This window comes from Vitis vinifera, chromosome 5 (assembly GCF_030704535.1).
Source record: "Vitis vinifera cultivar Pinot Noir 40024 chromosome 5, ASM3070453v1".
NCBI lineage: Eukaryota > Viridiplantae > Streptophyta > Magnoliopsida > Vitales > Vitaceae > Vitis > Vitis vinifera.
This window is the reverse complement of record NC_081809.1, coordinates 18701973-18774061: the sequence shown is the minus strand read 5'-3', so window position 1 is coordinate 18774061 and position 72089 is coordinate 18701973. Positions and strand designations below refer to the sequence as shown.

The 72089-nt window shown below is 35.8% G+C and overlaps 1 protein-coding gene and 1 pseudogene across 2 annotated transcripts; one reads left to right on the top strand and one right to left on the bottom strand.

Annotated features, from left to right (window-relative positions):
- Positions 1-27615: 27615 nt before the first annotated feature.
- LOC100853753 (calcium uniporter protein 4, mitochondrial-like) lies at positions 27616-28636 on the top strand (annotated as a pseudogene).
- Positions 28555-57713, bottom strand: LOC100241888 (WD repeat-containing protein 55). 2 transcript variants are annotated; one of them, XM_059737008.1, is made up of 16 exons: positions 57601-57703; positions 56770-57341; positions 56648-56680; positions 56483-56550; positions 56244-56331; positions 56004-56076; positions 38392-38498; positions 33890-33932; positions 33691-33747; positions 30726-30802; positions 30512-30560; positions 30374-30420; positions 30186-30259; positions 30002-30057; positions 28938-29040; positions 28555-28791 (listed from the first exon to the last, which is right to left on the bottom strand). In XM_059737008.1, the coding sequence occupies exons 2-16, from the start codon at positions 56862-56864 to the stop codon at positions 28721-28723; spliced, it is 1041 nt and encodes a 346-aa protein (XP_059592991.1). In that variant the 5' UTR covers positions 56865-57341; positions 57601-57703; the 3' UTR covers positions 28555-28720. The 2 variants fall into 2 exon arrangements, with proteins under 2 accessions (XP_059592991.1, XP_002269842.1); XM_002269806.5 differs by having other exon boundaries at positions 56770-57713.
- Positions 57714-72089: the final 14376 nt, after the last annotated feature.

The following is a 72089-nucleotide window of genomic DNA, read 5'->3' as shown; positions in this document are numbered from 1 at the left end:
CAGTTGGCAAGCGAACGACAACTGAAAGCTCTCCTCCAAGAGACAGAAAGATTGAGAGAAGAAAACGTTGTATTACGCATCCAGGCTTCAACATCAGGGCCTCCTCGACGTCAGCATTCAAGAGGCCAGGTAGCAAACTCAAGGCCTCAGCAAGAACCAGAATCAATATATCCTGGGACAACAGGAGCCATCCCAAGAGCATGCAACGTGAGGCCTCATGAGCCACACACGTCTATGCCTCGAGCTCCCTGCGAGGAAAGCTCAGACTCTACTCACTTTTCAGCAAAAAGACAACGCGATAGAAGACCTCAGTTGTCAAATTCAATGCACGCAAGACTAAGCCCACAAGAGCCTGGAAGATCAAGGCCACCAGTAGCCACAACCTAGGCACCACGCCCTGACCCCATGGCCACCCCCATGGTGCAGAACGTACACCCGCATCGTGACCCCATAATCACCCCCGTGATGCGGAACGTTCATTCGCACCCAGCGGTACAGCAGGCTGGGGGAAACCTCCCAAACGAGCCACCCATCGGCTCCATCAGCAGAAAGCTGGATGACATGCTCTCCACGCCCTTCTGCTCTCATATCATTCATTACGAGCCCCCAAGGGGATTCCTCGTGCCAAAATTTTCCACATACGATGGGACCAGCGATCCCTTCGATCACATCATGCATTATTGATAGCTCATGACGCTCGATATTGGCAACGATGCACTACTATGCAAAGTATTTCCCGCCAGCCTACAAGGACAGGCCCTCTCATGGTTTCATCGCCTACCTCCCAACTCTGTTGGCAATTTCAGGGACCTGTCCGAAGCTTTTGTGGGATAATACTTGTGCTCCGCTCGACACAAGCAAAATATCAGCACCCTGCAGAACATAAAAATGCAAGATAACGAATCCTTGAGGGAATTTGTTAAGCGGTTCGGCCAAGCCGTACTTCAAGTAGAGGCTTGCAGTATGGATGCTGTCCTACAGATCTTCAAGCGAAGCATCTGTCCAGGCACTCCATTTTTCGAATCACTAGTTAAAAAGCCTCCTACAACGATGGATCACTTATTCAGACGAGCCAACAGATATTCAATGCTCGAAGATGACGTGCGTGCAGCCACCCAACAAGTTTTGGTTGTCGGACGACCATCTAAAGGTGACGCGGAGAGAAATACTAAACCTCCGGACCGGCCAAGGCCGTCCGATCGGAGGCAGGAGGGACCGAGTCACCCGGATAGGCCGCCCCCCACGCCTCTTTCCATATCATATGAAAAACTTCTCCCTATGATCCAAGGTTTGTCTGACTTCAGGTGGCCAAGACCCCAAGGAATAGACCCATCCACAAGGGATCATAGCAAGAAATGTGTCTTCCACAAAGAACACGGTCACACGACAGAAACATGCAGGAGCCTCCAGTATCTGGTCGAGAAGCTCATCAAGGCAGGCATCTAAAGCAATATCTCCGCTCAGATACTGAAAGAAAAATCACTTCCCAACATCACAATCCTGGAGCCTCCAGGGCCCCAGCCGCCCCCAAGACCGTTATAAACTATATTAACGGGGGTCCATCTGACGAGGAATACGACTCTAGGCGAAAAAGACAGAAGTTGTTGCGTGCCGCATCAATACGCGAACGCATCAATTCCATCCGGCCTGGACTAACCGGAGGGGCCCTCGCCCCATAGATGGGACAATCATTTTCCCACCGGTAGATCCCACCCGGACACTACAGCCACATCGCGACGCCCTCATCTTGTCCCTAGAAATAGGGGACTTCGATGTGCGGCGTATCTTGGTTGACCCAGGCAGCTTGGCCGACCTTGTACAAGCATCGGTCGTTAGCCACATGGGACACAGTCTCGCAGGCCTCGAAAACCTTGGACGAATCTTGTCCGGATTTAATGGATCATCAACTACGTCCTTAGGAGACATTATACTGCCGGTCCAAGCTGGCCCAATCACTCTCAACGTACAATTCTCGGTGGTACAAGAGTTATCACCCTTCAATATCATCTTCGGGCGCACATGGCTACACTACATGAAAGCCATCCCCTCTACATATCATCAAATGGTGAGTTTCCTCACCAACGAAGGGCAAATTGACCTATATGGCAGCCAGTTGGCCGCTCGCCAATGCTATCAGATAGCACGAGAAGCAGGGGCCAACCAGGAGGATGCACCTTCCCCTGAACCCATCCATACACATGACCAATAACAATTATTGGGTCCGGCGGACAAGGATCCCCCGACAGCAGATCCCTTACAAACGATCCAAATTTCGGAGGAAAACACTCACCTCACGAATATCAGTTCCCTCATGACAATCGGAGAAACTCAGAGCATGCAAAATATTCTCAAACAGAACCATGACATCTTCGCATGGGCACATTCTGATATGAAGGGAATTCATCCCTCTATTGCATCTCATAGGCTTAACGTCTTTTCAACTGTCAGACCCGTCCAGCAGAAAATTAGGCATTTTCATCCGGATAGACAAAAAGTCATCCGGAATGAGATTGACAAATTGCTGGAATCTAGATTCATCAGAGAAGTAGCTTATCCGGATTAGTTAGCCAACGTGGTGGTGATACCCAAAAAAGAAGGAAAATGGCGGGTTTGCGTAGATTACACCAACCTTAATAATGCATGTCCAAAAGACAGTTTCCCTTTGCCACGAATAGATCAAATTGTGGATTCCACTGTCGGGCAAGGGATGCTCTCTTTCTTGGATGCCTTCTCCGGATATCACCAAATTCTCATATCCTCAGCTGACGAGGAAAAGACAGCATTCATAACGCCACACGACCTCTATTGCTACAAAGTCATGTCGTTCAGACTCAAAAACGCTGGCGCCACTTATCAGAGACTGATGACAAAGATCTTCAAACCTTTGATAGGCCACACAGTAGAGGTATATATTGATGATATCGTGGTTAAAAGCAAAACCTAAGAGGAGCATGTTCTTCATTTACAAGAAGTTTTTCACCTCTTGAGGAAGTATGGCATGAAGCTGAATCCTTCCAAATGCGCCTTTGCCGTAAGTGCTGGCAAATTTCTGGGTTCTATGGTCAGCCAAAAAGGGATAGAGGTGAGCCCAGACCAAATCAAGGCAGTCATGGAAACACCTCCCCCTAGGAACAAGAAGAAGTTGCAACGCCTCACGGGCAAGCTCGTGGCATTAGGGCGTTTCATAGCCCGCTTCACTGATGAGTTGCGGCCCTTCTTCTTAGCAATACGAAATGCTGGAACACACGGATGGACGGACAGTTGTCAAAACGCTTTTGAAAAAATTAAACACTGTCTCATGCATCCACCCATCCTAAGCAGTCACATCCCAAAAGAGAAATTATACATGTATCTGGCTGTATCAAAATGGGCAATCAGCGCCGTTTTATTCCGCTGCCCCTCACCCAAGGAGCAGAAACCTATCTACTACGTCAGCAGGGCATTGGCAGACGTAGAAACCAGATATTCAAAAATGGAGCTAACAGCCTTAGCCCTTCAAAGCGCTACCCAGAAGCTCCGCCCTTATTTCCAAGCTCATCCAGTGATCGTACTAACTGACCAGCCCCTTCGCAACATTCTGCACAAGCCAGATTTAACCGGGAGAATGCTACAATGGGCCATTGAATTGAGCGAGTTTGGAATCGAATTCCAACCCAGATTGTCCATGAAAGGCCAAGTAATGGCTGACTTCGTGCTAGAATATTCCTGAAGACCCAGCTAACACCACGAATCAAGTAAACAAGAATGGTGGACTCTGCGAGTTGACGGAGCCTCACGCTCATCAGGCTCTGGAGTTGGGCTCCTACTACAGTCCCCAATCGGGGAACATTTGGAGCAAGCCATCATGCTGGGATTCTCTACCTCTAACAATGAAGCAGAATATGAGGCCATCTTGTCCGGATTGGACCTCGCCTTTGCTCTATCCGTCTCCAGACTCCGGATCTACAACGACTCACAACTCGTGGTAAGGCATGTCCAGAAGGAATATGACGCTAAGGACGCACGCATGGCGCGATACTTAGCTAAAGTAAGAAACACCCTGCAGCAATTCACCGAATGGACAATCGAAAAAATCAAGAGAGCTGACAATAGGCGCTGACGTCTTGGCCGGCATAGCTGCCTCCCTCCCTATCAAAGAAGTCATTCTATTGCCTATACATGTGCAACCCAACCCCTCTGTCACAGAAATTTCCACCTGCAATACCATTAAGGCAAACCAAGCAGACGGCCAAGAATGGACGTATGACATCGCAGAATATCTCCAGACAGGCACTCTACCCGGAGATCTCAAACAGGCACATAAAGTCCTGGTGCAAGCTGCCCGTTTCACCCTGATTGGGGGGCACCTGTACAAGCGATCCTTCACAGGACCTTACCTTCGGTGCCTAGGGCATTCAGAGGCTCAGTATGTGTTAGCTGAGTTGCATGAAGGAATATGCGGGAATCATTCGAGAGGACGATCTCTGGCACATAGAGCTCATTCGCAAGGATACTATTGGCCAACAATGAAGAAAGACGCGGCAGCATATGTCAAAAGATGTGATAAATGTCAAAGGTATGCCCCCATTCCACATATGTCATCAACAACGTTGAAGTCAGTCTCAGGCCCATGGCCTTTTGCGCAGTGGGGCATGGATATAGTGGGACCCCTCCCAGCAGCGCCCGCCTAGAAAAAGTTCCTCCTTGTCGCCACTGATTACTTTAGTAAATGGGTGGAAGCTGAAGCATATGCTAGCATCAAAGACAAAGATGTCTGTGGACCCGCATTTTTCACGTGCGTCCCCACTCGATCGGCGAGACTCGCTTTTTATTTGTGAAAAATTAATTTTAGAAAAGTTGGAGTCGCCACTTATTTTATTTTTATTTTTGAAGGGAAAATAAAACAAGAAATAAAACCCTAAAAAAATGACTCCATAATTTTTGGAAAAGCGTGTCTTTGAAAAACCCGAGTCTAAGTTCGGGGATCAGGTTACCTATTGGGAAGGTACCTTTAAAAGGTAGCACCCCTCTAAGCCCTATAAAGGTCTCTACTAATTAAGTTAAGGGGAATATGGCAATTAATCGGTTAATTATGGATACCTAAGTAGGCTAGGTGATTTCAAAAGATTTGCATGCTAAACAAGATCAAATTGCCATAAAAGAAAGGTTAGGATGCGTACCCGGACCGCTTCTCAAGCGCTATCATAAAACATCAGAGTTAGTATAGAAGTATAACACACAACATGTATTTAATCATAGTGAATCAAGTATACATCTAAACACCTAAGGATTATCAAACATATGCATACTTCACAGTGACATGATTGTTTACAAAATTTAGAAAGTAGGTGATAGGGGGCATACCTGGATAGCATAGATAACTTACAATGCGCTTCCATAAGACATGAGAGATTAGATAATAATAAAATAAAGAAACCCTAGCATGCTTGTTATCTAATTAGCATAACAAAAATTATCAAAGTATATGAAAACATTAATTATTACACACATCTTGTATACAGTTCCTAAAAAAGATAGACATAATTTCAACAAGTGACAAAAATGGCAACAAAAATAATTTTTGAAAAGATTTTCTAATGTAGGGATTTCACCAATTCCCCAATTGATATACACGAATTTAGCCCAGAATTATCCCATTATTTGGGACCACAAGCTTTGATTCGTGTTTTTGTTCAAAACCAAACCTTTTGTTAGAAACTGAGAAGGATGCAAACCGAGCAAAATATGGTTGCATATTATTTTTTTAAAATAAAAAAAAAAAAAGATTTTGATCCTGAGGACTCTAAATGAGTTTTTGAAATAGATTTTTAAAATGATTTTTTTTTTTTAGAAAAGTATTTTATTTTAAAATAAAAGGAATTAATTTGGAAAAAATAAAATATAAGAAATAAATTACCAAACAAAGCAAAAATGAAACCTCAAAGTAAACTTTTTTAGTAATTAACAAAAATGATAATGGTGATGGTAGAGGCCAATCTTCATGATTTTCCAATGGCCTTTGAACAAAAAGGAAACTATCAAAGCAATAAATTATTAATATTTAGATCAAATAAGCTAATGAAATATCCATCAAGAATTAGCAACAAGGATTCAAGAAGCGCATAAATTGAGAATAACAATCCAGAATTAACATAAGATTAACTAAACACATAAATGCCTCTAGACTAAAAAAATAAATTAAATCAAGATTAAACTTTATCTAACGGGATTAATTAAACTAATGTATCCAAATCACAAACACATACAAGTGAAGAACAAATTAAAACTAAATTAAATTGTAATTAAAAACATGAACTTTATTTAATAAGATTAATTAAACTACTAAATTACAATTACAAACACATCCAAATTAAAAATAAATAAAAGCTAAACTAAATCGGAATTTCAAATATGAACTTTATCTAACAAGATTATTTAAACTAATGAATTAAAATCACAAATATACTTAAACTAAAAGATAGGTTAAAACTGAACTAATTTAGAATTAAAAAAAATATAAACTTTATCTAACATGATTATTTAAACTAATAAATTAAAATCACATACATATTTAAACTAACAAATAAATTAAAAATAAACTATTTTGGGATTAAAAACATGAACTTTATCTAACATAATTATTTAAACTTAAGAATTAAGATCAACTAATGCATTTAAACTAAAAACGAATTGAAATCAAACTAATTGAGATTAAAAACACAAACTTTATTTAACGTGATTATTTAAAGTAAAGAATTAAAATCAACAAAATACATTTAAACTAAAAACAAATTAAAATCAAATTAATTGGGATTAAAAATACAAAATTTATTCGATATGATTATTTAAACTTAAGAATTAAGATCAACAAAATGTATTTAAACTAAAAACGAATTGAAATCAAACTAATTGAGATTAAAAACACAAACTTTATTTAACGTGATTATTAAAAGTCAAGAATTAAGATCAACAAAATATATTTAAACTAAAAAACGAATTGAAATCAAATTAATTGGGATTAAAAATACAAGCTTTATTTAACGTGATTATTTAAAACAAAGAATTAAGATCAACTAATGCATTTAAATTAAAAATGAATTGAAATCAAACTAATTGGGATTAAAAATACAAACTTTATTCAATACAATTATTTAAACTTAAGAATTAAAATCAACAAAATACATTTAAACTAAAAAACAAGTTAAAATCAAACTAATTGGGATTAAAAATACAAACTTTATTCGATATGATTATTTAAACTTAAGAATTAAGATCAATAAAATGTATTTAAACTAAAAACGAATTGGAATCAAACTAATTGAGATTAAAAACATAAACTTTATTTAACGTGATTATTTAAAGTAAAGAATTAAGATCAACAAAATACATTTAAACTAAAAAACAAATTAAAATCAAACTAATTGGGATTAAAAATACAAACTTTATTCGATATGATTATTTAAACTAAAGAATTAAGATCAGCAAAATGCATTTAAATTAAAAAACGAATTGAAATCAAATTAATTGGGATTAAAAATACAAACTTTATTTAACGTGATTATTTAAAACAAAGAATTAAGATCAACTAATGCATTTAAATTAAAAACGAATTGAAATCAAACTAATTGGGATTAAAAATACAAACTTTATTCAATATGATTATTTAAACTTAAGAATTAAAATTATTAACAAACTTAAACTAAAAGATAGATTAGAATTAAACTAATTGGGGATTTAAAAAGAAAATAATATAAACTTTAACACAAAGAATTAATCAAAAACTAAAATTTCCAAAAAAAAAAAAAAAAAAATCTAGGCTAAATAAAAGTACTATATAGAAAACTAACCTTTGAAGTGAAAGAGAAAATCCTCTCTTGATGATTAAATGACAGCCCGATCTCCGTTCGAAGTCCCTTGCTTTTTTTTTCCAAAATTCCGTGTGCTCTACCCCCAAGAAAAATCCCTCTATTCTTTTCCTTTTCTCACCTATATATATCACCCCTCAAGACCTAAATTTCTTTCCAAAAAGGAAAACTCTCCTATTTCCTTTCTTCTTTTCTTCTTTTTTTTTTTTAAATCTTCCAATCAAAAGCAATCCTCCCAATTTCAAATTCCCCTCCAAAACCTTCCAAGGAGAGTCCCACCTTCCTTAAACTCCAATGGTAAGTTTCCTTGCAAAAACATGAAATTCTTGAAGTTAAATAAATTGAATGAATAGATAAGCAAGTAAATAAATTAGGAAACGGTAAAAAATAAATAAATAAATAAACAAAAATAAATAATAAATAAATAAATAAGTTAATGAAAATAATATAAAGAGGAAGCAATAAAAAGTGAATGATAATCATAAAACTAAAACTAAAATAAAATAAAATAAAATAAAATAAAAATAAGCCAATAAACAAAAGCCGAGCCCAAAAGCCATGTAACCATGCAAGTCATACAAGTCACGCTAAAAATGTCCAAATGGGCCAAGTGTGCCTAAACGAGCCTATGATGAGACTAAGCGGGCCTAGGGTGGTGCCTAATGGGCCAAGTGTATCTAAAGGCTATCCTAAAAAAACAAGAAAAGCCTAAGTCTAAATTAGGGCTGCCAAGGGTCACAATAAGGGATCAAATAATCCCTCAACCAAAGTCTCCAAGGTGACTCAGAAAAAGGTAAGTGGTGAGTAGTACTGGGCCACCAAGGAACTACTGTGGAGCACTGAAAACGAACTTAAAGACATGTGTTAAAGGGACAAAATTGAGGGTCTACAAATATGCCCCTCTTCGATATAGATCACGAGTGTAGAGAATGTGAGTAGAAATACGAGTAATGAGCAGAATGAAGTGAACTATACCGAAGAATTAAAGAAGGACCAGAGATTTTGTCCTAGCACATGAAGAGGTAAGATCAAAAGATGGGGTCTCAACGACATGGATGGGACAACTCTATGTGGGGGGAAATGACAATAAAGAGAGAAGGCATGTGACGAGTAGCCCAAAGATGGAAAGAGATGAAAATGATGACTCAAAGTTATGGATGATATGAGTGTATATAGGTCATGGACAAGATGAACGACTCTGGGTCTAAAATAGGATGAACGACTCTAGGTCGAGAACCCTAGGCTCTAAATGGAAAAGAAATGACTCTGGGTCGTAAACGAAAAACAACTCTGGGTCGAGGGCTCCAGGCTCTAAATAGGAAAGAATGACTCTAGGTCAAAATGGAGAGTGACTCTGGGTCGAGAGCTCCAAGCTCTAAAATAGGAAAGAATGACTCTGGGTCAAAATGGAAAGTGACTCTGGGTCGAGAGCCTTAGGCTCTAAAATAGGAAAGAATGACTCTGGGTCGAAATGGAAAGTGACTCTGGGTCGAGAGCCTTAGGCTCTAAATGGAAAGGAAATGACTCTGGGTCGAAATGGAAAGTGACTCTGGGTCGAGAGCTCCAAGCTCTAAAATAGGAAAGAAATGACTCTGGGTCGTAATGGAAAGTGACTCTGGGTCGAGAGCTCCGGGCTCTAAAATAGGAAAAAAAAATGACTCTTGGTCGAAATGGAAAGTGACTCTGGGTCGAGAGCTCCGGGCTCTAAAATAGGAAACAATGACTCTGGGTCGAAATGGAAAGTGACTCTGGGTCGAGAGCTCCGGGCTCTAAAATAGGAAATAATGACTCTGGGTCGAAATGGAAAGTGACTCTGGGTCGAGAGCTCCGGGCTCTAAAATAGGAAATAATGACTCTGGGTCGAAATGGAAAGTGACTCTGGGTCGAGAGCTCCGGGCTCTAAATAGATAGCCGATTAGGATACTTTCCGACTCAAGATGTCGGGTCGAGGCCACTCACAAGTGGCTAGAATGATGAAAACGAAACATCTCAGGGATGTGAATGATGCAGATGACTCCGGGTCGTGAGCTCAAGGCTCGGGGTGCTATGAATGACTCTGGGTCAAGATGGAAAATGACTCTGGGTCGATGAATAGCTCTGGGCTATGAGCTCCGGGCTCTATGACTGATCGGCTAGAAGGAGAATGCGATACGCAAACTCCAGGTCAAACCACTCATGGGCGACCAAGTGATGAAAGCTCAGCTAAGAGCTGGAAAGACTCTGGGTCTATAGGAAATGATAGCTCAGGGCTAGCGGGCTCAGGGCCTAAGGGAAAAAAAATAGCTCAGGGCTACAAGACTCAGGGTCTAGAAGGAATGGATAACTCATGGTTACGAGGCTCAGGGCCTAAAAAAAAGGATAGCTCAGGGCTAGTGGGCTCAGGGCCTAAGGGAAAAAGGATGCTCAAGGCTATAAGACTCAGGGTCTAGAAGGAATGAATAACTCAAAGCTATGAGGCTCAGGGCCTAGAAGGGAATAATAGAGAAGACCAACTCGAAAGTGGACATGAAATAAATTGGCTCAAAGCCACATACTCAAAATGTCAAGGGTCGGACTACTGAAACCAAGAAGGGAAATATGCCCCAGTATCCAGGGTGCTCGCACTGCCGAAACAACCAGTAAATCAATCATCCGCTGAAATCAATAGGTCAGAAACTGATGCATCGTGACGAACCTCTGAAAAGTCTAAACTGAAGGAACCCTCTATGTCTGAAAAGCTGCTCTGTCGATGAATCTCAAAAGGTAAATCTCAAAGAATGTATATCATGGCTCATTTAAAAGTAAACCTCAAAGTGCGTAAAATGCTGCTCATCTGGATAATCCAATCTGCAAAGTAACAATGACGAAAACAAATCTGTCTCATGAACATCTGGCTAAAGGATCCACCCACACTCCTCGGGTGAAACCTGATGCGATCCGTCTCTATCTCAACAAATCCATGTAGGGAGGCCCTGATACAGTCGATCGTCGGAAGCTCTGGGCTAGTGCTCAATCTAAAACCAAAATGGCCATTGTCTCAATCTCAAGGATACTCAAAGAAAATGGGGGAAATATGCCCCAGTATAAGATCTGACGTCAAAGTCATAAGCTAAACAACCGACACCAATCATCCATCCTCATATCACTACCTAAATAAATCTCGTAATGGAGAGGGGAATATGCCCCAGTATGGATATCGGATGTCGAAGTCGTGAGGCAAACAAACTAACAATGATCATCCATCATCCATCCTTATATCACTGCCCAAATACAATCTCATCAAGGAGAGGGGAATATGCCCCAGTGTGGATGGTCTAATGTCGAAGTCATGAGGTGAACAAACTAACAATGATCATCCATCCTCGTACCGTATACAATAACAGATAAGAATCTCGGAAGAAGGGGGGAATATGCCCCAGTGTGAATATATGATGCACAACCAAAGGATGAATCCAGCATCATCAATCAACTGTCCTCAGCTCAACAATAATCTGCTAAGAAGTCAGAATGATGTATCGACCAATGCCTTAAGGAAGATACTCCAAACCTAATCTCAAATGAATAGCCAAAATGATGAGGAATGTGGTAATCTCAAAAGTAGAAACATGTCTCTGATGAATCCCTGACTGTATCCAACATGAATCTGGTAACCTCAAAATGGGGAAATATGTCCCAGTATGCCAGATCTATACACTGCACTGAAAACTGCCTCCAACTCAGTAATAATCCACTAGTCTATCTCAAAAATACTCCGCAAATGGAAACACTAGGGGCTCAACGATGCTCCACTAGAACTAATATAGTCTCAACATACCTCACTAGGGATCTCCGACCGGTGAAAATACCCAGACTCAAAGAAAGTGCTCCACTAGGGGCTCATCTCAACCAAATGAAAGGGGAATATGCCCCAGTATGAATATCTAACGCACAACCAAAGGATGAATCCAATATCCTCGATGAACTGTCTCCAAACCCGAAAATCCATCAAACATCAATATGCCAAGCAAGAGAGAGACCAAATGCTTCCAAAAGTATCTTCCATAAAAGAGAACATAGTAACGACCATACTTCAACCAATCTACCAAAAACCTGTCCAAGTGAAGACTGTCAAAGATAACGTCTGATCTCGTGGCCTCAGGGTGGTCTTAAGACACGGGACGTAACGTAGGCCAGGGTGATAGGGTGAAAGAAATGAAGGGAAACTAGGCTCAAATACCCAATGATCAAACCCGTAACCTCGTGTACAAGATGTAATGCATAGAAAAAATCTCATGAGTCGTGGACTTAGAAGTAACCAAAGGGAATGCCGATAACGAAATGAGAGAAAGGATGAATGGTCAAACCATCAATGAAATATGTGAATGATGTGAAGAAGGTATCAAATCAGTAATGGGTATCAATATGTAGGGAATGAATAAAAGGTGGAACAAAGATCTGGAAAGCGGTAATGGGATACAAAAGAAAGCAATGAGAAAGTGGAATGAGTGATGATCAACCCATGTTAGTACAATAAAGGAAAGTCATATCACCAATGATGGAATGGTGGGTATAAGACAATGATCCGGAGACCCTAGTAAAAAGGTCACTCATCTCTCATACCTAAAATATATCAATCATGATCCAGGAAGCATAGGATCTCATAGAACTCTCATATGAACCCTCGACACTCCAAATGCATAACAGGAGTGGCTCAAGGACTGAAAAACTCATAAAAACTCACAAAAACCCATAATGACAAATATACCCAATAAATGAACCTCAAAAGGTGGCATAAATACCCAATGGAATGAGATATCATACATGAGCATGTCCTTGCGCTTTTCTTTTCTTCTTTTTTTTTTTCTTTTTTTTTTTTTTTGATTTTTTTTTTTTTGATTTTTTTTTTTTTTTTTTTTTTGCGCATGTTCTGATCATCAATAAATCAAACTCCAATGGAAAAATATAAGGAATGAACAAACTCTCTCTGACCACTGATGGATACATGAACCCCAACCCCTGAGACAACCTCTCAAACTAAAATCTCCGAATCAATGTCAAATGATGGAATGAATAGAGTGATATGACAGCCTTCCTTGCACTAAGACGTGAAGAATCATCAACCCAAGGAAGAGAATAGATAAGATGAAGCAAATGATGATAGGGACAAGAAAGAGAATGAATATGTGGTGATAATAAAATAGAACAAATAGGGTGATAAGAGGATGGTAACAAAATGAGAAGATAGACCTATAAGTCTAAAGCTCATGAGACTTTCCTAGCAAAGCATGCATATACATCAAAGGGCCCCAACCCGGGTATAGAAATGGTAATCAAAGCTATAAGAAAGAAATAAGGCTATAACATACCACGCGAAGCTCAATGGGCTAGCAACAGTCTAATATATAGAGGTGATAAAGTATGAGGCTAACAGAAATGATGGCCACCCATCCTGCGACCACGGTCTCAAACATAATACTTCTTTAGTTGATCCACGTTGGTAGGCTCTGAAAATTGGTTTCCATCTAAGTCTGTCAACCATGCAGCCCCTTTTGGAGTCAACTCTCGGATAACATAAGACCCACTCCAACTATCATCCAACATGTCCATCTCAAGCCCATCATGAAGAAAACCATGTCAATCAAATCTCCCATCTGAGAAAAACTAATGTCCTCTATAAGAACTCTCATCTGATAAACTTTGACTCATAATCCACTAAACTCATCATATGTACGAAGTCACCCTCAACAATGTCACTGGCTAACTGGGTGGTGGGGGTGGGTGGTAATGAATCATACGACATCTCATCCTGAACTGGATACTATCTATCTCACTGTCCATCAATCCTCTGGCTCAAACCTGCTAATGTCTCTTGAATAGAGTCATGGTGACTGTAAGTCGATCAACTGTATCATACTGAGGATCCATACCTGACTTCTTTGAAACCTTGACCAATCTATCTCCAACTCTGATATAAAAAGTCGAATCCAAACTGAAGCGAGTAACATTCCTATAAGGTACAAAGACGCGGAAAGAGAAATGACATGAAGGAAGCTCAGAAGAGGTGGAAACACACTAATCACAATGCAGAAAGGTGGCCCAATTGAGACTCAAACATGTACCAATCTCTGAGCACACCAAAAGGAGACCATGAAGAGGATAACTGAACCCAATTGTGACCAAGGCAGCTCTGAAGGTCCACAAATGCACCCACGTGTAGGAATGAAATCTTAATTGGGTCTAGGCTAACCTACAAGGTTGAGGTGGCTCTATAAGATAAGATGGGTGGGTTAAAGGATCCCTAGCAGAAGCGATCGTACCCTCCGACGGTACGCAACCCTCTGCACGCCTCCAAGGAGACGGGGTGCTTCCATGCAAGGTGGTCATCACCTCCACACATGCACTTCCTCGCGTTCCCAGGGGGTTTCTTAATGGTGAAGGCTCTCCCATCTCTCAACACTCAAGGATAATCTAAAGTGCACAATGAAGGATGTGGGTGCATCCGAAAAACCTAAGGTCTAAAGTGAGATAGTGAATGAAGACAAGCAATCATACAAACATGCAAGAGAAAGGGTTGTCATGCAACAAGCAGTCATGTGAAGCAGATAAATATCAAACAATCAAAGTCCTATCTAGCATATGTGAGAGTGAATCATGCTAAAGTGAGCAAAACAATCAAGTGATCATCCAAGGAAAACACAACAAAGAGTCATGCTAAGCAGATAAATATCAAACAAACAAAGTCCTATCTAACATATGTGAGAGTGAATCATGCTAAAGTGAGCAAACAGTTAAGTGATCATCTAAGGCAATCAAACATGTTAAGATAGCAAACCAAACAAGCAAGCAAATCGAATCACCTTGCCTAAAAAAAGAGGTACCCACTAATCGACCAATTAAACGCCACATTTTCCTAACTAGTGTTCAAGCTTGATCCTCAAAATCCCCAGTGGAGTCGCCAATTTGTGGACCCGCATTTTTCACGTGCGTCCCCACTCGATCGGCGAGACTCGCTTTTTATTTGTGAAAAATTAATTTTAGAAAAGTTGGAGTCGCCACTTATTTTATTTTTATTTTTGAAGGGAAAATAAAACAAGAAATAAAACCCTAAAAAAATGACTCCATAATTTTTGGAAAAGCGTGTCTTTGAAAAACCCGAGTCTAAGTTCGGGGATCAGGTTACCTATTGGGAAGGTACCTTTAAAAGGTAGCACCCCTCTAAGCCCTATAAAGGTCTCTACTAATTAAGTTAAGGGGAATATGGCAATTAATCGGTTAATTATGGATACCTAAGTAGGCTAGGTGATTTCAAAAGATTTGCATGCTAAACAAGATCAAATTGCCATAAAAGAAAGGTTAGGATGCGTACCCGGACCGCTTCTCAAGCGCTATCATAAAACATCAGAGTTAGTATAGAAGTATAACACACAACATGTATTTAATCATAGTGAATCAAGTATACATCTAAACACCTAAGGATTATCAAACATATGCATACTTCACAGTGACATGATTGTTTACAAAATTTAGAAAGTAGGTGATAGGGGGCATACCTGGATAGCATAGATAACTTACAATGCGCTTCCATAAGACATGAGAGATTAGATAATAATAAAATAAAGAAACCCTAGCATGCTTGTTATCTAATTAGCATAACAAAAATTATCAAAGTATATGAAAACATTAATTATTACACACATCTTGTATACAGTTCCTAAAAAAGATAGACATAATTTCAACAAGTGACAAAAATGGCAACAAAAATAATTTTTGAAAAGATTTTCTAATGTAGGGATTTCACCAATTCCCCAATTGATATACACGAATTTAGCCCAGAATTATCCCATTATTTGGGACCACAAGCTTTGATTCGTGTTTTTGTTCAAAACCAAACCTTTTGTTAGAAACTGAGAAGGATGCAAACCGAGCAAAATATGGTTGCATATTATTTTTTTAAAATAAAAAAAAAAAAGATTTTGATCCTGAGGACTCTAAATGAGTTTTTGAAATAGATTTTTAAAATGATTTTTTTTTTTTAGAAAAGTATTTTATTTTAAAATAAAAGGAATTAATTTGGAAAAAATAAAATATAAGAAATAAATTACCAAACAAAGCAAAAATGAAACCTCAAAGTAAACTTTTTTAGTAATTAACAAAAATGATAATGGTGATGGTAGAGGCCAATCTTCATGATTTTCCAATGGCCTTTGAACAAAAAGGAAACTATCAAAGCAATAAATTATTAATATTTAGATCAAATAAGCTAATGAAATATCCATCAAGAATTAGCAACAAGGATTCAAGAAGCGCATAAATTGAGAATAACAATCCAGAATTAACATAAGATTAACTAAACACATAAATGCCTCTAGACTAAAAAAATAAATTAAATCAAGATTAAACTTTATCTAACGGGATTAATTAAACTAATGTATCCAAATCACAAACACATACAAGTGAAGAACAAATTAAAACTAAATTAAATTGTAATTAAAAACATGAACTTTATTTAATAAGATTAATTAAACTACTAAATTACAATTACAAACACATCCAAATTAAAAATAAATAAAAGCTAAACTAAATCGGAATTTCAAATATGAACTTTATCTAACAAGATTATTTAAACTAATGAATTAAAATCACAAATATACTTAAACTAAAAGATAGGTTAAAACTGAACTAATTTAGAATTAAAAAAAATATAAACTTTATCTAACATGATTATTTAAACTAATAAATTAAAATCACATACATATTTAAACTAACAAATAAATTAAAAATAAACTATTTTGGGATTAAAAACATGAACTTTATCTAACATAATTATTTAAACTTAAGAATTAAGATCAACTAATGCATTTAAACTAAAAACGAATTGAAATCAAACTAATTGAGATTAAAAACACAAACTTTATTTAACGTGATTATTTAAAGTAAAGAATTAAAATCAACAAAATACATTTAAACTAAAAACAAATTAAAATCAAATTAATTGGGATTAAAAATACAAAATTTATTCGATATGATTATTTAAACTTAAGAATTAAGATCAACAAAATGTATTTAAACTAAAAACGAATTGAAATCAAACTAATTGAGATTAAAAACACAAACTTTATTTAACGTGATTATTAAAAGTCAAGAATTAAGATCAACAAAATATATTTAAACTAAAAAACGAATTGAAATCAAATTAATTGGGATTAAAAATACAAGCTTTATTTAACGTGATTATTTAAAACAAAGAATTAAGATCAACTAATGCATTTAAATTAAAAATGAATTGAAATCAAACTAATTGGGATTAAAAATACAAACTTTATTCAATACAATTATTTAAACTTAAGAATTAAAATCAACAAAATACATTTAAACTAAAAAACAAGTTAAAATCAAACTAATTGGGATTAAAAATACAAACTTTATTCGATATGATTATTTAAACTTAAGAATTAAGATCAATAAAATGTATTTAAACTAAAAACGAATTGGAATCAAACTAATTGAGATTAAAAACATAAACTTTATTTAACGTGATTATTTAAAGTAAAGAATTAAGATCAACAAAATACATTTAAACTAAAAAACAAATTAAAATCAAACTAATTGGGATTAAAAATACAAACTTTATTCGATATGATTATTTAAACTAAAGAATTAAGATCAGCAAAATGCATTTAAATTAAAAAACGAATTGAAATCAAATTAATTGGGATTAAAAATACAAACTTTATTTAACGTGATTATTTAAAACAAAGAATTAAGATCAACTAATGCATTTAAATTAAAAACGAATTGAAATCAAACTAATTGGGATTAAAAATACAAACTTTATTCAATATGATTATTTAAACTTAAGAATTAAAATTATTAACAAACTTAAACTAAAAGATAGATTAGAATTAAACTAATTGGGGATTTAAAAAGAAAATAATATAAACTTTAACACAAAGAATTAATCAAAAACTAAAATTTCCAAAAAAAAAAAAAAAAAAATCTAGGCTAAATAAAAGTACTATATAGAAAACTAACCTTTGAAGTGAAAGAGAAAATCCTCTCTTGATGATTAAATGACAGCCCGATCTCCGTTCGAAGTCCCTTGCTTTTTTTTTCCAAAATTCCGTGTGCTCTACCCCCAAGAAAAATCCCTCTATTCTTTTCCTTTTCTCACCTATATATATCACCCCTCAAGACCTAAATTTCTTTCCAAAAAGGAAAACTCTCCTATTTCCTTTCTTCTTTTCTTCTTTTTTTTTTTTAAATCTTCCAATCAAAAGCAATCCTCCCAATTTCAAATTCCCCTCCAAAACCTTCCAAGGAGAGTCCCACCTTCCTTAAACTCCAATGGTAAGTTTCCTTGCAAAAACATGAAATTCTTGAAGTTAAATAAATTGAATGAATAGATAAGCAAGTAAATAAATTAGGAAACGGTAAAAAATAAATAAATAAATAAACAAAAATAAATAATAAATAAATAAATAAGTTAATGAAAATAATATAAAGAGGAAGCAATAAAAAGTGAATGATAATCATAAAACTAAAACTAAAATAAAATAAAATAAAATAAAATAAAAATAAGCCAATAAACAAAAGCCGAGCCCAAAAGCCATGTAACCATGCAAGTCATACAAGTCACGCTAAAAATGTCCAAATGGGCCAAGTGTGCCTAAACGAGCCTATGATGAGACTAAGCGGGCCTAGGGTGGTGCCTAATGGGCCAAGTGTATCTAAAGGCTATCCTAAAAAAACAAGAAAAGCCTAAGTCTAAATTAGGGCTGCCAAGGGTCACAATAAGGGATCAAATAATCCCTCAACCAAAGTCTCCAAGGTGACTCAGAAAAAGGTAAGTGGTGAGTAGTACTGGGCCACCAAGGAACTACTGTGGAGCACTGAAAACGAACTTAAAGACATGTGTTAAAGGGACAAAATTGAGGGTCTACAATGTCACCAAGTTCGTATGGAAAAACATTGTTTGCCGTTTTGGAATCCCCCAAACCATCATAGCTGACAATGGTCCACAATTTGACAGCATTACATTCAGCAATTTCTGTTCGGAGCTAAACATCCGGAATTCATACTCCACACCGCAATATCCTCAAAGTAATGGGCAAGCAGAAGCCACAAACAAGACTCTAATCACTGCCTTAAAGAAAAGGCTTGAACAAGCCAAAGGGAAGTGGGTGGAGGAGCTACCTGGCGTCCTATGGGCCTATCGAACCACACCCGGACGACCAATAGGAAACACTCCCTTCGCCCTCGCATATGGAATGGATGCAGTCATTCCTACTGAAATAGGTCTTCCTACTATCCAGACTGACGCAGCAAAGCAGAATGATGCAAACACGGAATTAGGAAGAAATTTGGATTGGGCAGATGAAGTGAGGGAGAGCGCAGCCATCCGGATGGCAGATTATCAACAAAGAGCATCCGCCCATTACAATCGCAAAGTAAAGCCCAGAAGCTTCAAAAATGGTACGCTGGTCCTTAGAAAAGTTTTTGAAAACACTGCTGAAATAGGCGCGAGGAAGTTCCAAGCTAACTAGGAAGGACCCTATATAGTGTCTAAAGCAAGTGAAAGTGGAGTCTATCATTTACAAAAGTTAGACGGAACTCCGTTACTTAGACCATGGAATGTGTCCAATTTAAAACAGTACTATCAATGAAAAAAACAAGACAAGTACAAATGGAAAAAAGAAGTGTTTTATTGATATATGTAAATGTATGTACAAGGAGGTCTCCGAACCACAAAAAAAAATACAGAAAAAAGATTACAGAAAAATTACAAAAAGAAAAGCTATCAGGGAGTAGGCTTGTCAAGAAGTTTCTTCTCTTCACCCGGAGGAATTGAAGGGACATCTCGCTTTATGCCATTCTTCTTCATACAGCGGCGATAGCCAAAGATGAAAGTATCATCCACTTGTTTTTGATAATCCGCTTCGAGTTCCTCCCTCTCTGCAGCAAACTCCCGCTCTAGCTCTTCTTTTTGCGCTATTAAGCGCAGCTGCAAATCTTCTTTCTGCTTCTTTTCGATTGAAGCCTCTGTCCGGAGTTGCCTCACCTCCCCCCTCAGCCGGGCCATCTCATCCTCTGCCTCATGCAGGCGGGCCTCCATCGATTCCTCCCGGCTCTTCGCTTCAGCCAAATCCGCCCGGAGGGCCTCATTCTCCCCCCGAGCGGTGGATAAGCTGGCTTCATCCTCCTCCAGTCTCAGGCGCAACTGGTTTTCACTATCTTTGCGCCGAGAGGCGAAGGTCTTCATGTAATCAATGGTCCACAGCAGGTCACTGAAAAGATCGTGTTGTTGGGCCATGCCGCAGAGACCACTCACCAGCTGCAGACAAACACACAAATGAGAAAAGCAAAGTTATAAATCACACCACAAACACATATCAGAATGACAAAGAATCTAGAAGCACAAAAACAGTATACCGTTTCCACCATCTCGAACATCTGGGCTAAAGGTATGATAGTAGTCAAGCCGAGTGGAATCTGTTTCAGCTTATCTTCCAACTCCGCGTAGCTAAAAGGGCTAGCGGAGGTGCAAGCCGCGTCATTAACAAGATTCCCACCTGATGAGGCGACAGAAGGCGACTCTTGTTCCGGATTCGAGGCCTCAACATTTACGGCCGGATGGGTCTCCCCGGGTGCAACCTCATCCGGGACCATCACAGGGGCGGCTTGAGTCTCAGTTTCCATCTCTACTTCGCCCCCTTCCGGATGAGCGTCGTGGGCGGATGAGCAACTAACTTCAATCTCTTGTTGACGATCTTGAAGCCGCCCGATGAGTCTGGAACTCAGATTGCGCGCCGAACGCAGCCTCTTTGAAGGTGGCCCCGTCACCAGAACAAGAGCCAGACGGTCCGGATTGTCAGAGGGGCTGACTCTGGCTTTCTGCCCCTGCTTCCTCCATTGGGGTCGCACAAACGGCTTCAGTTGCATCGACATCCGGATTAGGGGAGCCCGGATGGTTTATGGACACAGCTTCCTCAGCCAAATTAGCCAGACGGGCAACCACTGCCAAGGAGGTACTCGAGTGGTTCAACCCCGCGACGTGTCCGGGTCCGCTTGAGATAGAATAAGGAGCAGGGTTCACTGGCTCCTCTATTGTTACCTCCGCATCGTGAGTAATTGGCGGAAGAACAAATTCCTTGGGAGGAGTGCGCTCCTTCACTCCCTTCCCATTCTTCACTAGCTTCCTCTTTTTCGCTGGAGCTTTCTTTGGAGGAGAGGCTGCGCCGCGTTTCTGTCCGGGAGCCTTCCGAAGGGTTCCTTCGTTTTTTCTCTTCTCCCGATCATCCAAGAGTGCTCGGCGTTTTTCAGCGTCAGCCTCTTTAAACTCCTGGTAGATCGGGAGATCCTTCACAGTATAATGCTCCCCAGGCATTACCTCCTTTGGCAGCTTCCTAGGGAGAATATTGACGACATAATCCTGGGACTCCCGGACGACCGCCATTAGATTCCGCGCAGAAAGCAGCGTCTTATAGTGCCTCTCCTTGGCGTCTATCTCAAATAATTTATTGAGACAGGCAAAAGACGCCTTTTCCACCCAGTCCACGATGTGGCCCCTCCTTTCCGGACCTGCGTTATCAGCAATCAAAGATAAGAATATCATCCGGAAAAATCAACAAACAGACAAAAAGTTAAAAACCGGACGAAACCCGCAAGTTGACTTACCCGGAAGCACTGTGGAGTAGTTTGGAGAAAAAGGCCTTCCCGGACGCTGTAGTAACCTCGCCCATGCACCCCAGACAACCACGTGTCCCTTTGCCCCTCCCTTGGTCGAGTCTGGCAGCTCCGTCACCAGTTGAAGGGAGGGCAGGTGAGCGGACATGCTAAAAATGTCATTTTTTTCCTTCTTCAGGGAGTAGACGAATAGAACCTCCAGCAGCGTGAGGTCGAGATTGAACAACATGTTTATAATGTTGCATCCCATCAGCACCCGAACGATGTTTGGATGGATGAAGGCTGGTGGAATCTGGGAGAAATGGAGAAATTCCTTGAACAACGCCGGAAGAGGGAACCGAAGCCCAGCGTTAAAGTGTTCTTTTGAGAAGGTGATGGCGCGTCCTTCGGCTTTCTCAGTAGACACGACATCCTCCCCCTCGTTCAAAAATTCCACAATCACGCCATTGGGGATGCAGAATCGATCCCGAAACTCCTTTACACTCAGCTTGTCTATAGGCTTCTCGTGAACATCGCCGGCCCGGACAGATGAGGTAGATTTGTTCTTTGAAGACATTTTTTAGCCCAAGGCTGAACCGAAACCTACATGCAAGAAGTGCAACGGTCAAACACAGCCAACCAACCCCACAAACCCTAAACGATAACAACACTCAGAAAACCTCGCACCACCAGTGTACCCATTCCAAAATCCTTGACTCTACCCCAACAAGAAACCCCCAACCCACAAAAAACACAGGGAGGCAACGGAAACCCTTAAAACACCCAGTCACAAACAACACTCACCCAAACAAACCAGCAACAAACCAACAACACCAAAGCGCATAAAAGAAAAGAACAAGGCACAAGGAATACGTACCGAATATAAGAGAAAAGCAAGGGTTGCAAATCGCAAGGCAAACACCGTCAAAACGCAACAAATCACCGTCAGGAAATTCTAGGGTTTCACTCAGAAGAAACGAAGGTACGCACAAGGTTGAAGAAGAAGGCAATCTCAGAAAAAACGCAGTAGGAAAAAAACAACAGTGGGCACAGTATGCCATTTATAGGGGGACAGCCCCTCGGAAAGCCAAACGCCCAACAAAGCCATCATTGAAACGACATGCTGCCTGAGAATACCCAGAGTCGGTGGCTCATCATAAATGCCTTTTTGGCTCCCGCACCCCCATTCGCCACGTGGCCCAACCAGACAAAAAGTCGACTTCGGTTTCAAAAACCAATTATTTTTTAACCCGCTCATTTTTGCTCGGGCAAAATAGGCAAGTTAAAAGGGGGGGCATTGTAGGGACCCCTCCCTCCGAGAACACGTGGCACGCATCTTACAGTGACACATGACACGCATTGTCATCCAAGTCACCCTCATCCGGATCTTCCTATAAAGCACACATGGCACGCTTTTCCGGACTACCTCAAGGAAGATCAAACGACACTTATAAACATATCATCCGGACGGCTTACACAATACATCCAGATGATCAGCATATGTCATCCGAATACAATGGTCCGGATCATTGACTATAGTAAGCAAGTCTCACACGTCACCACAACAGCCTGTCATGGCCCACGTTCTGCCGCCTGCAGGGTGAGAGGACAGGATGAAGTGACAACAAGTCACTTCCTACGATCATTCCACATGATCACTTCCCACGATCTCTGACAGCCGTATCACCTACCACGATCCCTGTCAGCCGCCCGTAGGGTGATGATGGCCATGCTGCCACCTAATGTCATCATGACAACATAAAATATCTCCCCACCATTAATGAGAGGAACAGTGCTCCTGGAACTATATATATCAACCTTCACACAAAGAGGAAGGTAAGCTTGCTATACCTAGTAAAAGGTCAATTGATTTGTCTTTCTCCCAAAACCATGGCTAACAAAACCATCGGAGGATGCATCCGAACACCCCGTCCGGATGCCCTTTTTGCAAGTATAACGATTGAATCAAGAACCTATTTTGGTTGAGGTCGCGCATCCATCCATTTGGCAGCTACGTGGAACACCAAGAGCGCGAGGTATCAACATATATGTTATGTGACTGAAATTCTCTATTGTACCAAAATATTTAACATTTTTTACGTGGTAACTTTGATCAAGAAAAACTAGGGAAAGAGTCACTATGACTTTTGTACTATTCCAGGTATCGTCCTCAAGGACTAGCTTATGAAAATTTTCAATACTATAATAAATTAATTATTTTTGTTTAAATCCTAAAGTAAAAAACAATATGTGAATAATGCGAAACTAAGTAAAAGAAATTAAATTAATAAAAAAATGAATATTGATTTTAAATTCAATTGATTCAAGTTTGGGGTTTTCCATAATCCAATCTAGGGTATAGAAATTAGGGAAAACGAGGGTCTTTTAAGTAATATGATCTTAGGGTTTTGGGATCCTTGGCCACTCGCGATCAAGTTGAGTTCTATAACTCAAAATTGCATCCAAAATCTAATTTTTCATTTTTAAAACAGATTCCTAAAACCATCAAATGAATGAGATTGATTATCAATTTAAGATTTGGCTTTTTAACCCTTCATACTCCTTATAGCTTTGTTTAGGGGCAAATAACGATAGGAAAGACGGGGATAACTAATGATCAAGAATTACCAAGAATCACTAGTATCAAGTAATAACCTACCATATCATTCCCTAAACGAACTCACAAGGATATGATAAATTGTCACTCAACCAATAATTAATCTCATTGTATAATAATTTACCCATTGTCCCTATAGGTTTCCTAGCCCTTAGGTTTTCATGCTTCAAGCCCCAAGTTGGCTCTTAGCCTCTCATGGGGGTAATGTCACATTCACAATCCATAATAGGATAAAAATCCATAATTTGAATAAAAAGAAACTAAAAATAATATATTTAATAAAGAAGAAAAAGAAAACAAACCAAAGTTCTCATCTTCTTCCACCTTCAATGTCAAAAACTCCAGAAAAAAAATCCAAGATCCCTAAAACTTAGAATTAAAAGAGTTTATATAATAATATCATCAATTACCTATCATATAGCACACTCTCATTGACCACTTATTACAAAATAATTTCCTAAAAATGATTAAAAAATAATAAAATGATAATTTTTAGTCGTGTGGGGTCCACTTAGGGCAGATGGAGTGCCCTAGATGCAATTCCCGAGGTAGAGAAGGCAAAACATCAAAGTGGCAGTAGGTGAATTAGAAATTGGTGTCATTTCAAAGTGGATTTCGAATTCATAAGTTGAATAGATGCAATTCTCGAGGTAGAGGAGGAGGAACATTAAAGTGGTAGTGGGTGAATTCGAAATTGGTGTTATTTTGAAGTGAATTTTAAATTCATAAGTTGAATTTCGAAATCATAAGTTGAATTCTGAAATCATTTTGAAATGACCCTCTAACTTGGTGTAGTTGTCTTCAAATGACCATAACTTCTTCATTTCAGCTCTGATTTACAAACCGTTTGAAGCGTTGGACTTTTGACTTTCTGAACTTCGAAACGATATATAGTATGTATACAATGGACTCCAGGAAGTACTCTAAATTTGTTCTCAAAATCAGAGTATATAATTCCATCAGATTTTTGAGTTCTAAATTTTCATGCAGTTGAATCTTGCTTTATGCCTCATTTCCCATGTTTTCTTACCTTCTTTCTTACTCCATAATGGTCATTTCTCATCTTCCAAACTCATGATATCCTTGTCTTGCCTTTCCTTATGGTCCATGAGTCTTGACTCACTTATTTCCTCATTTAGTCATTTCTTGATCTTTCAAAATCTAAAGTGATTCAACTTGCACCATTTTCTTCCCTTGAACCTGAGATATGTCTCCAAAGTACAAATTAAACTCATGGTTAGGGCCTTAGCATCAATTTAGGTCAAGTTGGGTGATTTGAATGTCCTTTGGTGCACAAATCATATCAGATATGTGCCATTAGAGCACATATTTTGGCTCCAATCATTATATCAACTATAAGATATACTGAGAGGACATAACACTCATAGTAACTTGAATGGTTAAAAAAAATAGCACAAACATTTGAATAGCTGAATTATAACACTATAATACGACGAATTCAAATTTAAAATCTAACCATTAGAAGCAAGTTTAGAAAGAAAATAAACTTTCACACATCATATACGCCAACATTCTAAGATGTTTATATATTATTTGAAGATAAAAAAAAAATATGTACAAATTTAAAGAAGTTTCATGAATGAATGGTCGAAGTGGGGTTGTCTTTTGACTTAGGCAACTCCTCTGGATCTTTCAGCTCATCTTCTACCAAGGAATCAGCTAGAAGTGCATTTGTCTTCATATATCGCTTGAGACTTCCTTGTTAAACTAGATTCTTGAGGTATTGGCGCAAGGCTTTACAATGTTTAGTCAAATGCCCATTGATGCGATGGTACTAACAATATTTCATTTTTTCGCGTTGTTCTGAAGGTTGCGCTAGAACAGGTGGCCATTTGAAGTTCAAGCAGTCTTTTAGCTTGAGGAGCAGCTCTCGAGGTGATGTAATAAATTCCACCCAAGGTAACGTTGTAGTTGGGTAATTTGCAGGAGCCCTTTTTTGCATTCCACTTTTCTTCTTGAACGCAAACCCCCAATCAACTATGTGCTTGACTTATGAGATTTTTCTCTTGTGACTAACTAGTCCGAGCTCCTCTTCCATGTTCGCATAATGGTTTGCTTTATCCAACAACTCCTCCATGGTACCCAACCCGCTCTTGGCCAAGGATTAGAGCAAAGGACTGTGTGGGAGTAGCACTTTTCTAAGGGCTACAATCGCTATCTTTTGGTCATTACTTTTGACTTTGACCATTTCAGTTATAGATTGATGGATGAACTTTGGCAAGGACTCATTGAGATTCTACTTGACATTGAATGGATGGTCTACATTTCTTCGTGGTCAAGTATTGCATACATACTATTGCATGAATTGTTCACACAGCTGAGCAAAACTAGTGATAGAGTGATGAGGTAATTGATGGAACCAGGTTAAGGAGGGCCCTTGCAAGCTAGCCAAGAACACCCAACACAACAGTTCTTCGCGATCGTCCACCAATGCCATCAACTGCCGAAAATGATAGATGTGTTTGTAAGATCTTTGGTCCTGTCATAAAAGTTGAACTTTGGGGGAACAGAATGAGCAAAGCAATTCTTCTTGTAACAAGTGCAAAGAAAGTGGGGACTTGAGTACGTTTCCCTAGTTTCATGTGACCCTTATGGGAGAGGTTGCTTGCAACTTGACTTGTTGTATTTTAGACGCCAACTTTTCGTATTTACGCTTTAACTCTTTCAACTGTTGAGTTGGTCATTGTGCAACCTTTCCTAAGTTGAACTCGGGTTGATGGAGTTTCATGTGCGTGGCTGGTTACACTTTCCTCTAGATGTCCCTCAAATCAACTTGATGGTTGTGCCTTGACCATGTTATACTACAATTTACCCATGAGGTCATCCTACCGAGCTAGAAGGTGTTCTATTTGTTGTTGATGCTCATACTATTGCTATTCTAACTGGTGTCGCAATTGCGAGATCTGGTTTGTGTATGGCAATTTGCTCGCTTAACTCTTCTACCGGTGGGGGACGATCCTCCTCTATAGCACTATTAGCTTTCATGGCTTCTCATTCGTACCAAGAACTTAATCTTCGCAATGAAATTCCCCCAAACAACACTAATGAAACAACAAAGTTTCCTTGATTGATTTCTTTACATGCATGGTTTTTATACAAGTGGTCCAGCGTGACACGTGGGTGTGGATGCAACATATTTTACACATTTCCGGATAAATACAAAATTCCTTTTGACTTTGAAGGTAAAAATGAATTAGTTTTTCCAATTCAATTTCTATGTTTTCAAGGTGGTTGACTCTAGGTTTTCTTATTTGACAGGTGGTTCAAATAAATACAAAATTCCTTTTGACTTTGAAGGTAAAAATGAATTAGTTTTTCCAATTCAATTTCTATGTTTTCAAGGTGGTTGACTCTAGGTTTTCTTATTTGACAGGTGGTTCAAATAAATACAAAATTTCCTTTGACTTTGAAGGTGAAGGTGAATTAGTTTTTTCATTTCGATTTCTGAGCTTTGAAGGTGGTTGACTCTAGGTTCCTAAAGACGGGATTTGAGAGGTGGTGTGTTCAAGGTGTACAATTTTTCAGCGTTTTAATTTAATTAATTTTGAGTCAAACGGACCAAAATATCAATATGATATGCACAACACTCGGCGGGACAAACCTCAAACATTGGGGGTGTTTCAGTAAATTTCTCTCCACTGCCCAAGGATGACACATCCACACTTATTTAACGCCGTTGTGCCATGGGCAACGATCTTTGGATGTAACGCCCCTGACGAGGGAATCGTCACGTGCTATCTGAGCGGCGTGGATTCACGCTCTTGAATGTAATTCTATGCATCTAGAGAGAGTGAACGGCCTCTGCCACGATACAAATACGTGTCCAGTGTGCACATTAGCATGAAGGGACCTTTTCTTAGTATGGCTTGTGCCTGGTTTTGGGTTCCATTTACCCAATTTCATATGGAAGAAGTTTTTGGCTTAATCAATATCTGGGCTTATTTGTTTATTGGGCTGTTGCAGGTGGCCAAGTCCATGGAGACCCTCATCTCTCAATCAATAGCCACCCCGAATGACCCAAGAAGAGAACTAGAGCAGATGGAGAAGCAGAAGAGCGTAATCGACCAAAAAGCCAAGACTCTGGTCCAAGGAGAACTCTACTGCGGGCTGGGCTTTCCTGGTTCTCCAGACACTGGGCTTCATGAGGCTCACCTTCTGGGAACTGAGTTGGGATGTGATGGAGCCCATCTGCTTCTTCGTGACCTCGCTCCACTTTGCCGGCGCCTATGCCTTTTTCCTCAGAACCTCCAAAGAACCGTCGTTCGAGGGGTACTTCCAGCGCCGATTCAAGGCCAAGCAAAAGCAGTTGATGAAGACCCACAACTTTGACTTGGAAAAGTACAACAACCTCTGCAGAGCCTTCTATCCTAACTACTACTCACCCAACTCAGACCATTTTCCCCCCTCTTGATCGTGCAGAGGGAGCTTTTTTTGGTCCTCTGCACCGTTGAATAGGTCTCTAACTCATTCTCAAGGAATAAAGTTAATACAGCCAATACAAACCCTTTTTATGATCAATAAGACTGGCCATCAATTCAGCCTGTGGCCATCAAAAAGACAAAAATAAAATCATGTTCAGTTACCACCAAGTTGTAAAAGGAGTGGTTCCATCATCTCACTACAAATCGGCAAAAAAGCTACTAGAGCTGTTAAGAGCTTGTCCATTACTCGCTGTTTTTCTTTTGGTCTCTGCAAAGATTAAGGAGGAATGTTAAAATCAAATGTCTGTCTCACAGCCCAAGGAGTTGATGAATCTATGCATCCTATCCTAGGCATGTGAAGCAAATAAATATGGAAGATACCACATTATTGGCATTCAGTTCTGCAGGACATACCTTTAGCATCCACATCCATTTCATCGCTATCACTGTCTGCCATGGCTTCTCTACTCCTTAGAGTACTTCCAGAACCTTGCAATAGATCATCCAAATCCCATAGCTACATGGAAAAGATGTGGGTAGTTGAGATTAATCAATGAAGGTCAAATGCAATATCTGATCATGATATAAGATATATAAAAAATTTGAACATTAAAAAGCAAAATAAAAAAAATTAGAAAGAAATACATGGTTTAAATGAAAAGCAAATTCTCTTGGACTTACGTTTTCTATACATAGACTAGAACATTAAGGCCCCATTTGGATCTTGGAAAATTTGAAGAAAATACAAAGGGAAGAAAACAGGGGGGGAAAATTGGGAGGAAAAAATAGGTGGAGGAAAATTAAAAAATAGGTTTAAAACTTGACAACTTTTTTCTCACGTCTTCCTGAATTTATTTCTTTTCCTCTCCTATATGAAGAGTGAAGAATTTAATAATAAATTTTTAAATAATTTTCATTATATTTTATTTTCCATTATGGTTCCCACAGTCCACAGGGTAATCAAACAAGATAATATGGATTCCTTCTAACATTTTTTTTTTCCTTTTCCATCATCCAAACTGAGCCTGAAGGCTCAAGACCTACATCTAGCCCAACCCCAACCCTGAACCACCTAAAGCCACAGTCCAACAGCCTGAATCTAACCTTTGATTGATACAAAGAATAGAGTAGGATATCTCTAGGTCATGAGTGCTACAAATTGAGGTTCATCACTTGACAACGCAAACCATCTCACCAAGATGCCAGGACATTCTCAAGAAACTACTTAATTAAAATAGTTTTAATAGCAAACCATCTAATGAAGAGGATTTATAGAAACTACCTGATTATCTACAAGAAGTTTTTTCAATCAAGAAACTGCCTGATTAAATAGTTTTAAAATTTGTTGAAGAATCTCCATGGCCATATTATGCAATGCAATCCAATATCTACTCTACAAATTATCTACCTGTACTTTTACCAAGTATTCCCTATCAGACAGACAATGTTGCATGGATTCATTACAGAGAGTTATGTACCTTCAACATCTGGTCATGTGATATACTGCCAAGATACTTTCTATCAAAAGAAAAGGCTACAAGACCAAACAAATTTGTAAGTTAAAGAGAAAATTCTGCTAACCATCTAAACACCTCAAATGAGAGTAAACACAACTCTCACAGGCATAGATGCTTACTCAAAAGAAAATAAGGCAAAACATACCAAGGCGCTCAACAGGATATTCTGAATGCTCTGCAATTGGTTGGATTATTCTGTTTGGTAATATGCCTACCAGGCTAAACATGAATTAAGAGGAAATCAACAATTAAAGTAGAAAAGCAAGAAAAATGAAACTTGTGACCAGATAAAGTAAAAAATGTGGAGAACCTCCCCTTTCCAGCGCTTCTCACCTGATGAGTCCATTCTCAGATCCAGTAATGACACTATCTTCATCAAGCTGATACAAAAAGCATGGAACTATTTGGTTGGATCATATTCAATGATTTGGAAGCCAACTGATACTAACAATAATAACAAAATACACTAACCTTCAATAAAGCATCAACGGAGTTTGGAGAGAGATCAATAAAGCGGTCACTGGAAATTCAACAAAGATATTCAAGACCATATTCCAGAGGAAAAAATTAATGGTTTATGAAAAGAAAACAAATGATATGCCTTACTGATAGAAAATATCTTCCCCACCAAGGATAGACACTTCCTACTAGTAATCAATTATTGAAAATGTTTGATGTAGAATACCTGCAATCCTTGAAATGGCCCCATGAATACAGTAATAGAGCTCCACTCTGTGTTCCACAAATAACTTTTCGACCGTTCTGACCATAAAAGATCATCAGCCAAGCAGATTCGAAAATAATAAACACACAAATTAAAACATATAAGAACTGATATCCCTCTTCCCTTGTGGCTCCATTGGATCTATGAAACTATTAAGGGAGGGAAAAAAGGGAAAACCAATGTTTTAAAAAGTGGACTGGACCGACCCGTTAGACCGTTGACTGGACCTTGATCCAGTTCAGTTCACTTAATTGAGCTGGAGTATAGTTGAATCGGCAGTGAACCGGTAAGACCAGTGGCCTAACCGCTAAACCGTTGAGCCAGCTCAGCCGGTTCAGAACAAAAGAACAGCCATTTCATAGCCCAATGCCCAATGGTTTTTCCTTTCTATGAAAGCCCAAAGTTCAATATTTTTAACTTTTGTTCTTCCAAAAGCCCACTAAATATCAGGCCCAATGTGAAGCCCTTACACAATCCTTTGACTAGGTTGGCTGATGCACTTATGAATGGCATCTTTATAGGACGCTTGGGATTGATGCAGTTTGAATGGCATTTTATAGGCTAGCTTGGAACCTTTGGGTCACTGCCTTTTCGATGTGGGATTCAAAGGGGCCATTTAAAGGGCAAAAAACAATATACAAACAAAGGGAATATGCTCAGCATGGTCAACCAGGATCTTTAGGAAAAAAAAAAACAAATCACCACTAAACTATCTTAACTACTATGATTTATCTAATATTATAGGATAATAAATAATAAGATAAAATAACTAATAATTTTAAAAATAATAAAATATATAGCTATTAAAATTTAAACAACTTTAAATAATAAAATCTTATTTTATAAAAATAATTATAAGTTAAATATATATAATAAAATTAAAACTATTAAAATTTTAATAAATCTTCATTTTATCCTTATTATAATTTAATCTATCACTATCAATTATATGAAATGTGTCCAAAATTTTTAATTTCTATATTTTAAATTCTTAATAATATATAAATTATACATTTATAACATCACCAGTTCAATTGTGGTTTAACCATCGGTTCAACCATTGAACTGTGAACCAGTAACTCTTCTAATTTAACAACCGGTCCAACTCTCAAAACATTGGGAAAAATAGGAAAGAATCTCGAATTCTTTTGTTTGGTTGTGGTGAAAATGGAAAGCAAAGTGAAGTATAATAAAAAACATGACAGAAAAAGTCAAGGAAAATAAAAAATTTGTTTGAGCTCAATAAGATTTTACTCTACTTTCCCTTACATTTCTTAATTTCGAACACAAACTAAGGTTTTTCTATTGAAATTATATTAGCTCACTTCAAAAAAAAAAGAGGAAAAAAAAAATAGAGGCCGTTAAGTTCCCTCTTTTTTCTAATAAGAAAAAAAAATTATTGAAAACCACGAAAAAGTAATGCAATAAAAAAAATGAGAATCAATTTAAGAAAAAAGAAAAAAGAAATGAAACCAAAAAGGGCTGCACAAGAAATGCACCTCCCAGAACCAAGAAATTAAAAGAATTGAAACACAAACCGAGGACCAAAACCAAACCCTCACCTTCAAGGAGGATAAGGATGATCACTAAAGGCTAGGCCCCCCTTTTCAACAAAAAATCCACTTCCTTACTGATCTGTATATCATTCTCATATCTTCCCCTAGAACAGACCAGTCTACAAGCTAACTCATTTAGTAAGGTATCTGCAAGAGCTTCACCTCCCTGCCTTAACTCAGCTGATGAGAATGAAAGGAGTTGCCTTTAATGTCTCAACCATCTGCACCATGTTTAGGAAGATAGGAAAAAATTCTCTATCCAAAATCTCTGCCACCGATGTTAAACTTTCCTTGAAAATCTGAGTGTCCCTTCATGCCACATCACCTAAAACAAGAGCAAGGATAAATTTTGCGATGTTCCTTTCTTTGGCCAAATAGCCAAGTTTGCACCTTTGAATTCTTAAGATTAATATGGATGGCTGGTAAAGAGGATGGCCTAAGAAAAAAGAGGATGGCCAGCAAAATGCCATCCAGCTCTGAATTTGGAAGTCGAAAGCTGGTGCTGGAATAACAATGGTGCCATCCAGCTCTGTCCTTTCTGTCGTAGCTGGTAAATGGATGCCATGTCATGCTGAGCTCCTACTCTTCAAATATATGACTGAGAAAGACTTGGAACTAAAGCTTTGGGAGAACTCTATCTACAGCTTACAATAGGATAATTCAGGTCAGATGGGTATTAAAAGTTTGAGTTTTCCATAGGGATCCATATGGAACTACTTAGGCTTGCTTTTTCCAGCCTAGCAGGTTAATGCTGATCTCCTTTATATTACAATGGTTAAAAAGATGACCAAGAAAGCTTGGAGCCAATCCTTCATAAGAGCAAATCTTCTAAGGTGACTCACTGAGTTTTAATCACTTCTATCTCATGCAAATGGTGACTCTAGTTTGCTTAAGAGAGGTTGGAGAACTAATTTATCATCAAGAACCATCCTGTAATGAATTCCTCGAAGGAGATTTTCTTGGCCAAAAAGAATACCAATATGGATGCAATATTTTAGTGGCAAATGTGATGCAAGTATAACTTTAGTATCCTTTCTTTTTTCTCCTGCCAACCTTGCTCAGTAATGATATTCATTTCCTTTACTCTCCCAACCCTTACCACCAACACAAAAAGGAAAAAGGAAAGAAAGAGAGAAAGAGATAGAAAAAAACTGAAGAAGTATTTTAACAAAATTATTACATAGATGATTGTAAATAACTACGGATAAGAACGTTTAGGAAGTGCAACATATATGATTTTTTTCGTTGCCAAATAAGAATTCACATGCAATGTATGTTGCCAGACAAACAAATATAACACAAACATATCATTTGATACAACCAGAGGAGTCAGAAGAACCCAATGCTTAAAAGTTAAAAATAAAGCCTACCTTCATTAAAACAACAGACAGTAGCTCATCTTCTGAAAACTCAGACTGAACTTGGACCTGCCATTAACATATGGCAAATGGATTGTAAAGGAAGAGTCGGAAAGATTATGGAAAATACTAAAGTATTCAAATGAGCTAAATTATCCTAATTCCTAAATTCTGTCAGAATCCCAAGATTTAAAGCAAATATAATTTATACCTTATTTCTTCGAAGATTGCAAACAGATAGAGTCCCATCTCCACTTAACAATGAAAAGAGAAAATTTTAGAGATATGCATCAAGAGGTCATCAATAAATAATTCAAACAAAGAAGAATGGTCATCTCCCAACCTACTCAAACTCAAAGCATACAAACCATCAAAATCATATATGTTTTTGATAGGCAAAAAAGAAAATATATTAGAAGCACCTAAGGGAAGGCACACCAGAGCACACACAGAGTATACAATAGGTGCCTAAAGGCTAACCAAGAAAAGGGGTAAAAAACTCCCTCTCCTTACTTGAAGCTCAGCCATTGAAGCATATATGTTATGCACAATTCTTTTATTAAAATAGACACACATACACATATCCATATTTATGTAGATATATGTATACTATGTACAGTAAAAGATATGGGCTAACGAATGTGAAAAAAAGCTGAATAGATTCTTTTTCTCTAGTATTCAGGGAGCCCTTTTCCTTCATAGCCTTCAAGAGGCTCTTGCCAGCTCAGTTTTTTATCCTAGTTGTGGTTTAGTACCATTTTATTTCAAGAATATGTGGCTCCTTCATTCCGGATCAAAAATTTTGCAAGTGAGTATGGAGAGAGTCCTAGATCAATGAATGAGAAGACCACAAGTTCATAAAATCATGTGTGAAAACTAAGTTCAAACTTTGGAACAAATGACTTGTGAGGATTTCAAAATATGAGAGAGAGAGAGAGAGAGAGAGAGAGAGTTGTTAAAGGAGGAAGCATTTTGGAGACAAATAAGCTAGAATTAAATAAGGAAAGGGTTCTAACTAACAAGTATTTTCTAGAAAAATTGGGTTGATGAAATGTTATTTAAAGGATGAGGTGTGTTGAGATAAATAAACAAGAGTTGAATGGGTAAAAAGAGGCAACCTTAACTCAAAATTTTCACAAAATTGCTAATGGCAGAAGGAGCAAAAAGTAGCTGAAATCTCTGGAGAGTAGATGGGCCAATAGTAGACAATTATTTTAGTTTTATTAAGGAAATATGAGTTACTTTGGTCATCTTTGTAATAAGCCAATCGGATAGTTGTGAAGGACTGAGTAGCAGGAACATTCCCCCCTATTTCTGGGTAAATTCTAGATAGCTGGAGAAACCATTCCCTGATGAAATATCATAGGCTGTTTTTTTCTATCAAAAAGAATAAAGCACCTAGCCATGATGGTTTTTCACTAGGAATTTAGTCCATTGTCCGAGGAGTTGTTGACAGTATTTAGTGAATTTTACAATAGTACTAGCGAATTGTCAATGAGAGTAGCAGTGCTACTTCCATCACACTGCTTCCCAAGAAAACTTCTATCAGTAGGATTGTCAATTTCCGACTCATCAGTTTGGTAATCAATCTTAATAAGATTATAGTTCAGATGTTCTCTCAGCATCTTAGGGCCATCTTACATGAGAACATATCAAGCATGCGGGAAGCCTTCATGGAAGGGAGACAAATATTGGATATGGTCTTAATTGTCAATAAGAAACTAGATAAAAGTGGAACTGGGAGATGAGTGGATTGCTTTTAAACTGAATGAGAAAACTTATGATCATGTCAATTGGGGCTTACTGTATCATGCTCTACACAGGAAGGGATTTTCCCTAGTAACCCAGCTTCACAAGACCAGGGTAAGCCACAAACACATACCAAGGTAAACCGTAGGATGCATGACCCCTCCCCATAGATCCATGTACAAGGTCAGCCCAGGATAAGGCATTCCTATGGAGCAAAGAATGTCATCCTATTGAGCCACCCATGCCCCTTTCGAGTGGAGAACAGACAGTATGAATTATTTGTTCTCAGTTAGTTATGCAACCTTAGGCAATGAATGTGGCAAAAGACGGGCACTATTGGCAGTTCAACTGGTAGGTGCTCACCCACATTTGAGAGGTCACAGATTCAAGTCCCCGAGCTCACCCAAGACGCGATTCTAGGAGGAGAGGTTGTTTTATAGTATTAGACTTGATTTCACTTTTTATTTTCACTATTGTGGTTGAGGAACTAAGCAGACTAAAGCTTAGAGCTGGAGTAGGGTGTTTGGTGCGCCCAAGTACATGGTAGGTAGAGGGTGTATTAGAGTTCTAAATTCTCAACTTGCAAATGACAATATCTTCTTTTCCAGAGCCAAATTTGAGGATATTCACCCAAGTACACGGTAAATTCTTTTTTCCTTTTAATGAGTCTAGTCAAAGTGGAGCGTTCTCATTTTCAAGTGTCTTTTAAGTTTTGTTTATCAGTTCAAATTACTTATTTCCCAGCTTTGTTGTAGTATATAAAACTCATCAGTATATTTTCTAAAAGAATCAATGAAGGAAAACACAAAACCTCCTAGCTTTCAATGTTTTCTTGTTTGTGTGATGTAAACTGAACATAGGTGTGAAGCCTGAGGTTTCTGGGGTGATTCCTAGAGTCCCATCATTTTTCTTTTGCTTTTCTGTTCCACATCAGTGCCAACCTATTTCCTGTTAGTATTTAAAATTCCTTCTTGTTAAAGCGATCTCCCGGATAGAGAATTGATTTGGGACTCTTGTAATCCAGAGCCAGGAGAGGGCAGAGAGCTTATTTAATTGTTTATGGTAAGGTACGTAGAGCAAAGGTGATGCGAGACTGGGGATTGTTAATATTACTAGGAGAAATAATGTCCTTTAGGGAAAGCAGTCAAGGAGACTTCCTAGGGAATGTGATGCACTCAGCCACAGGATTATTAAAATCATTCACAGGGGTCATTCTAATGTTTAGGCTGCAAACACGCAAATTAGGTGGTCATATACTTGTCGATGGCAGGCTATAACCTAATGTGTATTCAGATTTTGATTGTAGATGATACAAGAACTTGCTTTCATCTTTAGTGGGGAAATCAACCCTCGTGTGTCCAAACCCCTAGTCTCTATGTGTTGGTACGGTCTAGAATTTCCCTTGTCCCTTATGTCCTAAATCACTCTTCCCCATCTTCATTTTGGAGTTTCAACCTTTTTTCTCTTCATTATGCATTTGACTAGGAATTATATGGTTTCTCAAAATTACTGCACTCCTCTCTATGAATCACCATCTTTCCTTTTTTTTTGATAGGTATGAATCACCATCTTTCCTTGACATCTAAATTTGATGATTGACCTCCAAAACATGTTACTTTTCCCAAGTTTCACCAAATCTCAGCAGCCATTTGCTTTTCCTCCAGTCAACTTCATTTGTATATCCAAAGATCAACGCAAGGCCAAGACTTTTTCTTCGCCTATGGCAAATGGAAGAGTTGATACCAATGACCCATTATTGTGGATGGGCCTTTTAAGGCCTTTAGCCATATCAGTGAGTAATGTGTTTAGGCAGTAGAGAAACAATTGGACCCAAACGAAAAGAGTATGCCGAACTAACCCTAATCCAGGCTATTAGTAAGATATAAAAGAGAGACTTGTTAGACCCTATAGAGCACAACATCAAGCAGATAAAAACTTAGAAAATTTTAATCTCCATATACCAAATTTTAAGACATAAACAACTCTAGAATTCATCTTTTTTTCAAATACACTAAACAAGCTTAAATGGGCTAGCTGCAATGCTCATTCATCTCTTTACTCCCACCCAAGCAGGGGCTCCTTCAGAAACAAGCATACACAACATACTATGTTGTCTAGCCCTCCCACAATGCTAAGAATGTGGTTTGCCAATTCCTTCCCAACCTTGCACAACCAACACCAACTAAGAGCCTGCCCTTGCTTTTGAAGCTGATCGATCAAAAGAATTTCCACCCTAAGCTACCCCTCAAAAAAGAAACTAACTTTCCAAGGAGTCCTTGGAATCCATATCTCCTTAACTAGGAACAAGTAAGAAAAACCTAGACTTAGCATGTTGTAAAATAACTTGACCAAGAAAAACCAATCCGCCCCTCACCCCCTTTCTTGCAACACACAAAAAAACCACATATCCAACTCCAAAACATATGAACTCCTCATAAAAACAAGGGCTCCAATGAAAACTCCTCATAACCAACTACAGAAACTAGTGTGCTGTTTTGTCTCTACAATCCAAATAGTTCCTTGACTTGAACTCATGAAAAAGTTGATGATACATCCTAAATGAATCATATAAGTTGAAGGTTTTTTTGTTTAAACATTTTAGGTGTTTACAAAATCAGTCAGGAGTCCCATGGCTAGTACAAACAGCCCAATCATTTTGCCTTTTGTAAGTTTCAAGAGTATTGCTCACCATTTTGGGAGTAAACCCTATTTGGCCACGTTCATTCAAAATGTCTGCAGTAATGTAATGGTAAAATGTATCTTCTAAGCACAGGTAACATATAATATGTATGATTATAATTTTTCCACATTTTTTTAAAAATAAGTATTGATACATTTTGGATATATTCAGAAAATTAGTGGTAAGAATTCGTAATAAGGCTTAAATTATGGATTGCTTCCATTACAACTCCAGATCATGAACTCACTGGGAAGAAATGTTAATAAGAGTCCAGTATTGACTACCTCACTCCCAAAAGTTTCATGGAATCAGATGCAAAAGTCATATCTGAAATATATTCTTCATGAGCATCAAAGGAGTTGCAGCAAGATTGTTGTCTGGTATCCCATACCTGCATTTAGGAAAAAGAGAGAGAAACATATACTGAATTTTCTTGACTTCATTGAGAACAAAACAAATTATTCTCTAAAAATCATAGATGAATCTAGTGATTAACAATGCTAACAGGCACCACATAAGCACACATTACAAGCTAGTAGTAACGATGCAACTCATAAACTTAAAAAACTATAGGATAAAAGCAGTATAATTCTATTTCACTTTAATTCCATGGAAGGAGGCATCTTCGGATATAAAGCAATAAGAATACCATCCTTTATTTTTTAATTAGCGACGTTACATAATAAGTATTAGTTGGGTTATTTCTATGATTAATGCACAAGTAGCAGTATTGGTTCAGAAAGTTGTGGATTTTGCAGAGTATATCTATGATTTCACTGAAATGCCAGCCACAAGATGAATGCAACAGGTTTTGTCCATGCAAAACACATAACTTAAAAAAAATAAAATAAAATTGAACATATATCATAGCCCTCTAGCAAACAATCTTTTTTCCCTGTTGACTAGATGAAATTTTACTTTTTCATCTAAAAGCTTAATAGAGTTTCCTTTTCCTCTAAACCTAGCTTGTGGGTTGTTTAATATTACACAATGGAATGCTGAATACTACATATTCAGCACATTTGTTAGCATATTTAGTAATGTTTTAAAAGGTTAAAAATAATCCTGAGGTGTTTTACCCAAATAAGGGGAGGCATAAGCCTCGAGGTGGAATGAGGTACAAGCTTCAACTTAAACAAATAAATAAATAATAATAAATTCTCAAAAAAAAAAAAAACACTAATATAATCACATAAAAATTAAATAATAAGAAAACTTTAAATTTTATTGTAAAAAAAAAGTAATTGTTTGTCATTTTGAATAGTTTCTAATTGAATTCCTCTTTCTCTCTACTAAAATTCAACTTTCCCACAACTTCATTAAATAGTCTTCAACACTATCATCATTATCACTTGTAGGAGCCTCTTATTCTATCCTCCCCATCAATGGATGGTTGTCTACCCATTCTTTTTCATCCATCAATTGTAGTGATATTTGTCCTTCTCAATCAATAATAATAAGATAATAATTATATATGAGCTTAGCCACTAAAGCAACCAACAATTATCCTATTTCTTACTCTTAATCTCCCTCTTACCCCTACATTTAAAAGGTTAATTTAAAGTTAACTAAGCCATTTTATAAAAGGTTTAAACTAAGCCTAGATCCATGATAAAATTTATAAAACCTATACCAAAAATCTACAAAATCATAGGGCTCATTAAAACTCATTGAATTATATTGAGGCTTAAGCCTCTTATAAAACATACACCAAAAGTATAGAATAACCTCTAACCCATTAAAACCTTTTGAATATTTGAGGCTTAAGCCTCAAGGATGTAAACTAGAATAGGATGAGGCTTGAACTTTAAGCCTCAAGGATGTGAACTAGAACAAGATGAGGCTTGAGCCTCAATTACCCTAACCGATGCTATAGCCTTAAGGCTAATTCAAAGAGTCACAACTCAAGGCATAAGCTTTTAATAGCCTTTTAAAATATTGATATTTAGTAATTAAAATTTTCAATTTCATTTAAAAATATGAAAGAAAAGTCTTTTATAATAGGAAAATAACATATACAAATTTACATACTATAGACCCTCAATTTTGTCCCTTTAGCACATGTCTTTAAAATTCGTTTTCAATGCTCCATAGTAGTTCCCTGGTGGCCCATTGCTACTCATACTACTTACCTTTTCTGTCACCTTGGAGATTTTGATTGAGGAATTACTTGATCCCTTATTGTGACCCTTAGCAGGCCTGATTTAGACTTAGGGTTTTCTTTCTTTTTTTAGGATAGCTTTTAGGGTAGCCTAATTAGGCCCACTTAGGCACCCTAGGCCCATTTAAACACCTTAGGCCTATTTAGATACACTTGGCCCATAAGGCACCACCCTAGGCCCACTTAGTCTCACCTTAGGCCCGTTTAGGTACATTGGGTCTATTACGATTTTTTTTAGCGTGACTTATATGACTTGCGTGTTTGCATGACTCGTGGGGCCCAATTGTTGTTAATTTGTTTATTTTTATTTATTTATTTTTTATTTTATTTTTAGTTTTAGTTTTATGATTATCATTCACTTTTTATTGGTTATCTTTCTCTTTATATTATTTTCCTTAACTTATTTATTTATTTATTATTTTTACCATTTTCTGGTTTTTTTTTTTTTTTTTTACTTATTTATCTATTCATTCAATTATTTAACTTCTAAAATTTCATGCTTTTTGAAACTTACCATTGGAGTTTAAGGAAAGTGGGACTCTCCTTGGAAGGTTTTGGAGGGGATTTCTGGGATCGTCAGAGTGGAAAGGTGCACAAGAGGGAGAAAAGGGGGACTGGCAGCACGCACTGAGAACAGAGGGAGAAAGGAAAGATTTTTCATGGCTTTCGATGAGAAGAAAAAGAATTGGTGTCCACCGGTCTTTGGGGGATTTTGGAGAAAGGGAACCGATCTCACTTGAAGTCGAGCAATACTTCTCAAAAGCAGGTTCTTCCAGGTACAGTTACATGAAACTCACATCTTCTCATCTCTATTTGATTCTACATTGTTTTTCTTTTTTTTGCAAATCCCGGTATTATCTTGTTGATTGGTGTGGACGGAAAGGGCCACAGATTGTTTTATTGAGATTGGTTGCTAACTTGTTTGCCCAGAATCTGTTTGTGATCTTTTCCACTAGCCCGAGCCCATTGAAAGATCATGAGATGTGGCTTTATTTGATTTCTATTATGCCTGTTTGTTATCTTCTTGTTTTCTCTGTTCTCCACTATACATGTTTTTTTTTATCCTTCCTCCTAGTTTTCTGGTGACTGTTTACAAATGTTTCATAAGGGTTATAATTTTTGGGAGGATAAAGATAGAGAGGCCCTGTGTCAGAAGAAGTTCAAAGAAGCCATCAATGAGAAGGAAGACATCTGCTGCTCTTTTGGTTGAGTTGTTGGGACAATTATTCCTGGAATGAGATGTTTCTCTTAAGCCATCCGTTTGATCCAACCTCATGTTCATTCAATCATTCTGGACTTTAAAGCTTCTGATGTTGAATTCCGAACCTTACTTTCTGAACTGAGAAACGATGTTGTGGAATATCTACTTTTAGCTCATGCGTGCACCATGCAAGGCGATCATTTTGGTCTCAGTTTCAAGAGTAGATGGACGTAGTAGTCTCACTACCTCCAATGGTGATTCGGGCTCTTCATCAAGTGATTCAGATCCAGGCACTTCTTCAGATGGTGAATCAGAAGGTGTTTCCTCAATTTTGGCAATGGCCCTGCTGAAGATAGTTAATATGGTCTTATAACGAGGACTCCCTGCTCCATATAAGAGGAAGGTCTCAATTTGAAGTAGAAGGAGGCATGGTTTAATTAGTGACCAAGAGGTATCTGGTTTTCGAAACGGCTTGGTCCAGACTTTGCAGCTGTTAGTGGAGATGTCTGGCCAAAATTGCGTATTCTAAATTATTTGATTGAATTATGGGCAAGACAATTTATTCCTCTTATGACAGATAGATTGCACTAGAAGATGGGTGATCCTTTAAAAGTTGTGAATTCTGCCATTGACCTCCACAAGAAGATGATTGAGATGTGCTACTGATGTTAAAACAGAACAGATGTATCATGTACGCATTCTCAAATTGTCGAAATGCAGATTGAATGCAAATGGCAGCCTGTCAAACTGTCCTAGAAGAGTGTCGATGGATTTGAGTGGGAGATGGATTCGCAACTGCTGATGAGGTTGTCCTTAATGATCTCCACCATTTAGCTTCTATATACGTGTCATACCAGTTGATTTAGCAGTTTTCAAGGAATTATTTTTTGAAACTCGGAATTCAGGAGCTCTTGAAGCCTGATGACATGTTAGGTGCAACATCTGGCTGAAGTTCAGTTTCATGAACATAAATCTAAGATCTACTTACCTGATGTGTCAGGAAGTCCACTTCTTGTTAATGAGTTAGTTTATGATGATGCTCCCTAGCTGTTTGGTTCTTAAAGATGAATGTCTGCCTGCAAAAGTGATGAAGCAGCCCCTAATGCTATTGATTCTGATACAGCATGAAACTTCTCATGAAGTCACTCTTATGACACTACTGATGAGGAACTCACGTCAATTGTAATGGAAAGCTATCAACATTCAGAGCCTCAGCACGGTCTTGAAAGCTTTTCTACCAAAGAAACAATTTCTCCAACTTCTTAGGAAAGGCTACGTCGGGCTATGAATTCGGTCTTGGAATAATGGGGTTTCAAGATAGGCGCTAGAATCTGACCAGAAACGAATGCCTGAACCAGAAGAATGTGTGTTCCATCTGGTTACTAGTAAGCTGAATTTTAGAGTCACCAAGAAGACTTAATGAGGCTGCTGCAATGGAAATGGATCTTGAAGACAAAGAAAAGGATGGCCTTTGCTGTAGTTGCTTTGATGGGTTCAGCTGTAGTAGACATCAATAATAAGCAGCTCATTCAACTCTCCATCTTTCATGTGACTACACTGGTTAATAGAACTTTGGAAAATTCTGAAATTGCCGATTATTTATGGAAAAATCAGGGATTGAAGTTCTATTCGAACTACTGTTGTGACTTAATTTTTCCTGTTTTTCTGAAGTAATGCCTATTGCTCTACACAATATCCCGGTTTACAAAAGGCTTTACTCATCATTATCCAGCATTAGTACTACGTAAAACCGGCCAACAATTCTACAAGTCTCCAAGGCTTCCTCGTTCTCAATACTAATGGTGGTGGTGTTTTCTTTGGTTTGGGTTCACTTTTTAGCATCTCTCCATTGAGTATTCCAAGAAAGACGGAAATTTCATATAGGCCATGTCCTCGCAGGTTTCCCTGAGATTAAAAATTCATGAACAAGGATTTTCTGGATCATCTAAATCTTCCTAGTCATATTCCTAAAAATTCTAGTGAAATGAAAAGAGGATTTTTCCCCAGATCAGTTGACTTCTATATCTAAAACAGGACTGCTCAATCAAATCAGAATGTGCTTGAACTTCTTTGTAAGATGGATCAATCAAGGGATCGAAGTGCAGCATGCTCGGTCCAGTTCTTCAGAGAGGAATTCATTATTTGAGATACCAGAACCAGAAATTTTTATGGGACCGTAGATCACTTTCAGTGAAATCAACCCTCCGCTTCTCAAGATTTGTTAACAATCTTTGGCTCCTCTTTGGACTTCTTTGGCATCAGTTATGGAGATGCACAAATTAAGATTTGGGGTATTTTGAATGGTCAGATTCAGATTGAATTTGCAGACATCATATCAACAGACGCAACTAATTTATACAACAAACTTGAAAGAGGGCACCTTTCAGTCGATTATACTTGTTTAAAAATGGTTGTTTCTGGACAGCAAGACAAAGAAAAAGGAAGCTTCAATGTTCGTTATTAGTGTTGGGAACAGGCAGTGGTGATGTTTTAACACTAGATGTAGCTACTGGTGAGTTGATGGCGGAGAAATTAGGGAAGCATGTTTCACTGCTGTAGCTGATCAACTCTACAATCAGATTGAAACTAGTAAAGTGTATTTAATTTCCAAAGGGAACCTGGAACCTGCTCGTCACTTTCAATCACCCTCGCAACGATCACAGGGGTCCAGAAGATGATGATGATGGTTCTAAGTATGAAGGTGGCAACACAGATGGCTCAGATGCTGGAAACAATTTTTACAAGGACGAAGATGATAGTTCAAAAATTTATCGGGGAGTCAGATTGAATGGATTGGACTCGTTATCATATTGAACTCATGATGTTTGATATGAGGGTTCAGCTACAGTTCTAGGTGCAGCAAAAACCATTGTTCAAATTAAACCTTCTAGAGTGGAAGTTCATTGCACTGTCATAGCTTTAAAAGGAAAGACAATTGAGGCCAATAATTTTTCAGAGGGCAAAGGTTCATAAATCCATTACAAAAACAGACAGCTTGGAAAGAGTATGGTGTATTTGATATCAAACAGGTTGGTAAGTCCGATAGAGGGAACAATGAAGCTGCTGATACTGTTGCCTCAAAATAAGAACAAATTTTGTTGGAGGTGATCTTCATAATGAGATCCAAATAGAAGAACAAGGACTGTCATACCTAGAAAATCCTGATATTCACTTTGAGTAGGTTGTCGATGTCCAGTTTGAATCACAGGAAACTAATAAAATGCGAGAAGAGAATTTTTGTGAAATATTGAAAAACCTCTCAACGTTTATTCATATGCTGCTAAGTGCTAACCATCATTTCAAGGTGGGGACTTGATTGTTCTCAATGGATTCGGCTACTCCAAAATAATGAAAGGAACTAGTTCAGCCTAGTCATGGGATAATGCTTACTGTGTTCTGGGAAAAGATCAGTCGCCTATGGGCTTTGCTTTAGAAAATGCTGGTGTAATTGCAAACGACAAGGTCTTCATGATGGATTTTCTCTTCATTTTTTTTATTTTTTCTGTTCCTTCAATCTGTGAATTCTCCAAAGATCCCTGGTTAGATCAGTCCAAGAATCAGTACTAATCAAGGGAACGATCAAGAAATTGCACTGAGGGAGGAATATTGAAGTATTTAGGATTCAAGGAAACTCAACCAACTAGCAAACCAATGGGCTTGGGATATGTGACAAAGATCGTGGTTATCCAATCTGAAGATGACTCGGACTCATCAAATGGAAGAGCCCAGGGTATGGAGGGGGCCCTAGAATATCAAGCACAACTCATAGACCAATATGGGACAAAGAAAGAAAACACAAGAAGGAAGAAGGAAAAATCCAAAGAGAATAACACCAGTGATTTGCAGAGGTCTTCTCACGAATCTGTTTCAGCAATGCAGTCTCAAGTGCACCTCCAAACCTCACTCACATAGTGGCCACCTTGCCACACATCATACTCCTCCTAATGCTTCTTCTTTTTCTTTTCTTTTTTTTTTTGTGATCTTACACATCTTAAATATGAATTTCAAAACCGTTTTCCTTAAAAAATAACTCAAGTTTTCTTTAAAATTCCTTAAGAGTTTCTAGGCATAAAATTTAGATTTTTTTTTTTTAATAAACTCTTTGCTGCCATTTTCCCTTCCGGCATGCATTTTCATCATTTTCAACTATTTTCATGATTTTCTCGATTTTCAACAAGCATGAATAAACTTCATGATTCCAAATAATGGAATTCGTAGAATCAATTCATGCAAAATTAATTAGGGCTTTGGTGGGGGCCCGACATTCATGATATTTTCCTCAATATTGTTTGTTTGACTATGCTTCCTCTATGTGGATACATGAGATCGTTTTACACTTATTATTGAGCTAACCTTATTTCTCATTTTAGCGCACAGCTTGCTGTCCAGGTATGCTTTCTACCACCACACTTTCCAAAATTTCATGAATATGCATGCTATTGCCCTGTTTGGTGTCATACTTGATTGTCTTGACATTTATTTGATTGTTTGATCATATTGTAGACCCTCAATTTTGTCCCTTTAGCACATGTCTTTAAAATTCGTTTTCAATGCTCCACAATAGTTCCTTGGTGGCCCATGGCTACTCATACCACTTACCTTTTTCCAAGTCACCTCGGAGACTTTGGTTGAGGGATTATTTGATCCCTTATTGTGACCCTTGGCAGCCCTAACTTAGACTTAGGTTTTTCTTGTTTTTTTAGGATAGCTTTTAGATACACTTGACCCGTTAGGCACCACCTTAGGCCCACTTAGTCTCACCTTAGGCCCGTTTAGGTATACTGGGTCTATTAAAACTTTTTTTTAGCGTGACTTATATGACTTGCGTGTTTGCATGGCTCATGGGGCCCATTTTTTGTTAATTTGTTTATTTTTATTTTATTTTTTATTTTTATTTTTTTATTATTATTTTTTTATTTTTAGTTTTAGTTTTATGATTATCAGTCACTTTTTATTGGTTATCTTCCTCTTTATATTATTTTCCTTAACTTATTTATTTATTTATTATTTTTACCATTTTCTAATTTATTTACTTATTTATCTATTCATGCAATTATTTAACTTCTAAAATTTCATGCTTTTGCAAGGAAACTTACCATTGGAGTTTAAGGGAAGTGGGACTCTCCTTGGAAGGTTTTGGAGGGGAATTTGAAGTTGGGAAGATTGCTTTTGAATTGGAAGATTTAAAAATGGATAAGGAGAAAAGAAGAGAGAAAATAGGAGATTTCGCCTTTTTTTAGGGAGATTTAGGTTTTAGGGAAAGGCGGATATATATACGCGAGGGAGGAAGAAAAAAGGGAGGAGTTTTTTTTATTGTGGGAGGAGATTCTTTTTTTTGGTGAGCGGACGCATTGGAGAAAGGAGAGGGAGAAAGGAGTATTCTTTTGGGGGATTCCGGGATTGTCTTGAGGAGAAGCACAAAGGGAGGGACTGGCAGCACGCATCCTCATCTCATTTGAAGCCGAGCAATTCTTCTCAAAGATTGGTTCTTCCAGGTATGGTCATGTGAAATTTGCATTCTCTCATCTCTATATGATCCTAAATATTATTCTGCAAGTCCCGGTGTTATCTTGTTGATTGTTGTGGAGATTTAGGACTGATCGTTTCTCTTGCTGAATATATTTAAACATGAGCATGCTCTGTTTTCAGTTTCTATTTTTAATCTTTCTAATCTCTGTTATTAATGGCTGATGTATGGGATTGTCGTTGATATTGATATCCAAGACCCGTTCTCTTATTCTCTGGAGTCCCTACCTGTTTCTTTTTAAGCCCTTTTGAAAACAATGAATTGTGGCTTGCCTATTCACCCGTCTTTATCTCTCCTGCCTTCTTTTGGATTATATTTTCTTGTCTTCTGCTTCTATGTATTTATTTCTCTTCCCTCCTTTGGCGTTTGGGCTACGGAGACCACGAGGGCATTGAGTATTTCATGAAAGGTAGAAACTTTACGAAGGCTGTGTAGAATGTGGGCTGTTTGTGGGGTTTGGCACGCGATTGCAGATTGTTGAATCAGATTGGGTATTTTTTCTTCAAGGCAAGAAAGTTGTTAAACCGGGTTCCGGATGTGATCTATTGAGACTTAGAACTTACTTCTATTTCTGGGTTTCTCTGTTCGTAGAATTCTGGGCTGGAATCCTAGCAGGCTTTCACTTGTCTCAACAATGACAGATTCTATTGATAATAAATACAAGATCAGAACATAAGATTTGGGGCTTCTCGTTTGTGCAGTGTCAGTCAATATAGAGTTAAAGATCTCCTTGAATATTTGGATTATGGAATGGTAGACGAGAGAGAAAAGAGTCCAGTAGAACTTGATGTTTCTTTCAAATCCAATTCACTAGTAACCAAGGAATTATGGCCTCTTTAAACCCCACGGTTGTTTCTGATAGAAATTTGTGTTTGATACTTAGAAACAGAGAGCTTAGGAAAATTACACTGCCTAATATGGATGATTCCAGTTCACAGATGCATGAACTCAATGAGGAACCTGTAAAACTGGACTGCTTGCCAAGTGTTGTGGCCGACCCATCCTTACGTGATAAAGATCCCAAAACAGTTGAAGGAGAAAATGACAGCTTCTGGTCTTGAAACCGTGCAACTTTTAGTACGAAGCCTTGTTCCAGTGGGACTAATATTTCATTGGAAAACAATAGAGTGGAAGGATCTCTTAACAGTAAGGTTTCAGAAAAGGTTGCTACTAGCATTGGTTCTGGTGGAATGTCTTCACTCGAGGTCACCAAGAAGAAGGAAGTCACAAAGAAAGTATCGATTCCTATTTTTTGTGTGTCAAATTCACAATTAACAAAGACACCAGGAGAAGCTTCAGGCAGTTCCACCCTTAGGCCATTTGCAGCCTCCAGCTTCAATAATACAGCGCATCCAAAAGAGAAAATAACTTCTGTTGGTTTAAACCTCAGTCACTGGTGTTAATGAAGTAATCGCATCGTCTAAGAATAACAAAGTGAATGAGCCCCTGCTGTTAAATATTCCAGAGAAAAGTGAAAATCAGAAGAATATTTTTTGGACGTCCATCTTGCTACTCTTGTATCCGTTTTCCTGGTGAGGACCTTGATGCATTGGTTTCTGTGTCTTATGATGGGAATCTGCACATGTTCTAGCTTCTTAATTTGATGATCAGTTTTATGGTGATATTATGAAGAACCTAATTGAAATAGTGGAGGATCTTGTCAGATGGGGGATTTATACAGGGAGTTTTGGACATCACAACAACAGGGGTTGCAGATTATGTAGTTGGAAGTGTCATGGCTTGTGACGGTTCTGTTTTAACGCCATGATAGAGAAGAAGATCCCTTTAGTTGTGAATGTGGGAGCATTGGATATGGTGAATTCTGAAGCCAAGATTACCATACTTTCTCATTTACTGAACAGAAATATTCATGTACACGATGAGCAAGTATCTCTTATTCGAACTACGGTGGATGAAAATAGGAAATTCGTTGGCTTTATAGCCAATAAATTAAACGAAGCATCATCAAAGGTTTGTGTTTACCCTCCATAGAAAGGTATCTCTGCTTTGGAGGCACCAGGGAAAACCTTTGAGCAATCAGGCCTGAAACGTTCAGTGAGGGTTGGGATGACAGGTTTTAAAGAAATGGCAGCTTACCTTCTTGACTATGATCCTTTTGTCGATAAGCCATCCATCAGTCCTGTAAAGGTTGCACGCTTAATTTTCAATGCCAATGATAGATTGAATGGAAATATGAACAATATGAGAAGCTAGATCCTGCAGGAAAAGACTCCAAATAACTTGAAGAAGGTGTCAGTTATGCAGAAAACGGCTCTTGCCTTAGTTAATGGGGCGCATGGCTATGTTAAAGTTATTTGAGATGGCTTCTGTGATTCATTCAAAAGCCAACTAATGGGTGTATAGAGTTGAGCTCACCACTTAATACTCTCAATTAGCTCACTTGTTGGACTCCAGCCATACACAATGGCTCCCTTTGGCGAAGTTGAGAAGGCTTACCCTGGCATCTTTAGCATGATCTAAGAAAACAGCTCTAGAATGCTCTTCCAGTCAAATCTCTGTCCTTGACCAACAAAACCAAAAGTTGCAGAATGACATTTCTTTGCTGGAAATTTCATCATGCAATCTTCAAGAAGAGTTGGACATGAAAGATGCAGAGGTTAGCAAAATAAACCTGCTGGAAGAGGAGAACAAGCTGTTGAAAACAGAGGTAATGAAGTTGAAAACAGAATGCTGCAATGTTCTTCAAAATTTGGAAGAGAAGAAGTCTGAATTAAGTAAGGAAAACCGTAGATTGCAAGACAGAGTTTGCTCCTTGAAGACTTCCATTGCCAGTTTATAAACTGATCTCAACATGAAAAACGTGGAGTTGAATGAACTCCAACTTTCTCAATCTATCATTAAGGAAGATTTAGGGTTAAAAATTCAGGATTTGCAAACTCATGATAACCAAATACATGCATTGGAGGAAGAGAATATTTCCTTGAAAAGCAAACTCAGCTCTCAAGAGAAAATTCAGTATGAAATACTTCAAATGTCAAGTTCGAAGATGGTCAAGTGCGTTGATGCAGTGAAAACTGCAGATATGATGGGCAACAGAATATGTAATACTCTGGATAAACAGAGCACTACAGTTGTAGATAAAATGTTTCAGGAGATTTGTGAAAGTTGAGAAAAGACATCTGAGTTCATAGAAGAAGTCAAGTGTTTGGAGTGCTTTGCTCAAAAGCTGGTATCTGAAAATTTGTCTCTTCAAACTGGGTTGTCGAGGAAGAATAATGTTTTGAAAGGATTGTTCTTTGATCCGAGCCTACTACAGGAGTCTGCATCTAATAGTAAAGATCAGAGAGATGAAATTGAAGAATTGGCAGCCTCTTTGGAATCCTTAGAACAGGAACTTGCAGTAAGATCGGTGGTACAAAAGCCTATGTATCTCAGTCCCCATGTATACTAACAGAAAATGTCAAAGAGAGCATCCTCTTTGGGAACCGATATGACAGTTTTAAGTATGATGATAACTAAGGATTTTGAGTTTTTCCCCTGCAGTGACCTCACAGAAATAGGTAAAAGAGGAATAAATATGAATGGAGGCCAGAAGCAAAGGTTTCAAATAGCCCGAACAGTTTGCGAGGATACTGACATATATTTTGCTTAGTGACCCATTCAGTAACTGCTTCAATTTGAGCCCATGGATCCAAGGAAGACACGGATAGGGAAAGCTGATTACGCCAGAATCCGTATCTCTCAAGAGAAACTTAAATTTACTGGAACTCTTCACCCCTCACTGGAAGTCACCAAAACTTGGAACAACAGGGAGCCACAGAAAGTGCTAAAAGGGGGCAGAACGTATTTTGGGATTCAATAGCAACATTGCAGTTTCAATCACATCTCCAAGCTCCACCCACAGAATTGCCACCTTGCCACATGTCATACTCCCCCTAATGTTTCTTTTCCTTTATTTTGTGATTTTATACATCTTAAATCTGGATTTCAAAACCTTTTTTTCCATCAAAATAACTTTGGTTTTCTTTAAAGTTCCTTAGGAGCTTCTAGGTATAAAATCCCAATTTTAACATGCTATTTGCTGCCACTTTCCTTCAGGTATGCACTTTCATTGTTTTATTTGATTTTTAACTATTTTCTTGATTTTTTCTTGATTTTCAACAAGCATGAATAAACTTCATAATTCCAAATCATGGAATTTATCGAATCAATTCATGCAAAATTAATTAGGGCTTTGGTGGGGGCCCGACATTCATGATATTCTCTTCGATAGTGTCTGTTTGATAATTGATTGATTGTGCTTCCTCTTTGTGTTATATATGAGATTATTTTGAATTAGTTATTGAGCTAACTTTGTTTCCCATAGAGGTGTATTAACTCACTAATCAGGTACGCTCTTCCCACCCTACAACTCTAAAATTCTATGAAAGTGTACGTTATCATGAGCCATGACTATGTTTGATGCCATAATTGATTGCCTTGATGTTTGTTTGATCATCTTTGATAAAATACATATTATGTGTCATATTTTCAAGCTAACCTCTCATGTTTTATGATAGCGCTTGAGAAACCGTTCAGGTACGCACTTCGACTCTTTCTTATGGTTGGTTTTCTTGTTAGGCATGCAATATTCGAAATCACCTAGCCTACTTAGATATCCATAATTAACTGACTAATGGCCACACTTCCCTTAACTTTGTCAGTAGAGACCTTTATTGGGCTTAGAGGGGTGCTACCTCCTAAAGGTACCTTCCCAATAAGTAACATGATCCCCGGACCTAGACTCAGGTTTCCCAAATACATGCTTCTTCCAAAACTATGAAGTCACTTTTTTAGGGTTTTTCTTTCTTGTTTTATTTTCCCTTTAAAATAAAAAATAAAATAGGTGGCGACTCCAACTTTTCTAAAATTAATTTTTCACAAATAAAAAGCGAGTCTCGCCGATCGAGTGGGGACGCACGTGAAAAATGCGGGTCCACACATATTTGATGAAGATGCATGTTGTGTGATATATGATCTAAACTAAGCATTGATGTTTTATAATAGCGCTCAAGAAGCGGTTCAGGTATGCACCCTAACTCTCCTTTATTGTGATCTTATCTTGGTTAGCATGCAATTTTTTTTAAATCACCCTAGCTCACTTAGGTATCCATGATTAACCATTTAATTGCCACGTTTCTCTCAACTTAGTCAATAGAGACCTTTTAGGGCTTAGAGGGGTGCTATCTCCTAGCCCAATAAGTAAATCTGATCCCCGGACCTAGACTCAGGTTTCCCAAAGACATGCTTTTTTCCAAAACTATGGAGTCACTTTTTAGGGTTTTTCTTTCTTGTTTTATTTTCCCTTTAAAATAAAAATAAAATAGGTGGCGGCTCCAACTTTTCCAAAACTAAATATTTTTTCACAAATAAAAAAGCGAGTCTCGCCGATCAAGTGGGGACGCACGTGAAAAATGCGGGTCCACACATACATACATACTAAGGAAATGGCACAAAAAAGCGCACATGATGTTTACTATTGACGCCCAAAAAGGCACACTTGAGGAGAAGAGAAAACAAAAAACAAGCTCTAACTCCTAATTTGAGCCAAGGCAATCAACAAAGCCTATCATGAACAAAGAATGGTCACCTATGTATACTTTGACCCATTTCAAAAAAATGCTCATAAAAGAAGATTTAATTTTTTATTCTAAATGTTCTAAATCTTTAAAAGACCTCGTCTCTTTCCTTCCACAATGTTTAAAACAAACAAAAGAGGTAACCCTCCAAGCAACAAGTTTTTTTTCATTTCTTTCCCACCAAAGATTTATTCTAACTCAATAATTTCATGTTAGTGTAGAGTGCATTACTCAAACTATACCAAACAAAAAGAAAACAAGTTGTCATATGATAGTTCCTTTAGAGCTATGAAGAAGCAAATGATCAATCGATTCTTCCTTAACTTCACACAAATAGCATCAATTTGGCATTGTCCATCCCCTCCTTTTAAGTTGATCAATCGTTAAAATCCGAGCTCATGTTGTCGCCCATGCAAAGACTCCCACCTTCACAAGTACCCATGAATTCCAAACTGTGCTTGAAGGGAAAGACTCACTATTTTCTTAGGCTAATGTGTGGTAGAAGGATTTAATTGAGAACTCACCACTCTTAGATTCCTTCCATCCCATTATGTCAGCTTCCCTTCCCCTAATTAGGCACTTATGCAAATTCTATAAAAATGTTGTCACTTTTTGGTCTCCCAATCATGAAATTGTCTAAACAAGCAGGGACTCCGCCAACCTCCCTCTCCTATTTACCGCTCATGAGTCTTTATCACTAGATATAAAGAAACAAGTTGAGAAGGACTCTTCCAATGATTAACCACCATACCATCTCTCTTTCCAAAATTTGACCTTTCTTCCTTTGCTTACTATGAAATGAGATTTGCTCATGAAAGGCTCTCACACATCTCTAATAACCTTCCACACACCCACCTCATAACCATCAGCCACAACCTTTGAACACCATCCCCCTTCTCCTTCCTAAAGCTTTTATGCTAACACTTTTTCATGGGATTCCCCCTCAATTGTGTATCTCTAGCTCTACTTGCCAAGGAGCACCTTGTTTAGAGTACAGAGGTTTCTAACATCAAGGCCTCTATTCTTTTTGTTCAAATAGATGAGGTTTTTTCACTGATGCGGCCCCACCCTAGAGGAAGTTCCACTGAATCTACTCGGATCTTAGATTCAACTCTTTTAAGATGACAAACAAAGACATGCAGTAGATTGGTAAGCTTGACAAAGTGCTTTTTATCAAGGTGAGTCTCCTTCCTTTGGAGAGATATTATCTCTTCCACACTGAGCTTTTATTGGAACCATTCTTCCACCTTATCCCAAACCCTCACTACTTTGAAAGTAGCTCCAAAAGGCGAGCCTACATATGTTGTAGGAAGATGCCCTACCCTACATACCAATGTAGCAGCAAAAGCCTCCACATTTCCAGCTACTCCAACTGAAATAAGCTTACTTTTCTCCAAATTAATTTTCAATCTTGATATGACCTCAAACTGCATAAAAGACAAACTCATATACTCCAAAAATTATTGACTAATGTCACAGAAGATCAAGGTATCTTCAACAAACAAGAGATAGATCATTTCAAATCCCTCACTCTCTACCACCCACTTTGAAGCCCAAGATGAAGAGCCCCAACCTAGCCCTCCACAGAATCCAACTAAGAACTTCCACGAGTATATGAATAAAAAAGGAGAAAGAGGGACCCACTATTTGAACTCCTAGAGCTTTGAAAGAATCCAAATGAGGTCCTGATAACTAAAATTGAAAATTTTGTTGAACAAATGCACCATTTGTTCCATCTAATCCACTTTTGTCTCAAACTCATTTTCTCTAAGACCACCATTAAAAAAATCCCAATTGACATGATCGTATGCCTCTTCAATGCCATTTTGCAAATAACACCACTTTTAATCTATGGCCTCATTGGCTATGAGAACTACATTCAAGACTTGTCTACCCTCCACCAAGGAGTGTTGGTAGTTTGATACCACTTTTCCCATCACCTTTTTCAGTTAGTTAGCCAAAGCTTTCACCAATAGCTTATTTAGCCCCCTAACTAAGCCAATTGGTTTGAAATCTTTTAAGTCCTCTACTCCACATTTCTTCAAGATCAAAACTAAGGAAGTAACATCTAGACTTTTCTTGAAGAAACTATTATAAAAAAATAAAAAATAAATAAAAAGACTCCCTAAAAAACTCAATCATCTCCTACTTAACAAAACCCAAGCAAAATTGTCAAAATGTCATGGTGAAGTCATTTTGGCCCTAGGGCTTTATCCCCACATGAATCTAATAAAGTGACCTAAACTTCCTTCTTAGTGTATAAAGTCTCCATACTCGTAGTTTCCTCGTTCCCTAATGCTTCAAAGCTTATTCTACTGATACCGGATCTTTAATCCCTTACCTCGAACAAGAGACTTTGAAAAGTCTCTAGTCATCCTCTCCTTTATTTATGTCAGCCTCTTTAGAAAACCAAACACCATTTACTCTGACTTTGGCTAAGAAATTTTGTTGTCTACATTCATCGGCCATAAAGCAACCTAAAGTTCCTCCTCAGTGAATAAAATCCCCATACTTGTAGTTTCCTCATTCCCCAATGCTTCAAAGCTCATTCCACTAATACCAGATCTCTAATCCCTCACTTTGAATAGGAGACTTTGAAAAGCTCTCTAGTCACCCTCTCATTTATTTATGGCATCCTCTTTAGAAAACCAAACACCATTTACTCTAACATTGGCTAAGAAATGTCTTCGTCTCTGTTCATTGGCCATTTAATGGAAGAAGTTGATATTTTTATCCTCAATTTACATTCTTCCAATGTAGCCTACCTGCTAAATACATCCATGGCTACCCTTCTAGCTTCTAATCCATCAACGGATAGAGCCATTTCCTTCTCTTTGGAGTTCCCAAATCCAATTTGCTTTAAGGCCTCCCCTTTTCTAGTGGTGACATTTCCGAAAACCTCTTGTTCCATCTTTTTAGGTCCTATTTGAGGGCCTTTAACTTCAATACAAGAACATAACTATGAGAGCCTCTAAAGTTATAACCCATCCACCAATTCCTCACTAGGCCTTTGAACCCTTCAACTTTAAGCCACATATTCTCGAATCTAAAAGGAGACTTTCCACTCCTCAAATCACCCCCATGCCATTTCCACAAAACAACTAAAGGAAGCCAACTTGCATAAAGACAATATGAACAGATCTCCTCCCCTGGTAGATCCAAGCTGAGACAGTCCTCACCTGAGACCACATCCTCACTTATCTCAAAAATTTCCAGGCTCCTCAATTCTCTTCTGAAGTTTTGTGGAAACTCCACCACCATGATGTTGTGAGAAAACATTCTCAACGGGAAAAAAAAAATTAAATTCGACACTTTCTAAATCTTTTTGCACACGAAATGCATTAAGCACAGAAAAGCATGACAATTGAAATAATGTAACAGAAACAAAAGCCAAAAAAAGGGGAAAAAAAATGAGAGAGAAAAGGCACCTTAATACATCCTTCATCATCTCCCGAGGCAATGGTTGTTTCAGTCAAGTTGATCAATCGACTAATGGCAGCCCTGCAAGAGAATATTATACCACATCAATTTTCAAGTAATGACAATAGCCAACACAACTGAACGACTAAAACTTCAATTACAGAGCTACATAACATATAATAGCAATAGGCTTGCATATAATCATTCAATGGCACATGGAAGTAACATGATTCCACATCAAAACCCACCCATGAGAATGTTCAAGCCGAGCAATAGCTGATCCAGTTTCCACATCCGTGGCAAGAATTGAGCGGTCTGGAGAACCGGTCACAATTGCTAAACACGCACATATTAACCATGAGAATCAACTAAGAGGCAAGCTATCCAACATAAGTTCACATGGCACTAAGACTGTAAAGAGCAATAAAAATGAAAATAAATAAAATAAAGTAAATCAAAACAAATGAAACATGTGATATATTATTACCATGTCCCTTGTTGATAAAACGAACAGCTCTACAAGATTCTTCGCCATGGGCGTGAACCTCCAATAGCCTAATATGATCGTAAACAAAAACAAAAGAAAATTTTTAATATTTCACCCAACATGCTGGACAATAAACTTTCAAATAACGGGTTTTCTTATATGTACCTTTGTGGTAAGGAATTGGCACCATAACGATACCTGTAACAAAAGAGATCCATATGATAATAGACCATTCCTTTTTTTTTTTCCTAACAAAGAGCAAAATAATTATCGACATCACAACTTACAAGTGAAGGTCTCCATTAATCAGACCTGCAGCAACGAGCGTGTTGGAAGGATGGAAATCAATATCGAATGGAAGCTTTCCCAAATTAATCTCCATTGGAGATATATTCCAATTCAGATAACCGGTATTAGCGTTCTCTCTTGGTCTCGGCCAACCGACCGGCAGAGGGCTTACTTCCGGCGACCTCCCCGAAAGACACCAAGGCAGAGAACAAAGCTAGCTAGGGTTTTAAGCAAGGATGAAAATTTCTGTTTTTTTCGCCGAAATTTCGGCGAAATTTCGTGTTTCGGAGGTCGGCGAAACGAAAGAGGGGGGCGAAATGTCGACGGAAGAAATATCCGTAAATTTCGCCAAAAATCGGAGAAATTTCAGATAAATTTCGGTAAAAGGAGAAATTTCGGCGATTTTTTGAAAAAATCGCCTCGGTTGGAAAATTTCAGAGAAAAATCGTTTTGTTTCGGTTTATTTCGGCGATTTTTCGGCCAAAAAAACAGAAATTTTCCTACCAGTCCAGCCCGCGCACAGGATACAAAATCTGACCATGATTTGCAGGCAAAGCTTGTGTTTTTCAGCCTGGCTCAAAAATCGTGGATTTAGGGTTCGTGAAATTTAAATGCAATGGCACAACAGCAAAGAGAACCCTAAAACAGATTCAGAAAACACAGGGGGCAAAAGAAAAGCAATTTTTTTGGTTTTCTTTGGGGGTTTTGCATGGATTTTCTCGGAAATCAAACGAGGATGAATTTACCCGGAAATCGAATGGGGGATGGATTTTCTATGGAATCAAACGGGGGTTGCAAAAAAAAAAATAATAACATGTTTAGATTAGTACCTGCGAGGATTGAGAGTGGCAGAGGAAAATAGGGTTTTTTTAGGGATTCTGTCGGAGGGCATTTTCAGAAAAGGGCATGCCCGGGTGAGAGAAGCGGTGTGGCCATTTGATTTTTAGATTTAGTAGAAATAAAATAAATAAATAAATGGAAACAAATCATGACCCATGTGCATATGATGGTCCAAATTGAAGTCCGATGTCATCCAACAATGAGAATTGAACCTCAAACTATATGATAATATGTACAAATTATTGATATTTACTAGAATAAGTTTTTCATAAAACTTCATAATAAGTGTATAAGTATAACCGACATAATATAATTATGTCTAATATCGCGATTCACAAATCATATTATATATATATATATATCAAAATTTTCAACAAAATAACTTTAAATTGTCTATTATATTTCTAATTACATTACTACGAGATTTTTTTACATTTCCATGAGTTTTGATCAATTTTTTGCTTACCAAAATTTTTTTTCAAAATATCCGTTGATATTTCTCCGATATATCCGTAAAATCAAGTTACCGATATATCCGTAATTACCGATATTTTCATCATTGGTTTTAAGGAGGTTTTTTTTTTGGGAGAATTGTGTTTTGGGTCCAGCTGAGCCCAAAAATTAACATTTGGTCTTCGAACCACCCATATTTAAGCTCAGGACCCAAACAAAGTATGAAAATTAAGATGAAGGATATTGTCTTTCATTAATTCCTAAAATACCCTTATCCCTTATATGCCTACAAGTGAGTGTAAATTTTTTTTTGTGTTTTTTTTCATTTTCTATTCCCCATTAAATATTACTCATTTCTAACTTTTTTTTTTCCTTTTTATTCCAATATATATTTCTATTTTATGTCAAATAAAAAGCAATAATATTTTTTTTATTTTTCATTTTTAAAGATATTGAATCTTTTTACTCTTATTAAAAGCAATGATAAAAATTTTGGGATTTTTCATTCAAATATTTTTTATCTTTTTGTATTTACCTTTTAGTTTAATTTTAATTTTTTATTTTAAATTTATATTACCCTTTCATCTATATTTTTCTCTTATTTTTAATTATTTTTTATATTTTCTACATTAACCATATTTTAAAAAATTTTAAAATTAACTAGCACTTCACTTTATTATATATATATAGCTTTTTAATTTTTAATGTTTTTATTTTAAAATTTTTAAAAAGATAAATTTGCTGAAAAAAAATAACTAAGATATGAAGTTCTAATATTATATTAATAATTTTTCTTATCCAGATAGATTAATGTAAAGTATTTTGATCCACAACAAGAAAATTGTCAATACAATTTTTTAGTTAAACTTTAAAAATTAAGTTTCAAATAAAATATATTATATAAAATTTTATCTAAAAATTATTGAAAGTGGTATTTAATTTTTTTATTTATTGACTTTCAAGCTTATCTAATTTTTTACTTGAAAGGTAATAGAACATGTTTACAAAAAAAAAAAATAGTTTTTCATTTTTTAAATAAATGAGTATAAATATATTAAAAGAATTAAAGATAATCTAAGTAAAAATTTTGATAAATATGATTATAATTTTAAATATAGATTTATTTGGATAAAATTTCACAAAAAAAAAATTAGTGAAAAGAAAGAACATTGCTAAAATTACAAAAATAAAATATGTAATTACAAAATTTTGATGATGAAATTTAAAAATAAAATTCAAAACAATTCTTGAGTGAGAGAATTTGAGTGGGGGAAAAATCTTTGAGTGAAAAAAATAGGAAAGTTTTTTAAAATCACTTGAAATTCATAACAAAAAGTAATCTTGTACACCCTTGTACAATTAATAAATTTGTCTTGTACAGTTAGTGTAATATCTTTGTACAATAACTCAAATAACTCAAAATTTTATTTCTTATGCGTTAATTTTTGTAGAGAATGTCTTAATGAAATAGTTTGGTAAAAAAAAGAAAAAAAAAAACTATCAATAACCGTCTTAATATCAAATTCAAGTTGTTTAAAAATAGTACAAAACTTATTAGGAGCCTTATATACCCTTGTACACTTAGCACATTTCCCTTGTACAATTAGTGTAATACCCTTGTACAATGACACAAATTTCATATTTGTCATAACTTAAACGTATTTTCAAAAAGAAACAATATAGAAAATAAAAATAAAAACTAGAAAAATATTTTAAAACCAAACTCAAATATAATCTATATAATTTTTAGTTATTTGTTTTCATCTAAAACAAGCAAATATACCTTTCAACCCTTTTTATATAAAAATAAATAAATAAATCTCTACTATGTATTGATATAATCCACTTTTAAAATTAGGTCATATGAAAACATTTTAATTGAGTACTTAAAATAAAAACTCTCCATCCATCATCATTTTAATCGAGTACTTAAAATAAAAACTCTCAATCCATCCACTTTCTTTATTTTTCTTTTTTTTATTTTAATAAATTTTCAATTAATTCAAATCATTAAAAAAAAAATCTTAATAAACAAATTTGTAGCATTTCATACAACTTATTACTAAAAGTCATGTTCAAAAAGTTATTAAAATAAGAAAGGAAGAAGATTAAAAAAAAAATTGAACTTTTTATTTTATAATAGTAAAAAAAAACCTTTAAAATACTTTTTAGTATAAAAAAAATTAAAATAGTGAATATATTTATTTTAAATGGTATTTTAATCATTAAATTATTTACTTCTAAAATTTAAACTATAAAAATAATTGTAAAATATAATTTTTATTTATTTAAATTAATATTTTTTTAGAAAATATTTTCCAAAATAGTATTTGAATCGTTAATATAATTTTTGTTTATTTATAATTTAAAAATAAAAAATAATGTAAATTTTCAATTATTTATAAAAAGAGTTTAAAAAAAATGAAAAATCAAAAAATGGTTAAATAAGAAAGAAGAGTGGCAAGTAGTAGAATAAAGACAAAAATGAGTCAAGTGGGTATTTTTATCAATTACTATCTCATATCCTTGGGCTTAAATATGGGTGGTTGGAGGAACAAATGTTAATTTTTTGGCCCAGTTGGGCCCAAAACACAATTCTCTCGATTTTAAATGGAAATTATGTTATGAGCCTAGCCTCCTTCGAAATATTATTTTTTAATTTAATTTTTATTTAAATATTATATTTTAGAATGATGTCATCTTCATCTTACCAAAATTGGGTGAGATTTAGAATTAACCAAAAATTGTTGGATATAAATAATTAAAATATAATTTGAATTAAAATTATTTATATTTTACTAATTAATAATAATTATTAAAAATATATTTTTAATCTTTCTGTCAATGATTCCATAAATAATTATTAATATCTACATAAAAAAAATTAAAGTAGAGTAAAAATATTATTCTTTTCTTTAACTTTTTTAGAAAATATATTAATATTTTTAATATGTGTGGACCCCCTTGTTTGGCTGGAAACTGAAGCAAGAAAATATTATTTTTTTGGGTGGAGTGGGTGAGATCAGAGGTGATGGACAAGACGGGAAGCAGCGGGAGATTTGAGGGGGAAAAAAATCTGGGAAAGATTAAACCAAACAGGTCGTTGCCTGCTTCTCAAATGGTCTTTCCCTATTGTAGACCATCCTCCCCCTTTCTACATTCAAAATTTTTTTTCACGGCCAGGGCTTGACTCTGGAGGCTGTGCCATTTAAAGATTTTTCCAAAATTAATGAAATATAAAAATAAAAATAAAATTTTAATAAATCAATTAATTTTAATTATGTCATGTATAAAAACATTATGGTCATTTTTATAATGACTAATTTTATAAATAAATAAATATATAAAAATATAAACTAATAAACATTTAAAAAAAAAATTATATAAATCATTTTTTATATCAAATATATTTATATATTTATTTAATACGTACATTATTACTTTTAATATTTCTTAAAATATTTTCAACGATATTTCCATAAAATACGAGGACTGATATTTTGTGTGAACAGTTGTTTGGGCCATGAAGGCCTGACTCCCATTTCTGGCCCAACTCAAAGCCTGAAACAGTACCGGACGTTAGAATGGAGTCAAGTCCAATGCAATGGACCAGGCCTAGTGGATACCTAAAATAAGATTAACTTTTGAATATATCAATATTTAACCTTCTTTTTTAATAAAATATTTTTAAAGTATATGATTGCTTGGAACTGATTTTGAAAAAATTTAAAATATTTTATAATGTTTGAAAGTGATTTATTAAAAAAAATATTTTGATAAAGTTTTTTAAAATAATTTGAAGTAATTTCTTTGAATTGTTATTTGGTATATGATTCTTCCAAAGCCACTATTTTTTTATATTTTAATATTCAAATAATAAGAGCCTATTTGGAAATATTTTTAGAAAACACTTCTAAACTTTTGGAGAAATATTAGGTGTTTAAAAACAAAAATCTAAAAAGCATTTTAAAATTTTGAAAAAATTATTTACAGTATTTTCTAAAAAAAAAAGCATTAGGAAAAACATATTTACTACTTACACTTTGAATAAAAACACTGTTAAATATAATTAAAAGTTTTGGCTGTGAATTAGGAACCTGTTTGGCCATATGATTTAAAAATAGTTTTTTGTTTTTAAAATAGAAAAAATATTTTTAGAATTTTCCAACACTATTTGGCTTTTGTTCTTTGGAAATAATTTTTAAAAACAAAGTGAAAATGGAGAACAATTTTAAAAGAACAAGTAGAAGTTAGTTTTCATTGGTCTTTAAAAATAAAAGGAAAACTTTGGTTATATATTTTTAAACTTGTTTTCAATTTTTTTTATTCTTTAATTTAAAAATAAAAAATAAAAACAAGTTTAAAAAAAAAATGGTCAAACAGTTCTAAATGTTTGGCAAAATTTAAGAAACACTTTTAAAAATATGAAAAATGACTTGTAATATTGAAATTTCATTTATCGTGTTTTTTGAGAAGCAATTGATATGATTTTTTTAAAAAAAAAACACTCTCAAACGCAATCTAATAAAGTGTTTTTAATGAAAATATTATTAACAAAATCATTACTAATTAAAAGCAATTTACCCAATCACTTTCAAATAGGAAAATTTTCAAAAATCAATTTTAAAAATAATAAATCAAAATGAGCGTTTTTTGAAGAAAAGAAAAAACTTTTTTTTGTTATTTAAGTATTATCAAAAGTACTATAAAATATATGCTTTTAATTTATATGAAAAGACCAATTGATTTTCTATAAACATTTTCTAATTTAAGTGTTACAGAGAGAAACACTATAAGCTGAAAAGCCTTTTTTTAAATTATTAAAAAAATAAGTTAAGTTTTAATTCTAAAAAAGATTTAATATACTTTTTATAAATCCATTAATGTATTATTTTTTATCTTAATTAATTTTATTATTAAAAACAACAAAATTAAATGAAGATTAATTGTGATTTAACTTTACCATACAAATATTTCATAAATAGTAAGTAAGTAAGTAATAATAATAATAATAAAAAGGTGAATTATTTAGATTGTTTAATCATAATATTTTTTTTCTTTTAATTAATATTTTTTTATAGTATGTTGGGGTTCTTCCAAAATTCTAGGAAAAGGGAAAAAATTAAGGAAAATAATTCTTGAGATGGAAAATGAGAAAAAAAAATAAAAAAAAAAATATTATGAATTTTTTTGATATATTTTCCTGAAAAAAGGAAGAAAAATATGAGAAAATAGATTTGTCAACAATTTAAATATATTTGTAGAATAATTTATATGGATGAGGAACTAAAAAAAGTTTTATTCACCATTTTCTTTGTTTCTATTTTTTTTTTTAAATTCAAATATTTTTAACTAAATATAATATTTAATATATATATATATATATAACAAGAAAATCAATAAAAATAAGTTATAGAGTACAAATCGTAACAAAATAGAAAAAACCTTAGAGAGTATAAATAAATAGTTTGTAATAAATAAAAATAATATATTAGTTAATTTATTTTATTATCATTTTATTTTTTTAAATCATTTAAATAAATATAATCATGATTTTCTGTTTTTTTATAAACCCTTTAATGAAAATTAGTTCTTATAAATAAATTCAGTTGAGTTTATTTTAAATTTTAATTCTATTATATTAAATAATAAAAATATTATTTTAAAATAAATTAAAAAATAGAATTTAATTCCCACACATCAAATAAAAAAGGTTTTTTAGAATTTTAATTTCTTTTACATGAAGGAACTAAGAACAAAAATTTTAATTAAAAAAAGACACATTTTAGTATAAAATTATTTAATAATAAAATATTTATTACCCAAAGGATAAATAGCAAATAAAAAAGTTTTAAAATTTTAAAATTCAACTACCGTGTGTTTTTGTCATAAGTGACTAGTCAAGTCCATTTTATTAAACAAATTCCGTGATTTTTGGATGGTACGTTATGTTTGGTTATTAAAAAGTATTAAGAAAAAAAATATATTAAATGAAAAATCATTTTTTTGTTTGGTGGTCCTATAAAAATTACTGAAAAAATGAATATAATTAAAATTAAATAAAAATTTATATATTTTAAAATTATTTAATTTTTATACTAAAGAGTTAAAATGAGTTTGAAGTAGCATATAAAAATAATTTTATGAATTCAAATTTATTTTTTATTTTCTTTTATTTTTTTGTTTTATTTTCTTTCTCTTACAAATCCTTCAAATTTTTCGAGAACCAAATATAGCTTAAATGTTTAAAATTTATGTCATCAAAGGCACTTAAGAAATGAGACTCACCATTTATTTATTTATTTTTATTTATCAAGCACACCATAACTAATTCTCTAAAAAAATTATGACATTATGGAAGTCCTATGGATATAACACATTAGACTATTTGTAGACCCTCCCCCACCCGAGGAGCTGGGCTTTCTGGGGATTATGATTTTTTTTGCTGCTTCTCTGACGGCTTTCGAGTGGGCTGCTCTGGGGGCGGCAGATGGGATGTGTAGCAGAGGATGGTTGGCTTGCTGAAGACACGAATAGAAGAAAAACAAAGAAAGAGAAGAAAAAAAGGAAGAGATTGGCGGAGGGGGGCTTGGCTGGAGGCAGAGGACGTCCGTGTGGGGATATCCAGAAGGAGAGTGAGAGCTTATAGAGGAGGGAGCTGAGTAAGCACTGCCAGAGAGGTTCAGGTATGGCCAAACATGGATTTCTCTATTTTGGATTTCTTCATTTTCCTTCTCTATTATTGCTGTTTTTGAGTATAACTTCTTGTTGATCTCTTGGTTCACATTTCCTGGAGTTTTGTTCGGGTATGAGCTGTCTCTGTTGCAGCTTTCCTATAAAATGTCTAAATCATGCCTGGGTCTTTGTCTAAAATTTATTGATCTCACTTACCTTCGTTTAAGCATATGGATTGTAATATGAAACGTGGCTGTCTGACTGGTTCATTTTATTTCATTTCTTTTGTGCTCTGTTTGTACTCTGCTTTCAATTATTCTCCTTTGTTTCTGGTCTGTCCAAAGTGTTGGATATCTCAGCTGGGTTGATCATTTTGGTTGGGATATTTATGGGAGAGCCCCATGAGGAGCTCGATTCTCATGCAAACGAAAATTTCTGGATACCTATAAAATGTGTGAACCACACTCATGAAATGCTGAGAGCTGTAAAAGAGAGCGCCCAGGAAGTTGAGGATGGACTACATTGTGCCATCTCTTGGATGTTTAGAAAAATCCGCTCAGTCCCAACTCGGATCCATTCAGAAGAATCTGAATCAGGGTGTCAATTTGGACCTACTGAACATTGAAGACCTTAACCTGGACCACCAAATACCTCGGGGTCACCCAGAAATTGTTTTTCTTCCCAAGACCAATTTCCACATCATATGTTCCCTCCCTGGTCACTTGATCTACATGCTTGGAGATATTGACAAGCATGTTATCGAGAGGTTTGAAAAGGAGGCAGCTGAAATGAACAAGCAATCCTTCAAGTATGCCTGGGTGTTGGACAAACTGAAGGCGGAGCGTGAACGTGGTATCACCATTGATATTTCCTTGTGGAGGTTTGAGACCACCAGCCGGTATCTCCAAGGATGACCCTGCTAAGGAGGCAGCTAACTTCACTTCCCAGGTCGTCATCATGAACCACCCGGGTCAGATCGGAAATGGCTATGCCCCTGTTCTGGACTGCCACACCTCCCACATTGCTGTTGGAGTCATCAAGAACGTGAAGACTGTCTTTGATGCGGTCATTAAGGTGGTTCTCTAGCCACCAAAGCAAGAAGGTTCCGCCCTTGCCGCCGTCTATGATGGTGGATTCGCGGGTGTATAGGTCCGATGCATCAGTGCTTCAAGACTAAATGGTGCTGAACGGGAATGCGGCGACTTTTCCAGGAGCATTAGGTGGTGAGGTGTCGAAGAGGTGGCGCCCGAGCTATAGGAAGCACAAGCCAGTGATGTTCAAACAGCTGGTAGAGTTGTCAGTTTGACGTATTGAAAATTCTTTATTTCTTGCCGCCTCACAAATCCCCAAGTTCGGGACTCCACTCTGCATGGTCTTACATGGCCAGCTTTGGCCCATCTGCCTAACGTCCACTCCCCTTTTAGCTTCGTATTCATTTATTCGTTTACCTATTTGTTTATTTTATGCAAATTCTTTATATTTGAAACCAAAGTTTAATTTCCGGTTCCCCTTTTAACTTTCGAATTTAACTTTCAAAATCTTCACTCTCAAAATTTAATTCCTCAAAATTCTTTTCGTAAATCTAATTTTCCAGGTTTCCGTTTTTCAAATAATTTCCGAATTCTCAATTTCCCAAAAGTTAACCTTCAAAAAAATCCAATTTTCACATTCGTCCATTAAATCTTTACTATTTCTATCGTTATTATTTTATTTTATCTATTTATCTGTTCATTTTCCAATTTCCACCTTCGAACGATTTTTCAAAATTTCGATTTTTGAATTTAATTTCCGATTCCTGATATTTCAATTTTCACGCTTACTTATTTTATTACTATTATTAATATTCTATATTTATTTATTTAATTCGTTAAAAACCCAATCATTAAAGTTCAATTCTTCAAAATCCTGACTCCCTAATTTAATCTTCAATCTCAAATTTCATCGTCCACTTTTCATCCATTCAAATATCGTTTTTCTAATTAGTAACATTATTCTATATTTATCTATTTGATAATTTTTAAAAATCTCATTCTTACATTTAATTTCTAAAAACCCAATTTTCAAACAATCTCTAAGACTTCAATTTTCAAATATCCTTAAAAAAATCTCATGTCTTAATTTAATTCCTCAAATTTTCGTTTAAATCTTATGATCATCAATTACTATCATATATTCATCTATCTATCTAATCTAATTCTTCAAAAATCTCATGCCTTAATTTAATTTTTCAATCCTAAAAATTTTACAATTCGCCTAAATTTTATCCTCATCAATTAAAATCATCATTCCATACCTATTCAAAGTCCAATCTTTCGAAAACTCCATGCCTTAATTCAACTTTCAATCCCAGAAATTCCATTATTCGTCTAAATTATATTTTTGTTAATTAGGATTCTTGTTCCATATCTATTTATTTATATGAGGTCTAATTCTTCAAGAAAATCCAATTTCTGAAATAAAACGACAATCCTAAAAATTTTACAATCCATCTTTATTCACTTAAATATCATTCTCGTTCTTTAGTATTATAATCTCATGCTTACCTACTTATTCAAAGTCTAATCCTTTGAAGATCCAACGCCCTAATTCAAATTTTCAATTAGAAAGATTCCGCTATTTTTTTTTATTCGTTCAAACATTGTTTTTGTTAATTAGTATCATTATTTCATATTTATTTATTTATTTATTTCAATAATTAAAATTCAATTCTTCAAAACCGGATTTCCAAATTCAACCTTTAGACTCAAAAATTCCACCATTCACTTTTTATTCATTTAAATATCATCTTTGTTATCATTATTATAAATTCCACGTTTAATTATTTCTTTCTTCTAAAAATTAGAATCCAATTATTCAAAGATTCGACTTTCAAACTTAATTTTCAAAATCTCATTATTCACTTTCACCCGTTCAAACATCACTTTTGTCAGAATCCGATTTTCTAATTTAAATTTTAATCTCACAAATCTCACTATTCACTTTTCATCCGTCCAAATATTGCTCTGATTAATTTGTAACATTATTCCATATTTACCTATTCGTTTCTCTTAAAAATCTCAATCATTAAAGTCTAATTCTTCCAAATTCCGGTTTTCAAATTTAGCTATCTAGAATCCCAAGCGTCCTATCTCTGAACTTAATTTTCAATTTCTAATATTCCGATTATCGTATTTACCCAGTTACTCATTTGTTGTCATCATTATTTTAGTTACCATATTTGTTTATTTCTAAAAAGTCCGCCTTCTTGTGATCTTCAAAATTCCAATTTTTTTAAATTAAATTTCAAAAGTCTAATTTTCTCTCAAATAGTTTTAATTCCGTTTTGGTTTTCCAACGATCTTCCGCTCCTCTTGATTTTAATAAGCGTGAACGAATTTTTCATAATTCCAGAATAATGGAATCTGCGACATTAAGTCATGCTAAATAAATGGGCTTTGGTGGGGGCCCGCCATATGTGATTCTATAATTGTCTGATTAATTGATCGATTTAATTGCCATGTATGATTGATTTATCCCGTTCTCTGACGTGCATGCTATTATTCTTAAATTGTGCACTAACCTTCTTTCTTGATGGCGCATATTGGTTCGCCACCCAGGTACGTATTTTCTCGCGTCATGGTCACTCCTTATGTTTGTTTTAATTCTCATGTGTGCATGATCGATTTGAGTATTCATCGACTTTCTCATTGGTTGCCATGTCAGCTTCATTTTATTAGTAGAGACCCGACTTCAGGGACTTAGAGGGGTGCTACGGTCTTTACCGTACCTTCCTGATAAGTAACCTGACCCCCGAACCTGATCCGATTTTTCGCTGACCGGCTTTTTCAAAATAAGGAGTCACACTTAGGGTTTTTCTTTCTTATTTTGTTTACCCTTTAAAAATAAAACAAAAATAAGTGGCTACTCCAAGTCATTTTTTTTTAAATCAAATAAAATCATTTTTCTAACAAAAATCGAGTTCGCCATCGAGTGGGAAACGCATGAGCCGAAATGCGGGGTCCACACTATTTTATCATGATCATTCCCAAATGGTGCTTACTTTAATGTAGACATAAATAATAAATATAAAGAATCCTATATCACATTTGAGATCAAAGAAAGATCACAATGCAAATATTAGTAAACAAATAAATTAATAAGCAAGCAAGTGGGTGCCAACCCTATGTAACCAAAACGTGGCAGGTTTTAAAGGCATAGAAATCATAACATAGCAATTTGGCAATGCCTTTTGGCAAAGGCGGTGGCTTTGTTTCAATCTTTTGGTGTAGAAATAAGAGCATGAGATGTGAATCATGTGATCCAACTCATAAGACCCAAATGAAGGCCAACATGTGTATTGAAATGCCTTTTAACCTTATTTCAACCTTACTCTCTTTGCCCTTAAAGGCTCGATTTCCGGGGAATCCAAGTAAGACTCAAAATACGTTTGACAATATGTCTACTCGAAGTGTTTTTAGTACATTATAAGTGATTTTTCAAATCTACAAATGATTTTTCAAAGTTTTGAAAATATTTCCTAAATTTTGTCAAATATTTGAAATGCATTTGACAGTGATTTTAGAAAGTGTTTCTACCATTCCTAATACTTGAAAATTTTTATTTTTCAAATATTTAAAAGATTAAAAACACTTTCTAAAATCACTATCAAATACATTCTTAATTTTAAAAAAAAACTTTTTAAATTAAAAACGTTTTCTAAAATTATTGTTAAACGGAATCTCAAATGTGGTTTCAGCTTCACGAGGTAGTTGCATGTGTGGAATGCATTATTATAGAGGTGGTCCATAGGAGACTTTATCGAGCATGGAAATACATTGATTCCATTATCATGTTGGAGCATATTGGTACCTGGAGAAAGTAGTAGCCAAATAATCATCAAATTTTATGTGGAATAGATTGGACAATTTTCTTATGATGAAATTGGATCTCCACCTACATAGGGTGGAACCAATTTGGACAAATTAATTATATTGAAAAAGATTATAGAAGCGGTCTCTCATCCAAGTTCAAACCTACCTTAAGATCAATCCTATGGTGAGTTTGAAATGTTAGAATTATATTTAGACTAATTACATTTTGATTTCTCAGATACATGAAACAAGTGACAAAGTATTGCTAAGAGGCACAAATCAAAAATAGAAGTAATTGTGCTCTATTCTTAAACAATCTTTGTCACATAACTTCAAGAAAGGTATCACATATATTATGATGTATTTAATGTGAAACATCATAGTGCAAAATTATTGCGTAATAGATGTCTATTATATCAATTCTATAATAGACTATTGCTGCTGCATGAAGGATATTATGTCATAATAGTTGTCCAACATAACTAATGTTGTGAGAGATGACCTCTATATGAATTACATAACGATCCAACATTTATATTCTCAAGAATGAACATTAATAAATATGGCATGATGTCATCTAGTGAGAGCTATAAAATCAAAGCAATCCTCTACAAAGGTAAGTGAGTATTTTCATTGAATTTTCTATTTCTCCATGCTAACTCGATCATTTAGGAGGAATTAGTCTAACCAATCTCCCCCTTTCATTCTAACTCTCTAATTTCAAAAATTCCAAACAAAGGGAATTTCGAAGAATCGCTTATAGTCATAAGAGGATGAAACATAACCTAAACTAAATTTTAGATATTGAAAATAGAAATAGGAAATTCATTCTATTTTTCGCTCACTATTATTGTTTGGATTATTTACCAGAAATGAGAATAAAATCAAAAACTTGTTTTTAAGGATATCAAAACACATCCAAGTGAATATTACTCAAACAAATTGAAAAACAAAATTGGAGAAGAACAAAAGCAAACAAAAGAAAAGGTGTAAACATAGATATGAAAAGGACAGGCATGTGAAAGAAGAACGGAGAAAGGCAAACCCCATTTCATATCTCTATCTCAAAAAAAAAAAAAAAAGATCAAGTGTTACAAAATGAGTGAAGGATTGGAATTTGGGAAGATGCCAAAAGCCAAAAGGTAGGGTTAGGGGAGTTTGTTTGGAAGCAAGGGGGGTATGTGTTGATGAAAGCACCAAAGGGTAGGTCTTGTCTAACCAAATTCAAATATATTAGGGTTGGAAAGATACTTGTGTGCAAAAGGTTTAATCACCCAAGTCCCATGCATTTAAGGCAAAGATGACAAGAGATAGAATTTGGTTGATGGTGGTTTCCACTTGGCGAGATGATGCCCCTTTTGCCACATACTTATGCATCCAATTTTGGTGGATGTTTATGTGGAGTGAAAATGAGGGCTTCTTCCATACTACTACAAAACAACCCTAACCTAACCATTCATCTCTCTATGTGCATGCCAACCAAAGTATCCAATATACATAACTATGACTTTTCATCAATCTAATTTCCCACCATGAAAATTTTATTAAATTTTTTTTTCTTTAAAATGGTTTTTCAAAGTCTTGGCCTGAAAGCATCTTGAATAAGCAGAAGAACTTGATCGGAGTGACTTTCAATTTTTTCAATTTAACTAAAACCTAAAATTAAAGTCATAATTTTAAAAGACAATATCGGTATTGTAAAAGTTTTATTAAACACGAAAAAAAACTTATTTATAAGTATTTATAAAAAATAATATTTTCTAAACTTCCATATTAAGCTATTTTTTAAACATTAATCTCTTCGAAGAAAATTAGTCAAATAAATATTAACATTCTTAAAAGTTTCATTTGAAATTATTGTTCCACTAGTATTTTCTATAAGTGTTTTTATCAAAATTAATTTTATTTTTATCATGTGACACATAAAAACATTAGCAAAAATACTTTTTTATTCATATCTTAATATTAATTAATTTTCATAAAAATGTTTTTAATAGAAATATTATCAACAAAAATACCATAAATTAAAAATGTTTTTATAAAAATTATTCCGAAAGAAGTCCTAAATTGAGAATACATTATCAAAATTATTTTTTAAAATAATTTATTTCCATTGTACATTTAAAAAAAAATGATATACTCTTGTAAAGGCATGAGTAAAAATAAACAAATAGATGAGCATATTTGTAAAGCCCTGATTGGAGGGTGTCAGACACTTTCCAAGAGGGAGAGTGAGGCAAGTGTAACCCAAATGACTAGGAAAGTACAAGAATAATAGTATCAATTGAAATGAAAGTACAACATGGGAATCCGTCCCACATTAGAGGTCCATCCTAATTAAATTTCAAAAAATAAAATAATAATAATAAATAAATAAATAAGTGAATTAAAAAATAATAAATTTATAAATGTGCTTTTGATTCATATTTTTCATTTTTATAAACAAACTATAATAATAAATTTTATATCAAAATTATTACCTTTTCTAATATAATAAGCCT

Coding starts and splice junctions, on each gene's coding strand:
- LOC100241888 (XM_002269806.5), bottom strand. CDS start 56,864: ATGGAGATTAATTTGGGAAAGCTTCCATTCGATATTGATTTCCATCCT. Junction 56,332..56,482: donor TTTTATCAACAAGGGACATG/GTAATAATATAT, acceptor GTGCGTGTTTAG/CAATTGTGACCGGTTCTCCA. Junction 33,748..33,889: donor GCAATCTTCGAAGAAATAAG/GTATAAATTATA, acceptor TGTTAATGGCAG/GTCCAAGTTCAGTCTGAGTT.